Source organism: Rana temporaria, chromosome 9, assembly GCF_905171775.1.
Source record: "Rana temporaria chromosome 9, aRanTem1.1, whole genome shotgun sequence".
NCBI lineage: Eukaryota > Metazoa > Chordata > Amphibia > Anura > Ranidae > Rana > Rana temporaria.
Genome location: NC_053497.1, coordinates 48,172,845 through 48,244,933, shown reverse-complemented (window position 1 = coordinate 48,244,933; position 72,089 = coordinate 48,172,845).

The window sequence follows — 72,089 nt, the reverse complement described above, 5'->3', positions numbered from 1 at the left end:
ATCGTCAGCTCTGTACCCAGTAACCTGTGAACCTGTTGCCTATTACCTGTACCGACCCGGCTCTGCTTGACCACCCGTTATCTCCAATCCTGACCTTTGGCTTGCCTTTGACCCTGCTTAATCTTCTGTTGTTTACCTGTTGCCAGACCCTGCCTGTTTATCTGACCACCCTCCAGCCTGCTATGTTTAACTACCTGATTCCCTGCTCCGACCCGGCTTGTCTGATCCTGCTACTGCCTGCTGCTTTGCTCTGAACTGCTTCTGCACCTAACCCGGCTTGTCTCACCCTGCTCCAGATCGCTGCTGATCCTGCATCCACCAGCTCTTCAGGCCGCTGCCCTGCAACCACCTCTGCTGCCACCTGCAGTTCCAAGCCATCCCTGGAGGGTCATTATCCTTCTACTGTGCCAGCTACTACACACCCATCTAGGCACTCCTACCTCACTGCGCTCTCGAGTTCACTGTCCCCACTCCAGTGACTCCTGAGGCCTCGTACACACGACGGGACATGTCCGATGAAAACGATCTGTGGACCGTTTTCATCGGACATGTCCGCTGGCGGATTTTGGTCTGATGGCTGTACACACCATCAGACCAAATTTCCCGCGGACAGCGAACGCGGTGACGTGGCCGCGCCATCGCCGCGACGATGACGTGGCGACGTGCGCGACCCTGGAAGGTCAATGCTTCCACGCATGCGTCGAATCGCTTCCACGCATGCGAGGGCTTTCGGCTGAGCGGACATGTCCGGTGAGTCGTACAGACGACCGAACATGTCCGACGGACAGGCTTCCAGCAGACATGTTTTTTAGCATGCTAAGAAACATTTGTCCCCTGGAAACCTGTCCTATCCGCCGGAAATTGTCCGGTCGGCCTTACAGACGACCGAACATGTCCGCGGAAACTGGTCCGCGGACCAGTTTCAGCAGACATGTTCGGTCGTGTGTACGAGCCCTGAGCCAGGGCTGTAAGGGAGGTCTCCTCCTAAAAAGTCAAGCTCTACTACAAGGTATGTTCAGTACATAACACTTATATTCTTGGTTATGTCAACAGTAAGATCTCCCTGCTATAATTTCCAAATCCTGTCCATTTGTGGACTTGTTCCTACCCACCTTTGTGTGTTCCAGCTCCTTCTGTTGAATTTTCCATCATATAAAATAAATTAAAATAACTGGGAGAGCGGAGATCCTCAAAATGGTCACAAGAGGTGTGGAAAGCTAGGAACTCAAGCGCACAGATATTACCAATAGAATCCCTGATAGATATAACAAATTGTCAGGTGGTTTAACGCTCCAGCATCTACCAAACACTAAAATATTATTCATGAGAGGAATGACCCTTTAAAGCAGAACTTCAGTAAAACATGAATAGACTGCGAAAAGATACAACAAACAATAAGAGCTGTCCCCCAGTACTTTTTTTCCATCACTAGATGTCCTTAGTCTTCTAGCATAAATGACTTCTGAGGTCTGTGAAAACTTGACACCATAGTGTTAAGCAAATTTCTTTCCTGCAAGCGGTCCGCGCCGGTAGAAGACAGTGATTATAATCGCAAATGAATTTGGCAGGCTGGTTTGATCGATCGACTTGGTACATTTAGCCTACCCATTAACGGTTCGAATCTTGGCCGGCTCAGCAGAAACCGTCTGAGATTCGAACGGTGTATGGCCGGCCTAAGAGTTCCTAAAAAAGCTGGGCACAGTAGTACTGATGATGGTGACCACTGTACAACATGGTCTGGTTAAACCAGGCATAGCCCTCTCAAGACTGGGGAATCTTGTACTGCACAAACAGCAAAAATAAAAGGCACAATTGCCTAGTGCAGGGGTGTCCAAACTTTTTCAAAGGGGGCCAGATTTGATGAAGTGAACATGCGTGAGGGCCGACTATTTTGTCTGACATTCTTTGAACCATTAAAATTCGGTCTAAGTGTGTTCGTCTGAGCACTAATACACTGCCCAACAATAATTCTCTTGCCTTTGTGGCTGTGTGTGATGAGCGTGGGCGTGTTATTTGGATATACTGTATATATTTCTTTTGTGGCCCCAACGAATCCCAGAGCACTGCTTAGGACTAAGGATGAGCTTGGGCGTGTTATTTGGATATACCATATTTATTGGCGTATAACACGCACAGGCTTACCATTGCCATGAATGCATCCCCAGTATTGCCATGAATGCAGCCTTACCATTGCCATAAATGCAGTCTCACATGTGCCATGAATGCAGCCTTCCCATTGCCATCAGTGCAGCCTGAACGATGCCCATCTGCAGCATCGGAGGGCAGAGGGAGGGGGCGGGACGAGTGCCGACAGATTACAAACAGGAGAATCTCTTGTTTACCCTGTGGCCTCTTTAATACAAAGTCCCGCCTCCTATGATAGACAGAACAGGTGTCCAATGGCATCCCAGGAGACAGGACTTCTAATAGAGATGCTGCTGAGTAAACAGGAGATTCTCTTCATGTAATCTGACGGCGTTCATCCTGTCCCCTCCAAGGCAGCGCCAATAAATACAGTATATATCTTTTGTGGTCCTGGGGGCCACAAACAATATATCTATCCAAATCCCCAGGGGGCCATATTAAATCATATTTTTTTTTTTTTGTGAAAAGACTTCTGGGTTAAATGGCAGCCAGCATAATCCAACCCTTTCTTCTGAGCCCAGGGTATCATAGCCCTGCCCCCTGGGGTGGCTTTATCATAAAGCCTCAGCTCATTTCACTACTGCAATAAATGATGCTAACAAGTCATGATGTGATGTGGTGTCAGGTTCTGAAAACGTCCACATTAAGGAAACCTCTTATGGTATTTTTCATTATCTGCTCATCATCCATTATCCTTAGGTTTGTGAAAAGGTTGACTCTAAGATCACATTAGGAATTTGCATTGAATCGTTCTGTTTGTCTAATGGGCACATCAGCTTACTTGAGTTGTTCTCTAATTCATTATTGTGTGTTAATCACCAAAGTCCTAAAACTATAGGCTGATTGTGGCCCTGGAGGATGGAGTTGGACTGTGCTGACATAAACATATCTCTCTACACTGTTTAGGTTCAGTATGAGGCCGACTAAGCTTGCTATTACAGCTGAGCTAATCTGCGTCTGCAGATGGCATTACAGAGCCCGCAGGTCCCTATCCAGCCTGGCACAGGCTCAGTCAGAAAAGGTCGATGAGCCCACTGCCCCTGGCAACTCTTCCTGCATGTCATGTTGGCAAGCCATGGAGATATGTAATCAGAGATTCATTCTCTGCTGTATATCCTGACGCAAGTCTCAAGAATGTTACATGACTTCTGGTAAAGGGGTTTAGTAAGCAAATTATAAACAAATTCTCAGGAGACCACTGCAAAGTGAAGCTGAATTCCAGACAAAGGTAAATACACAGATGTAAAACACATATAATGCCCCATACACACAACCGGTTTTCTCAGATGAGAGCTTTTCGTCTGGAATCCCAACCGTGTGTATCAGGGGTCAAGTCCTGGGGAAAAAAGTGTGGGAACTCCCACCCAAGATCCACTCCCCCACCAAAAAATAATAAAAAATTATACCCTCATATGCATAATTACTAAAACGCATGTTTTTTTTAAAGCAAGTTCTTTCTAAATCCCGCGATAACTCGCTGCAGACCTCCGCAATGTCTCCTGGGAACAATGACAAAAGCTCCCAGGAGACATTGCAGCATCGAGGAAGTGACGGAATACCCGCACACTACCCGATAAATCCATATACAGGAAGCGGCCAGTAACATAAAGGATTACTTAGGTTCGCCTGCCCCTGACAGTGACTCGAGCTGGGCATTGCCGCTTAGTGAAGGATTGGCTCGGGCGGCTCGGCTGCTCTCGGCTGCTCTAGTCCTGCAAAGGGAACTGCGTTCCTGCTGTGAAACAAGTGCAGGAACTCTGTTCCCACACATTCCCGCAGGACTTGAGCCCTGGTGTGTATGCTCCATCTGACTTTTTTCCACAGGAAAACTGCCGGAAAAAAAAAGAGAGCAGGATCTCTTTTTTCCCGTAAGGAAAAAATCCTAGCAGGAAAACCATTCGTCTGTATGCTTTCCCCGCACGCGGAAACAAATCAACGCATGCTCAGAAGCATAGAACTTAATTTTCTCGGCTCATCGTCGTCTTTTACGTCACCGCGTTCTTGGCAGTCAAAAGTTCACCAATCTTTTGGGTGACGGTGTGTATGCAAGGCAGGCTTGAGAGGAAATCCATCTGAAAAACCATCAGTTTTTTCCCAGACGGGAAAACCGCTCGTGTGTACGGGGCATGAGAGATGTTTTACATGCTAAAGGATTTGTATTTCTGTCCATCCAATCCAGAGATTCACACATCTCTGCCACAAAGTACAGCTCTGTCTGGCAGAACACCTGACGTCTCTTTGTTGCAGTTAATTAAAACTTATAGGTCTCCTTCGCACACCCACCCTAACTGGACAATGAAAGAAGAAGCAGCAGACTGATGAGCTCATCTCTGTCTGTCTGTCACTCTGCTCTTTCCTCCTATTATCCAACTCCTAGAACTGTAGCACAACTAACTGGCTCTATGTGCTGTTCCTTTCTCCCCCAGTCTGAGATCTGCTGTACTTGGAGATTTACAGTATTCCCATTTCTTGTCCTGGGGACACATCAGGAATTAACAGAAAACCTCTACAAGGCTGTCAACCAGACAGGTGTCTCCTTTGAAAGATATATGTCCAATCAGGTCCGCCTGTTAGTTTTACAGGTGGACCTGATTGGACCTTGCATATCCATCGTGGAGTGGCAGATGTCAGCAGACACATGTCCGCTGACATTCACCGCTATTCTATCCGATCCTGCCCACGAAATCCAGAAGGATGGTGGTTCCATTTTCCATCCGTCTGGCAGATCAGATGAAAACGGACTGGCGGTCCATTTTCCCCCCGATTTCCCCATAAAAGAGAGCCAGACTGTGTCCAAGCCTGCTCTGCATAGCAGAGTGGACAGAACCTGTCATCTGCCTGCTCAGCGGGGATCAGCGGAGCGATCCCCCGCTGAGCAAGTAGATTCCGTTATACAAAGTCACCAGTGTTGTGAAAGGGGCCTGATGCCACGTACACACCGTCGGAATTTCCGACAACAAATGTTCGATGTGAGCTTTTGGTTGGATATTCCGACCGTGTTTAGGCTCCATCGGACATTTGCTGTCGAAATTTCCGACAAGAAAAATTTGAGAGCTGGTTCTCAATTTTTCTGACAGCAAAAGTTCTTGTTGGAAATTCCGATCGTCTGTATGCAATTCCGACGCACAAAAATCCTACGCATGCTCTGAATCATTGAACTTCATTTTTCTCGGCTTGTCATAGTGTTGTACGTCACCGTGTTCTTGACGTTTGGAATTTCCGACAACATTTGTGTGACCGTGTGTATGCAAGACAAGTTTGAGACAAAATTCCAAAAAATCCATGGTTTTGTTGTCGGAATTTTCGATCGTGTGTACGCGGCATTAGACTAAAAACCTGTGGCTATACATTAACATACTTAAAGTGGAGTTTCCATCCCAAAACGTTTTTTTTCATTATTGTGCTCATTAGACCTAAAAAAGTAAAAAAAAAAACATTTTTTATTTTTTTTTTACTCATCTGGAAATGCCTGTTGCTATGCAGTCCCACAAAATCTGCCTTTGAAACCACCTAGGATTCTGACATCTCCCTCTAATGCTCCTGGGAAATGTGTGTCATCATTTCCCAGGATGCAGTGCGCTGTCCAGTTATCACTGCCCATCCAAGACTTCCAGGAAGTAAGTGCTTGTAGGATTCACAATGCCCACAAGCAAAATGACAACTGTGTGGACATAGTTTTATAAACTTTCTTTTTTGAATATCTATGCGGATCGGCGGCGGATTGTAAAATAGTAAGTGACCAGATTTATATTATAAAAACGCAGGATGAAAGGACATACATTTAAAAAATGCTAATTGTGGTTGAAACTCCGCTTTAAGTAACTGCTTTGTCTCTTTAATTCTGTGTATAAATTTGTAACAGGCGCTCTGAACGCCGTAATGCGTTCCACGCTGGAACGCATACGGAGACCACGCGATGACGTCATCGCCCGGCGCCGCGTGCGTTCCAGCTTGGAACGTGGAAGTGCGCCAGGGATCACCGCTGATTGCAAGGCACCTGTTAGCTGCCTATAAAGAGAACAGTGTGCAGACTGCACACTGTTCTATTATTGTCAGCCGTATCGGCCACGCTACAATTCTGGTACCAGAGCTGCCACACAGGACATCAGGGCTGGCTGGAACAATATGCTCATCACCTTCACTACATCCAGGCTGCCATAGCTGGGGACAACTAGAGAGATCTTCTTTGCTGACACCCTACACTGCGGAATCCCTTGCTGCTAAGCTCAAGCCCTGCTAACGGATAAGTAGCAATTGTTTCATTTGTAGTGCCTTAGTAAGATTTGCTACACATATTGCTCTAAACAAGTGCTGTGTTTAAAACTGGCTTGCTAGAAAGTAACATACTGCTTGGGACTGAGAGCCGGTTCACACTGAGGCGACTTGGGATCCGACTTGAAGTCGCCTCAAGTCGTCCCAAGTCGCGCTGTCGAGAAAAACAACGCAAGTGAATGGGAGCGGTTTTAATACACACGACTCGAGTCACTCCGACTTCAAAAGAAGTTCCTGTACTACTTCAATCCGACTTGTAGGCGATTTGTACCCATTGATTTCAATGGAAGTCTGATCCAAGTCTGATCCAAGTCTGATCACTGTCTTAACTGAAGCGACTTTCCAGGAAGATAACATACATTTCTCAGGCAAACCTCTCCCTCCCCCTCCCTCCCCTAGAGCTGATTGTTGTTTGATTGGCCACTGGAAAGTCTCCTGTCCTGGAGACGACTTCAAGTCGTGTTGTAAATCGCCCCAGATTGCCCTGTGGTTCATGCTCAAGTCGTGTCAGAGTCGCCTCTGAAAGTCGCGCTGGAAGTCGTGTCGCCCTAGTGTGAACCGACTCTGACTGTTGTGCCTCTGGCTGTTTGCTGTTGAACATCTTCAGGGAACATACACTCTCAAATTAGCTGAGCTATTTATGCCTCTCTTACGCGACTATTAGTTACTATCACAAATCCTATTTACTACGTTCTTGACATAAGTTGTTACTTGTTTGTGGGCCCATGCCCTAAGTTACTGAACATGTTCTCCTTATCTTTTCTATGCTAAGGGTTGAGGTATTTTATACCTGCTCCCTTAGTGGCCTAATGCATTTTCCCCCAAACTCCTGTTTATTGATTGGACTGACGCCTGGAGTCCGGTACTGATAATCACTTGCATACAGAAGTGCATTGGAATCTACACGTGCATCGTAACCTTTTAAAATGCTAGGCGTTGGACGCATGTTGTAATACGTCCACCCCTAGAAGCTCAGCGCATTCCTTTATTTGAGAGAGAGAGATGATGTAGAGAACCCCCAAACTCCTGTGTTTTGATTGGAGTGACGCCTGGGGTCCAATAATACTGAATTCTCACATAACATAGAGAAGTGCATTGAAATCCTTGCTCTCCGCAGTTGTGGTTCACTCCAGTTCATCAGTGTTGTTACAAAATTTCAGGTTGAACTAATGCCATGTACACACGATCATTTTTCGGGTTGTAAAAAATGACGTTTTTCAGGCTATAGAAAAAACAAAATGTTTTCAACTTGATCATTAAAACAGTCTTGCCTACACACGATCATGAAAAAAAAAATGCTCTAGCAAAGCGCGGTGACGTACAACACGTACGACGGCACTATAAAGGGGAAGTTCCATTCGGATGACGCCACCCTTTGGGCTGCTTTAGCTGATTTTGTGTTAGTAAAAGACGATTTACGCTTTTCTGTCTGTTACAGCGTGATGAATGTGCTTACTCCATTACGAACGGTAATTTTACCAGAACGAGCGATCCCGTCTCATAACTTCTGAGCATGCGCGGATTTTTCACGTCATTAAAGCCCACACACGACCATTTTTTACAACCCGAAAAACGACAACGTTAAAAACATTGTGAAAAAATAGAGCATGTTCGAAAAAAAAAAATTCTGTTTTTCAGAACCCGAAAAATGCTCTGAAGCCCACACATGATGACATTTAAAAAAAACATAATTTTTTAGAACCCGGTACGTGGCATAAGAACTGTACACAGCAAGCTTTTAACTGAGCTGAGCACTCTACCTGCCAAATGGGTAAAATACATAATAGTATTTAATTTGAATATTTTAGATTTACCTGTCTAAAAGAAAAGAAACGATAGAATACTTTAAAAATTATTATTATAATTATTATTTTGTCATTATACATTATTTGGTCATTATGCATTCTCTGAAAATGCAGCAATTCTCATTAGCAATAATATTTCCCAGTAGAATCATGACTGTGTTACAGTGATGACATTCGGGGGAGGTATTATGCTCTTACTCTGTTGAACTGGGATCATGTATAATTTTACCTCAACGTAGACTGAAATGTAACCACTGTAGATATAAGAAACTCTATACTAAAATTACATGAACCATACATTGATCCATTGTTAAATATCATTTTACAACATGCATACATATATAATCACGTATTACCGTCCCTTAGGTTATACCTTGGAATTTATGGAGTTTCTGTTATTGAAGTCAAGGAATTCCGGGACCTATTCTGAGTTTTTCCTTCGTCGTATCCAATATTCCAGTCTTCCCCATCTCAGCCAATATTTCAATATGTACACACTGACAAAAGTTGTGTTATAGTGACAAGTATAATGCTGTGAAGGAGGAGGAAAGTGGAGTCTGCATTTGTGTCTTACGATGACAGAAGGTGAAGTGAATTTCTTCAAAACTGTTTTAGTGATGATTTGCCCATCATCCCTCAACAATCCAAATATAATTATTATAAGGAAAAAAAACATTTTGATAAACTGCAGCCTAAACAAGCTGCTTACATACTCTACAGCCATTGTTCAATATTTTTGGCTATTGTCGCTCAGATAATACATTGTAATTAATATCTTTAAGGAGCCAAAGCTCATTTAGCTGTACTTCTCCTGCAGATCACAGGACTGCAGTCTGTTCTGCGCACCTGTGACCCGTTTGAGCTCGGTGGTGTTTGATCGCTTGGTTCTTAGGGCCAGATTCTCGTACAATTGCGGCGGCGCAACGTAACCCGTTTACGTTACACCGCCGCAAGTTTTCAGTGTAAGTGCCTGATCCACAAAGAACTTACCTGTAAACTTGCGGCGGTGTATCGTAAACACGTCCGGCGCAAGCCCGCCCAATTCAAATGTGACTTCATTTTTTAAAATGGCGACGTGCGTAGCGTCCATTCGTATTCCCGGACGTCTTACGCCAAAACCCCAAAAAATTGAAATTCGACCCGGGAACGACGGCCATACTTTAACATGGCTCGAATAAAGTTAAGGCATGTTAAAGCAGGTGTAACTTTGCGACGGGAAAAAATTACTAGCGACGACGTAACGAACGCGAAAACCTTCGTGGATCGCCGTAAATCCTCATTTGCATACCCGACGCTGGAATACGACGCAAAATCCCCCCAGCGGCGGCCGAAGTATTGCATCCTAAGATCCGACGGTGTAAGTCAATTACACCTGTCGGATCTTAGGGCTATCTATGCGGAACTGATTCTATGAATCAGCCGCATAGATAGGACAAGAGATACGACGGTGTATCAGGAGATACGCCGTCGTATTTATTCTGTGAATCTGGCCCTTAGTGTTAGACTCGGCTGGGGACCAATGCTGCATCCCCTTAAAGCAGAGGTTCACCCTAATAACATGTAAATCTGACCAATTTCCTTATACTTGTAACAAGTACAGTCCGCAATTTGTTTTGTTTTTTATGCTGTACGTACCTTGTAATCCATCTTTTCAATCTACTTCTCTCCGCAGGAGTAGGCGTTTCTATGCCTAGGGGGATTGTCATCTGGGAGGTCTGTTCCCCCCGGTGGATAAGGCCCCGCCCCCCGTATTGCGTAGGTGTTTCCGAAAGAAGCCGAACATGGAGAGCGCAGGCGCCGTATAGAGCCGACTCACATCTCTGCATGTTCGGCTTTTTTCGGAAACCCCGTAACTCGTGCGCGCCTACGCAATACGGGGGGCGGGGCCTTATCCGCCGGGGGGGAACAGACGTCAATTATCTGGGCGACCTCCCAAATGACAATCCCCCTAGGCATAGAAACGCCTACTCCCGTGGGGAGAAGTAAATTGAAAAGATGGATTACAAGGTACGTACAGCATAAAAAAAAATAAAAAATTGCGGACTGTACTTGTTACAAGTATAAGGAAGTTGGTCAGATATACATGTTATTAGGGTGAACCTCCGCTTTAAGTAAGTATGATTCTACAAAAACACAGATTCCCATACTTCTCTTTTAAGATAAAACCTGCCTATTCTCTCCTACTTAACTGGCAACATAACCAAGATGCTTGCATATTGTCTCGCCACATTAAAATATTTGTCAGATAATACAATCTTATTACTATTGCAAGATAAAACCTGCCTTCTCTATCTGTCTTTGCTACCTTTTTCGAATGGTTGCGTCCTGTCCAGACACTGTCTAACTTCTACCGAAATATACCCAAAGTCTAAATTTTTAATATTTTGAGAATATTTCAGCATATGGGGATGGGAGGGATACAGGAAATGTGGGGTTGTGTTTATAAAGTGTTTTTGTGCACTTTGTTTTGACACTTTATTAAACTTTTAAGTCAATGCAGTGTGGTATTACAAGAAAAAGAAGCCCACAGACTATACTTTTGAACTGTTTTGTGACTCGCCCATCTGTAAGAAGATGGAGGCTTTTTTGGGACTTTGACAAAGCAAATGCACGCGAAACATGTCAGTCATGGCAACCAAGGCTTACGCTTCACCACCCTAAAACAAGGGTGGTAAACCGCAGTTTTTTTTACGTCATCCAGTGCACCCAGTCCTTGTGGCTTTGTTCGTCTTCCCTGGTTCCACCGCTTAATCGTGGATTATGCTGGCTACATCCAGTAAAGCGGTATAGTCGTGCCCCATGACTAGCCCCAGCTCTTCACCAGCAGCTATCTTTTTTCCATCTTGCAGACCCACCGAGCTTGGTCCTCTGTGTGCTGCCATCAGGCTGTGTATCGTCTCCTCACTACCGGGTTCCCTTGTGGTTCAGGTAGTTTCTTACTTCTCACCAGCAAGTCACCTGGAGTACACTATCTTCCTCCTACCCAGTTTTATTGTGTCATTGTATGGTACCGTTTTTGCCTTTTTCAATGTAACATTTAAAAAACAAAAAAAATGTGATGCTTTATGCTATATGACTGTTTGCTGTATTTGTTTTTATATCCCACAGTTCTGCAAGAGACTGTGCAGGGATTGTTTATCTTCATAGTGCAATAAACTATTTTACATTCATCTAATAGTTTACATGTACTTCATATACCTTATGACTTTACCCATGGAGCGCTGCTTTTTTTTTGCTTTTTTTTTAAGACTTCACCTTTCTATAGCTTTTAGATCTGTAATGACTTTTACTTTCGCTGGTTAATTTAAGCTTGATGAAAAAGCAGTTGTCAGTTGCCAAAACATTGAAAAAAGCAATATTTCAAGTAGCAATGAATCAGATTTGGGTGCTGCAGTTGTATTTAAGCCAAGCTAAATGTAAAAGTTAAAAAATCAATGACACATACACAATATGTGATGCCAGAATACTGTGTGACGGATGGTGCCTATTAGGATCCGTACTGTTCTATCTCACCACATACAGGTTAGACTGTAATTTACAGGTTTGGTGTCTTAAAAAACACAGTAGAAGGATCCACTCATCACCATATGTTATTTTAGTTTTCCTTTTTCTTTGTTAAATGTCCCCCATGCTAATGCCCAGATCCTTATTCACTTTTTTGGCAATACAGTAGTTTGCTTATTAGCTTTAGAATGGGCAGAATTTAACAAGATTCACAATATAGTTTGGGTGTGCTGAATTTCGGAATTGGCTAAGGGCTAGTAATTTTGGACTTTGAAGGCACACAGTACATATGGTAAGAAAACTAAATACATTTATTTTATAAGAATGTCATAAAAACAGTTACAGACATAAAATCAGAGAAATCAAGTAAATAACTGGTCCACATAGGTTGTCACAATTGTGATACAGTTCTACCATAGAAGGCTCAAATATAGAACATGATTGTAAAGTTGACTGTATAGTGTGTAACCGAGTGGTAGTCCAGAGGAACAGGAGGGCTCGCTCTACATGTTACGCGCTATAGATATCGCTTCCTCAGGAGCATAGACAATTTAATATAAGGTTAACCGCGTTGAGGGTAGGCAACAATCGGTCTTTTTCTAAACCTAACATTGGCCATAGTTCAAAAAAGTACTACTTTGGCCAGTTAGGGGGATATTATCATTTGAAGCAAAACAATGTTGCGATGGGTGATACGGCGGTCCATTGCTGGTAAGCAAGAAGGAAAAATGGTGTTCCAGGGGCACACACGGGTGGTCAGGAAGTAGGCTAGGTATGATAGGCCGGACACCAGTGAACAGGGGAGTAAGCCTGACACACTGAATACTAGCTTGAAAGTCTCCTGTCCAAGTTTATGGAAGTGGATACACGCATTAGTAAAAAAGGGTCCTTAAAGCCCAAAGCCTTCCTGTGCAGCCGAGTTGTTTGCCCCTGGTTTGTGGAGGACGCCTGTACTGAATTTCGAACTGGATTCGCTGAGCCCAGCCAATTCACACTTTATTAGTAGAAGTGTGTAAAAATAAATTAAAACAAATGTTGTGAATGTACCTTTGCTTTTTTGGGGGTCTTGTGGACACTGGCCATGGAAAGACCTGGCAGTTGTGTTGTTTTACCTATGGATCAGTGAGAAGCTAGCAACAGCAAGTTGGTAGAAATGCCAATCAAAAATTTGGAAATTTACATTTTTAAAACAGCCAAGCACTACTCCGGCATTTGCATTAAAGTAACTTTACTCAAATTTTTGTTATATTTTAGAGAGAGAAAGTCTTTGAGTCTGTGGTAGGTTTTGCTATCTCTTTCCTATCTGATACATTGGACAGCAGGTGTAGGTGAAACTTCATACTGTCATTGGGATAGGACGTGTGGGTGATATCTTCCAGTAGGGTTACACATTCAGATGACAGCCTTCAAAAGTGTAAATTCCCCTTACTTTGAGAAGATTTCCTCCTAATTCCAGGTGTGTCTATAGGAAAATATTCCTATTGTGATAATAGAAAAAAAGGACGTGGCACAGGCCATTCTTAATTTAGCCAGAAATAGAAAAATGGTTTGGCTGGAGTTCCATTAGAATTTTTTTTTTAAATTTCACATCATGTAACAGTAATGCCACATACACACGATCGGTTCATCCGATGAAAACGGAGATGTCTTGCCTACACACCATCAGTTAAAAATTTGATCGTGTCCAACGCGGTCACGTAAAACACAATGACATGCAGAGAAAAATTAAGTTCAATGCTTCCGAGCATGCATCGACTTGATTCTGAGCATGCGTGGATTTTTGACCGATGGATTTCCCCACAGACGATCGTTTTTTTCTATCGTTTTCTTAACCAAATTTTAAAACAGGTTCTATTTTTTTTTACCGATGGGAAAAAAACGATGGGGCCCACACACAATCGGTTCGTCCGATGAAAATGGTCCATCGGACCGTTTTCATCAGACGAACCGATCGCGTGTACAGGGCATAACACTACATCATGTACTTCTAACAGCATCATCAGACTCAAGATCAGATAAGGCAGTGATGCTGATGCTAAAATAACAAAAATGGAAATTTTCTGCAGCACAACTGCGCAATAGACTTCCAATGGAAGAAACATTGTTATGCAAACAATCAGCAATCAGCATCTTGGACCATATAGAGATTGAAAGGATGATTATGAAGAATGGAACCAATCCAAAATGTCATCACAATGTTGGCTAGTGAGATCGCACTCTCTGGGAGGTCAGTGGGTGTGGAGGCTAGAGGCTGGGGTTTATGCATGGGCTCCAGGAGGGCAGGACCAATAAAAAGATTAACAGAGTTCACTTTTAAAGGTGGGACTTTTTAATTGAACTATAAAAATTTAGATGGAAGGGTCCTATTGTCATACCTTGTATATTATGCCTTATATATGGATTTGCAATATTGTTACAGAAGCAATTTTTCTGTAATTGTTTTCCATAGAGAGATAATGATAAAGTAGGTGAACCTTAAAATTACAGGTGTCCTTCAACAATAAAATTTGATACATTTATAAGTAATCAGTTTTCCCCGCATTTCACAAAAGAATCCTAGTCCCATGAATAAACACAAGTCTATGAATAATTGACATGTTGCTTTGCTCATTTCTTTGTGTAGACTATTTATCTGTCTCTCCACAAGCATCTATACTTTCATATCAGCTATTTTAGCCTTGGAATGTGTCCTGCGGTGTTATTTTAATGGGCTTACAGTTAGAAAGTAGACAGGAAATCTGCCTCCCAGCCATCAAAACTCTTATCATAGATATCTGCACTTTTCATAAACTAGAGAAGCTTCCTCGTCTTGTTTGGCAGAAAGCAACACTTACTGCCACTTAAAGAAGAGTACTAGTCAGGGTAAATATCTCATATAAATGTACAGACTATTAGGTTAGGTGCACTGTTGGGTGCTCTGTTTGTTTATTCTGATTGCAACACGTAATTGGACATTGCAGATCTCTTTCCAGTAATGGAAGGCTTCTTCAAATCGTTTTTTGGCATATACAGACTAGTAGGCAGTTCCTTGGGGTACCACCTAGTAAAGAGAATCCTACATGCAATGGAGCTGAACTCATAACATATTTAAAAACAGGGAGTCTGTCTATTGAAGATCAAATAGGAAATTCACCCAGTTAATAACTAATGACCATTCGCCCATGTGTCATTTTTGCCTGCGTTTGACCCATGTATGATGCAGTGGCTGATGGGCAAACTTTGTAAAATCAAATGTTGTTGACACAAATGTAATTTGAATGCCTGAGGTATAGTGCCGGTTATTTAATGGGTTTTATGGTAAATGATGGGCAGATTACCCATTGAATATTTGATAAATTGACCCTCATTCATAATTTCAAATTCAAAAATATTTCCTGCTTTTTAACTTCAACTGAAACAAATAACCTGTAATGACCCATAAACATTGCTGTTTAGTAAAACTCTCTTTCATCCAGCCTGGACACAACTGTAACCCCCGAACTTTCCGTGCAAAATCTTGCAGGCCTGCCTATACTACACTGATCATAGTAGGGCGGTCGATGTACACCACCTTCATTAAGCAGATATCTTGCATTCTCTTCACAAAATGCTCTGGGTAATAGGACAGGCAATGCAGAGATGAAGTGATACGATTGCTGTTGGGTGATGTTGGCATAACTGGACCTTGAGAATGTTGTCAAGTGGTTTAGAGTGAAACAAGAAATTAAATTCAGTGCTTTTGTATATATCTCTCTCTATGAGTAATGCTAAAGTGCCAAAATAGTGCAAAATAAAGTCAATAAAGTCCATAAAATATGTGATGTTGCGCTGGTGACATATTCATATATTTTCTGGTGACTCTCTGTGCTCCCCTCCTGGGTCCCCACTCACCAGATGGATATGGTGTAAACGTCTATATCAAGATGGTTATATCTATCCACAGAAAGGGATGTTGTGACTGGCCTTTGAGTGTGGATGTTGATTGGCCTTCTCCCGGTGATCCAAATCCTTCAGGCTCACTCGATCAATAACAATTCATAACGGTGTAATTAATCAAAAACAGAGGAAAGAGTATATAGTGTAATACTGCTATTTATTGTTTAAAAGGTTAAAAAATCATTACACTTACATCAATGAGATAAAAAACTTGCAGAGATTGCCGCCTTGGCATACAGCTTTCACAGATTGCTTAACGCATTTTGCCCCTCCCACTGGGCATCATCAGAACCGAAAATGAGGCACTTGGCTAAACCGGAAGTGATCGCCAGAGCCGTAAGTGATGCAATCTGTTAGTGGCTGAGTCGGATGTAGCCGCCAGAGCCGGAAGTGATGTAGTCTGTTAGTGGCAATGTAAACATTGACAGCTCTACTTCCCGGATTAGCAGGAAGCAGTTAAACGCCATCTAGTGTTATTATGGTATATTACATGCAATTGCCATCTAATGATTAAATAAATCAGCCACTACTTCTCATCTTATATGGTTACTAAAATTAATCACATAATAGATGTCGGAAAAAATACCGCATATCATATACTGCCTAACCTTAAACATTATGAACCAAATCAGCATAAAAATACATAAAAAAAATCATTCAAAATACAGTAAAAGATATAATAAAAATTGTAAAATACATAATCAACAACAGTATTGTGATGACAATAAGTAGTTTAGAGTGGCACAGAAATTTAGATCACCAATGAGAATAGGACGGGAACAAGTTAACGGTTAGCAATGGGTGGACAAGACAGTACCAAATCAGCAGAGTATGAAACCAGCCAGGGCAGTAATTTGTAGGCAGCAAGATACCAGAAAGTACATTGTCATAGAACAAGCCTTGTCGATAATAGGACTCAACAGAGCCAGGTTACAGCATTACAGGTAATTTCACATACATGGTGGGGATTGAGCTGAAGAGGGGGCTTTCCTTACACCTCTTGTCCATATACCCCTGGTAGTGGTAACAAAAGATTGTGAGGAAACAAAGCAGCATAAGGGTCGATGTAGCAGGCCATGCCAGCTGTTGGACCACTAGTTCTGCACTCCTGTGACCCGTTTTTAGCCTACGGAAGGCTAACAGCACAGAGCCAGTCCAGGCTCTGAAAAGATCCACCCAGAACCTTGGACCAGCCTGAGCCAGCCGCTCCCCTTCACAGCTCAGCGCAGTGCTGAGCATGTGCTTGGAATGGGCAGAGCAGAGAGCGGGTGACTGACAGTCCCCTTCTTTCTGGTGAGTGATCAGTGGTCTTTGATCAGTGCAGAGCCAGCGGGGGACAGATGCAGCATTGGATCGATGCTGCATCCTCCTAGATGAGTATATTTCTATTTTGTCTGATTAAAGGGTCACTAAAGGAAAAAAATTTTTTTGCTGAAATTACTGTTTATTGGGTATAGAGACATAAAAGTTAACTGATTCCTTTTAAAAATGATTAAAAATTGAATTTAATCTATCATATAATGTGCCTCTAGTTTCACTTTCGGCTTTAAAGGTACATACATGAAGTTCCGGGTGAGAGGTGAGCCGGGAAGACTCACAGAATAAATCCAGGGCAGTGTTATGTTTTTAAAATGAATCTGATTGGTTCTGAGGAGTTTTAGACACACAGTAATGACAGCTTAGACCACCGTGAGAAAGCTCCCAGTACGATGGTTATAAGGAAACAGGCAACCAGGAAGTGTGGAGATCACAGCAGAATTACAGCTACTTCAAAGCAAAAACGAACAATGAGGACATGAAACCAGTACTGCAGTAAGGTAAAGGAAGCTATTTAGCTAAAAAAAAAAAATTCCTTTAGTGACCCTTTAAGTCTCTTTTAAATAGGCTGTTTGGCACCAATGCCAGAGTCAAGCATGCATGTACTCTTGAGTGCACACTGCTTAACGTGCATGTGTGTTAATTCATCTGTACCTGTGCGCTAACACACATCTGCCAGTAGCCTTATGCTTAGAAACATGAGCATTCTTATGCACATGCACTGGCCTTCTTGTATTGTATACAGGTAGGACTTTTTGGAACTGAGGCCTTGTGGACTCAGCTTGAAATAGACACTGGCACGTGTGTGAGCAATAAATATGCACTTATGACTGTGCAACGGCCATGCGTAGAATCATGGACATGTGTAGGTGCTGTACATTTATCCTTTCACTAAACCTGTCATTGCTTTTGCCAGATCTTCGATTTGTGCCCCACTGGAAGCTCCATAGCTTCTGCTGCAAAATCTCCTGCATGGACAACTTCTTATTTTGTGCATATCCAGAAAAATCTCTATTCGTTCCAGAAGTCTGCCTAAGATACAAGTCCGATTTCAGGCATCCCCTGCAACAAAAATTTCATTTTTGGTGAGATACTTTCAATAAGAGCCCATCTAAAGGGATGCAGGCCCAGCAAATTTCCTCATTAGAGACCTGCAGCTGCACACCTGACAGTTAATTATGAAACCACTCCCATTAGACCCACTTAGAACAGAGGCACAGACAAACACAGAGGGATTTCTTCAGAATAAAAAAAGGTAAGAATCTGTAATAAAGTTTGTTACAATCCTTGCAATGTACATAGATCACCCCGAGGGGAATGCTTTTTTCTCAACAAAAGTGGAGTTACACTTTAAAGTTTTTCTCTAGGCAAAACATTTTTCTTTTAGTTTCGGATCGAGTGGGGAAGAGGTAGATCAAGGCTTTTACCATTGTCTTATTCCGCTTTGGGGTGATTCACCCCTCTATTTGTATTAGTGACCATTGTCAGTGAAACAAAAAGTTAGGCAAAATCCAAACCAGAACAAGGGTGGTGGGGAAATCTAATGGAGACACTTAAATGACAGTTGGCCCCTCACTTTTGGAGATTTCCTTTAATTTCCTGTTGTGTGCCTGGGATAGGAAGTGAAGTAAAAATGTCCCCAATGGTACACAGACAGCTAAAAATGTAGCCCTTCTTTAACCACTTGCCGCCCGCCAATGACATATTGACAAAGTGGTTGTAGAATCCTGACTGGACGTCATATGATTCTGAGCCGCTGCACGCCCCCGGGGGTGCGCATCGCGATGATCGTTGTTGCAGGGTGTCAGCCTGACACCCCGCAACACCGATCAAGGTAAAGAGTCTCTCACGGAGACTCTTTACCACGTGATCAGCCGTGTCCAACCACGGCTGATCACGATGTAAACAGGAAGAGCCGTTGATGGCTCTTCCTCACTCGCGTCTGACAGAGAGGCGATCGGCGGCTCTCCTGACAGGGGGGGTTTGCGCTGATTGTTTATCAGCGCAGCCCCCCCTTGGATCGCCACACTGGACCACCAGGGAAGCTCACCCTGGACCACCAGGGAAGGGCAAACCAAAAAAAAGGGGGGCAAAAATAAAAAAGTCTGTAAAAAAAAAAAAAGTCTGGAAAAAAAAAGATGCCAATCAGTGCCCACAAATGGGCACTGACTGGCAACATGGGTAAATCAGTGCCGCCCCACAGTGTCCATCAGTGCCACCCAACAGTGTCCATCAGTGCCACCCCACAGTGCCCATCCATGCCCAGTGCCCACCTGTGCCACCCATAAGTATCCATCAGTGCCACCCATAAGTGCCACCCATGAGTGCAAAAAAAAAAAAACGCAGAGGTGATCAAATACCACCAAAAGAAAGCTCTATTTGTGGGGGAAAAAGGACGCCAATTTTGTTTGGGTACAGTGTAGCATGACCGTGCAACTGCCATTCAAAATGCGACAGTGCTGAAAGCTGAAAATTGGCTTGGGCGGGAAGGTGCGTAAGTGCCTGGTATGGAAGTGGTTAATCTAAAAGTTTTGACTATACATATACTATAACACATCTGTTTATGTGGATTTCCTTCAGCTGCTCTTCTTTTGACTGAAAAATCAATTTGCAGGTTAACTGTTTTTTCCAACTAATTTCTGATTAACCGATTCCCTTCCAAAATGTGGTGGGTATATTAGATCATGAGCTCCTTCCACATTCAGTGACTGATATGAACAGTTCTATTTACCCTGTGCAGGCTGCATTAATATATTACAGAGGAAGAGCCCCTGAGAATCAAAGAAGCCTCTCTAGTCTGCATGTATCCAATGCAGCCCGCTCCACGCTGTCTTGTTGGATTACTGCGAACTAGGCAACCATAATACCATTTTACTAACCTAGATAATAACATCCTGAACATCTACACAAGGCCTCCAATGACCACTTTATGAATAGCTCCTTCCTTAGCTTTCAGTTAACTCCATCCTCCCTGCCATTTTATTCTGTCACACATGGAAATGTTATTATTTCCTACCATACAAAACTACAATAAAAACTAATTCAAAGGACAACTCCAGAAAAAATAAAAATAAAGCCAGTTATTAAGCTGCTAACGCTATCCAGGGAACAATGTAAGTGTGCTAAAATCAAAAACTCTACTCAATTTTCCTTAATATTGATCTCCAGGCAGATATTAAAATACAAATTGATGCAATTATATATTCATTAAAAAAAACATAAAATGTATTTTAAATGCATCAAGGGCAATACCTGAATTTGCTGTAATATTAGACTCCCCTGGATATCAGAACTTAAAGCGTAACTTCACTTTTGTTGAGAAGAAAACACACCCCCCCCCCCCCCGGTTGATATACTGTATGTACAATGCAAGGATTTTAACTAACTTTGTTGCAGATTCCTACCTTTTGTTATTCTGAAGAAATCCATGTGTGTTTGTCTGAGTCCATGTGGGAAAGTGAGTCTAATGGGAGTGGTTTCATAATTATCAATCAGCTGTGCACCTGCAGGGCTCTAATGAGAAAAGCTGCTGGGCTTGCCTTAGGGTTGTCCCAATACCAATACTAGTATCGGTATCGGTACCGATACTGAGCATTTGCCCGAGTACTTGTACTTGGGCAAATGCTCAGATGCTTCACCCGATACCTGGACAGTCAGGGATGATCGGTGCGGTGGGGGAGTTACAAGCACAGATCACCCTGTATAGATTGCAAAGTCTGACAGCCATTTCTCCGCTTCTCTCCCCCCGTGGCTTTCAGCTGCTTTAGTGAAATCAGCGGTGATCGGTTCTTGTAACTCTCGCACACACGATCATGACTGTCCCTGTATCCTCCTCCAGCCCCCCTCCATGCTGCTCTCTCCCTCTGTGTCCCGCTCCATGCTGCTCTCCCCCTCTGTGCTGCCATCTCCCTCCGTGCTGCCGTGTCCCCCTCTGTGCTGCCGTGTCCCCCTCCGTGCTGCCGTGTCCCCTTCCATGCTACCGTGTCCCCCTCCGTGCTGCCGTGTCCCCCTCCGTGCTGCCGTCTCCCTCCGTGCTGCCATCTCCCTCCGTGTCCCCCTCTTTGCTGCTGTCCCCCTCCGTGCTGCTGTCCCCCTCCACCCCCTCGATCTGTCAGGATGGAGAGCGCAGGTAGGAGCCGGTAAATCCGGCTTCTTACTTTTCCGAATGTACAGAGTGTTAGATTTTGAATTTATTACTATTTTAAGTGATACAAGTTTATTTTATCTTCATTGAAACATGTTATTTTTTTTAATTTTTTTTGCAAATCTGTTTATTGAATTTTAAAACATTCAACATAGAAAAAAAAATACAACATTAACATACATTGGTCATAACAAGAATTGACTGCGGTACATAGAGAAATATGATGGGGAGCAAACTGTTACATGAAACACGGTGGGGAGCTCTAGTCATCACAATGGGCACAGCAGGCTGACGATCACTGGTAGAAGGACAATGCCGGGCTATATATAAAAAAAAAATGTGAAGCTCAGAAACACATGACATATTTATAATTGTAGATTTCTGTACATCAGCAGGGAATAGAAAATTAGGTGTGGTGTGGGTCGAAACATGTTATTTTTTAAGGTTGCTGAGGATAAGAGGAAGGTCATTTGCTGTACGTCACATCTATTTTTAAAGTTCTATGTCAGGACAATGGGTGGAGTTATGTTACTTAATATACACAAGTGGGTGTTATGCCGCGTACACACCATCACTTTATGTGATGAAAAAAAACGACGTTTTGAAAAACGTCAATTAAAATGACCGTGTGTGGGGGAGAACGTTGTTTTATGTCTTGTGAAAAACGACAAAAAAAAAATTGAAGCATGCTTCAATTTTTTGTGTCGTTTTTCAAAACGTCGTTTTTTGTGTCAATTAAAATGATAGTGTGTGGGCACGACGACGATGACTAGCGGGTGAGGAAGATGGTGGGGAAGTGACCCTCCACTATGGAAGATGGGGGTAGGAGGCCCACCCTGCAGGAAGATGTACCATCTGACACCTCATTCCTCCTTCTAAAGCAACCATCTTACCATGTGCTACCAGCTGTCATTATGTAAGCATAGTCTTTCGCTTGTCTTTCTTGAAGAATAAGCTTACACTTTTGAGATAGCCTAAGGCCCCGTACACACGTCCGAGAAACTCATCGGGCAAAACACATCGTTTTGCTCGTCGAGTTCCTTGTGAAGCCGCCGAGGATCTCGGTGAGCCAAGTTTCCTCATTGACTAACGAGGAAATAGAGAACATGTTCTCTATTTGGCTCGATGAGATCCTCGTCGGTTTCCTCGGCTAAAAGTGTACACACGACCGGGTTTCTCGGCAGAATACGGCTCCGATCGAGTTTCTGGCTGAATTCTGCCGAGAAACTCGGTCGTGTGTACGGGGCCTTACTCTTAATTATTGGGAACGAAATGCCTAGGAAGAAGACACTAATAGAAATGACAAGTGTCCTCTACATTCTACACAGTCAGTGATCACTGAATCTGTCCATTCACATAACTGAAACATCGTAAACTGTGTTTACAATGTTTCAGTTTATGAATGGAGAGGAGCCGCTGTCTTCTCTCCATTCATTTTCAGCGCAGCTGAGGCTGCTGTGAAAGGGACTGAGAAATCTGTGTCCCTAGTCCCTTTCCCTGTCTCAAAGGGGAGATGTTGCAATAGATAATAAAAAAAATAATTGTAAAAAATGTAAAATTAAATAAAAAAAACACAATGGCCCGGATTCAAGTAGATTTGCGCAAATTTACTGCGCTGCCCTTGATTCACGGAGCAGTAGCTCCGTAAATTGCGTGGGCGCGCCGGAAAAATGCCCGGCGTAAGCGCGTAATTTAAATGATCCCGTAGGGGGCGGGAATCATTTAAATTAGGCGCGTTTCCGCGCCGAGCGTAGAGCGCATGCTCCGTCGGGAAACTTTCCCGACGTGCATTGCGGCAAATGACATCGCAAGGACGTCATTTGCTTCAAAGTGAACTTGAATGGCGTCCAGCGCCATTCACGATTCACTTACGCAAACTACATAACTTTCAAATTTTGCGACGCGGGAACGACGGGTATACGTAACATTGGCTGCCCCTGCTAATAGCAGGGGCAGCCTTACGCGAAAATCGCCGTACGGAAACGACGTAAATTGTGTACACAGGGCTCGCGCAACGTTGTGAATCGGCGTTAGTATGCAATTTGCATACTATACGCTGAGCACAACGGGAACGCCACCTAGCGGCCATCGCAAGAATGCAGCCTAAGATATGCGGGCATAAGAGCCTTATGCCGCACATATCTTAGGCTGCAGTCGGCGTAACGAGGTTCCTGAATCAGAAGCATTCGTTAGGCCAGGGCAAGTAAGCAATTGCGCTGTGTAACTTATGGTTACACAAGCGCAATTGCTTCTTGAATCCAGGCCACTGACACTGTCCATCCTCCCCCCCTTAAAAAAAAAAAAAGCATTGTAAAAAAAGAAATAAAATAAAATAAATTGTAAAAAATAAAAAAATAAATTGTAAAAAAAAACTGACACATGTGCCACTGTCACATGAGATAAAAAAAAAGTATTGGTATTCGGTATCGGCGAGTACTTGAAAAAAAAGTATCGGTACTTGTACTCGGTCTTAAAAAAGTGGTATCGGGACAACCCTAGCTTGCATCCCTTTATACGTGTTCCTATTGAGAGTATCTCACCAAAAATTATTTTTTTGTTGCAAGGGATGCCTGAAATCAGATTTTTACCTTAGACCCCATAATCATTATTAGATTTTCTGCAGATTTCTGTCTTTAGATTTACCAAGACCACGTAGTGCAAGGGTCTGCCTGCCGTCGGGCTCAAGGAGCTTGCGGCGCCCCCCCCACAATGCTGCTTCCTTAAAGGGGACGTACAGGTACGTCCTTTTGCCCAAGAGTGCCCTTCTGTCAACGTATAAGTGCGTGCGGCGGTCGACAAGTGGTTAAAAGAACAGGAGCACACTGGACACCCAGCAGTAGTACAATGGCAGCGAAGGTCAATGATGTCATAAGCCTCCTCATCTTTTGCGTACTTGCAGCTGTCTGGTGGGGGTGGCCACAGATGACTGGTCCAGGGATGACAGCTTACTTCCAGGTTCAACCAAAGCAAAATTCTTCCCCCCCCCTCCCTTTCCGTCCTTCCCTGTCTCCCTTCCCGTCCTTCCCTGTCTCCCTCTCCCCTCCTCCCTCCCTGGTCCTAACCGGTATCCCTCTTTCCCCCCCTTTTTTCCCCTTCCCCTCCCTCACCTCTTTTCCCTGGTCCCCTGTCCCCCCCCCCACTCAATTTTTCATGGTTTATGTCCACGTGTGCTTCCACCCCTCCCATCACAACCCCCCCCCTTGTTTATCTGAGGTCTGGCTCCAGCGCTCATATACAATTGGTTTATATTAGACAAATAGGTCCCTTCATACATGTGTCCCTTCTTGGTCACCGTGGGGGGATTGTCTGGCCCCGCCTGCTGTACCCCATCGGCGGACCTGTTTTTAGGTGAGCAGTTATACCCGTGTCTTTTCCCTTTGTTTATGTACAATGTTTTTTAATCTATTACTGATATACTGTTTAACCATTTCTAGATCTTCTCCTGACGAAGCGGGTTTACCCGCGAAACTAGTTGAGATACTGCCATAACCCTCATCTCATCGCAATGTTTTCCTCTACCGGGGACTTCCGTTTTGGTGTTGTTTGGTTGTGACTATTTTAATTCTTTAATTGTCTGTTATGTTTATGTTTTGTGGAATAAAAATGTATCCTTTTTTATATCTCCATTCTAATTTGTAATCTCTATACTGGTACCGAGACAGTCCTAACTGGCCCCCTTTTGCTCCCTCTTGGCTCTTTGGTTCGGGGACCTTAGACCCAAGTACCCTATATCTTAATCCCAAGGATGATGGTACCCCCCACTACAATACCTAGCTACTTTACCACTGAGGCTTCCTTTTCAAAGCAAAATTCAGATTGAACCCAAGTTTATTACTAATCCTAAATATATTAGATCCTGTACATGCATATCCTTTTTTTGCAAACTGGCCAGAGTTCTGCTTTAAATGAATGGTGGAGGCCCCAGAAATTGTTCTCGGACAGGGGTTATTTGCTTTGCTGTGCCCGTCAGCACCTCAGTCAGACCTAGACAGTCAACAAAATCCAACTCTGTCCTCTCTTGAGGCCAAACCTTGGCTTCACAGAATAACCCCACAAAACATGGTTTGGTAAACGAAAGGACACACCATCCTAGTGAAAGAGGACAGTTTATCTCTATCGTCATCTGTTTCACTTGATGGATTAGCGAAGTACAGCAGGCGCACATATTCACCCAGCTTGTGACATTATTATCGTACTTTCAGCGTCATTCTGTAATATTCAGTAATCTTCCAGGACCCCAGAGCCCCTCTCACGCTCAGAATACTGGGGAGAGACATTTGTTTTGATGTAATCTTCTTAATTAATGGAAATAATTAGACTTTAGGAGCTCGTATATCAGAAAACCTCCATGTGAGGATTAGCAGTGCGGAGGAAGAAGAGAGCTCTATAATGAGCCTGTGCCATCAGCTCTGATCACTGTATCACGCTATCTTCATTAAAGAGGACTCGCAGAGAGCTGTCCAAACACTCATGCAATGGTTTATAAAATTAAGAGATAGGGCAACGAGGTTTGTAGCACACAGTAGCTTTTCCCTTTGTGTGTTTCATATAGAAATCTTGCATACTTCACACTGTTATAGGAATAATCCGGAATATCATCTCTACAGGAATGGTTAAAAGGAATGTAAAATGATTTTGTTTCTTTCTTTCTTACAAAAAAAAAATCAATTAGATTAAAAAATATATTTTTAGTAGGGCTGTGCAAATTAACTTTTAATTAATCGATCGATCTTTAATTTTTTTGATCGATCAAAATTCTTTTGATTGGTACTCACCTCTCCGCCGGCTTCTGGGCCTTCAGGGAGTTCCGTTGGAGATCCAGTAACGTCACGGACACCGGCGGGGCTTGCCGTGTCCATCTGAAGGGCTCCTTTGCTGTGCCTTCATATCTACATGCCGGCGGGACCTTACTATCTGCCACACGCAGGGGCTGTTACACTTCCCTCTATCACTTCAATCTATCAACCTGGGATTCTACAGCCATCCACTGGGAGTTGTGATAGTTCCCTTCATGGGACATCTACATGCCGACGGACTGATGTTAACCTCTCCTCATCTGGATTCAGCAGTGGTATCGTTGTACACATTTTTATACCAGTATCATACTTAGCTACATGTTTTTATGACTGCTTTTGGTACCATTTGGTATTACTCGCACCATTTTTACAGTTTATGTAGCTACATCGATTTTATCTCCAGTGCAATATTTATTTGGTTACCTACTTGAAGACTATAAAAGTTTTAATGCTATTCCCATCGAGCGCTGCCTTTGTGTGTTTTTTGTATCCTGCTATCCATAGGTGTGCGCACAGGGTGTGCCAGGTGTGCCCAGGCACACCCTAATCACCCTGTGCAGCACAGATTTCCCCTACTGCCTTGGTCCCTCCCTCCTACCCCTTGCAGAGCTTCCGGATTCCCTACTCTCCTCTTCTTCTGGCTGTTGCTGCAGGGATGTTTTAGGATAAGTGGGGGAAGGAGACGGTAAATATGTAATTTACCGGCCCCTTCCCTTTTATCGTGAGTGATCGTTAGTATGTGTTTGAGCTTTGGGGTGCACACCCTAATGCCAAAGCTGCGCACACCTATGCTGCTATCCATTTTTCCAGTTGTTGGTAGCTGCACTGGGAATCAGCCTGCAAGGAGATCAGCTAAAAGTAGTTGGATCTGTATGTGCGTTATAATTAATCGACATTAGTCGATTAATCGATAAAAAAAACAAAAACGATTAATCGAACAGAAAATTTTTGATCAGTAACAGCCCTAATTTTTAGTCAAGTAAAATATTGCACATTTATATTTTGCAAATCCATACCGTATATATGCAGCCAGCAGATAGAGCTCTTATATCCTTTTCATGTGTTTTTTAGGATCTCGTCTGCTTTCTTGAAAGAAAAACAGTTGTTTACAGAGCTCAATAGTTCAAGATGAAATATATACACACAAGTCAGCAAGGACTCCACCCCCTCCTCTCATTCTCAATAAAAAGCTTAACCTCCCTGGCGGTATGATTCTGTCTGGAATTACGTACCAAAAGCGGTACATTTATTTTGCAAGGAAATTGGTGTTTTATACTGTAGGCCTGTAATTTTTAGAAATAACTCACTTAAATCTGACCAAGCAAGAGTCTTGTAGGCATCCCGGGTATGATTTTTTTTTTTTAAAACAAAATTATAAATTATAATATAATAAATAATTATAAATAATTATAACAAATAATAATATAATTATAATAAAAATTATTCAATAATGTAATCAACTCAAAATCACTGAAATTTGCAGTTGCAGAATTGTCGCTGTCATTATTTTATTTTTTTTATGACGAATTTCCCCGCAAATCGCTATCGCACAATTCTGCAAGTGATTATAATTTATTATCGCTGTTTTCTAGCTGATCTAAAACCATTTTTGACATAAAGGGACACTTTTGGACAATCTACAGTTTGCAGGCAGAAATGACATTTTTTATTATATAAAAGTACATGCAGGACACTGGGCAGACCACTAGGGACAAGGGGTGTGTGTATTTTTTACATACAGTACTGTAATCTATAAGATTACAGTATACTGTATGTAATGTGTTTGTTTACTTTTTTGAATTTGGCGCCGTTCTCCGTCCCCGTGCGTCGTAACGTCGCAGGGAACGGAGATCGGCGTCACACGGGGACTGTGAATCGAGCGAGGAGGTCCCGCTCGCTCACACAGCGGGTGGCATCGCTGGATCCAGGGACAAGGTGAGTAAACCAAGCCTGTGGATCCAGCGAAAGGTAAGCCCGTCCAGCCCGAGCGCGACTCGGGTTTGCCGATCCTAACATGTAAAACCAACCCCGAGTCGCGCTCGGGTTTACCGTCAGGGGGGTTAATAAGTTTTTTCAATCAGAGACAGATAATCTAAATGCAAGCACACTTTGCTATGCTCTCTGTTTAGATATAGTGCTCTTGGAACATGTATATTTACTGGATGAGGAATCTTCCTATAAACATGGACATGTTTCCGTTCAGTTAAAGTATAATCCTCCCTCCCCCCTCAGTATCTGTAGCAAACAAAAAAATCTTCCTGTGACATTTTCACTAGGTTTGTAAAATCCATTGGGGTAAGGTGACCAGATTTTTAAAATGAAATCCGGGGACATATTTTTTCTTTACTAGTAATGGCAACAATCAGCGACTCTCTGCCCATCGCCGCCCACCTCACAGCCTCTCAAGTCTTACTCTCCGGGCCCCTGGCTACTACTGGATGGGGAGCGGAGGAAAATCACTCCGCCAGGCAAGACAAGGAGATAGGCAGGTGGCTGGCCAGGATTTGAGCCAAGGCAGAAGAACATGCGAGCGAAGCTAAATGGGCATGCGCCCGAAACTGAAGAATTATTCCCTCCGCTCCGACCAGCACATGATCATCAAAAAGGGGCACAGATAATGGGAAAAATACAACCCCCCTATGCTAGTAGGCACGGCGGAGCAGGGGTGTGTAATTCTAATTTTTCTATTTTAATTCTGCACTGATTGTCTTTGAAATTGCCTCTGCCCCCAATTAAATCCAATCTGGGGACAAAACCAGGGACAGACTTGGTCCGGGGACAGTGTCCTCAATCAGGGGACTGTTCCCTGAAACTGGGGATGTCTGGTTACCCTAATTTGGGGGCAGTTGCAGAGAGATAGTTGTTCTTTAGCAATATATACAGTACTGTGCAAAAGGTTTAGACAGATGCAATGAAATGCTGTAAAATAGGAATGCTTTCACAACATGTATTTTAATTGTTTATTTTTATCAATTTACAAAATGCTAAATGAGTAAGCAGAAGAACAATGTAAATCAAAACAATCTTTGGTGCAACTACCCTTTGGCTTCAAACCAACATCAATTCTCACACTTGCACACTTATATTATAGGTATTTTATAGAATTATTAGACTGAGGTGTATGAATAATCAATTATACCAAACAGGTACTATTGATCATCAACTTCACATTTAGACTGAAACACAGTCATTAACAGAAACAGAAAGAGCTTAAAACTGGGTGAGGAACGGCCAAACTCTGCTACTAAGGTGAGGTGTCGGAAGACCATTTAATGTCACAGGTCATACACCATGACAAGACTGAGCACAGCAACAAGACACACGGTATGCATAAAATTTGAGTATATCCTCAGATTGTATTAATTAGATCAAAAGTAAAAATGTACCATCATCCGGAATTGGTTAGGAAAAAGAGGGGGACCAGGAATAGAGGAGTCGCGGCTGCTAGTACCGCAAGCTCATACAGACTATTACCCAGACAAAAAAATATCAATTGGACTTTCTCGGTACTGATGACATGAATCAATGTAGTAAAAATTAATTTCTTTATACATAAAAACATACAGTTTTAATATAAAACAGAGCTAGGACCATCAACCTCACTTTAGGATACAGAATTGTTATTACAAACGGAAACCTTAGGGTATCTGCGATTGTGAGGAAGGGTCATAGAAGCACCTCTACCGGTTTCATGGATTGACCGCTTCTTCAGGAGGTAGTCTGTGCAATAGATGACAGAATATCAAAAACTAGCAAACATAACAGCAGAACAACAAATAGTAAAACACTTAGTGGCATCAAAAAATTGCAAACAAAACCACAGATCTGTGACCCTTCCTCACAATCGCAGATACCCTACGGTTTCCGTTTGTAATAACAATTCTGTATCCTAAAGTGAGGCCACATGCCCTCAACATGGGGAGGATGTCCCCATGTTGATGGGGACAAGGGCCTCATCCCCACAACCCTTGCCCGGTGGTTGTGGGAGTCTGCGGGCGGGGGGCTTATCAAGATCTGAAAGACCCCTTTAACAAAGGGGACCCCCAGATCCTGGCCCCCCCCCTATGTGAATTGGTAATGGGGTACACCGTACCTCTACCATTTCACGAAGGAAGTGTAAATAGTTAAAAAAAAAACACACAGACACCGTAGAAAAAAATCCTTTATTAATAAAAAAAAAAAATCCAGCGATGTGAATCCACTCTCGGCCCGGCCCCCCGCTCCAACGTTGTCTTCTATCCAGCAACGGATGATCTCTCCAGCGACGGGTGATCAGCGGTCCGGTCCAGCGATGAGAAGATCCATCCGTCCGGAGGGCAGCAGGTGAGCTCCTCTCTCCGCTGGACACAGCCCAGCGGAATGTGACATTTCTTTTATATAGGGGAAGCGGCCACCCGTCACGTGACCCCGCCCCCTCTGACGTACACTCGTACGTCACTGGGAAAGCCCGGTCTTTCCCGGTCTTTTTCTAGTGTTAGGCTGACAGCATTTTACAGAGCTGTAAAAACCCAATTGGTTTAAGAAAGCACTTTCCGTCTCCCAGTCTGCCGAACAGACAAATACACAAACATAAACTCAGATACATATATTTGTATCTGTGCTTTTATCTGCCTTATATTTAAGATTTTTTTTAGTTTTTACATAGTTGCAATAAATAATGTATTTAGATATTTTAAGGTTTGACATAAGATGAAGAGATGCAGTGGCCATACAAACTTCTATTTCTTCTTTGATTGATCTCTTCACTATCACAATTCTCAATCTATACAACCCATTTGATCAATATGAAAAAACACAGGGGAAGTGGATTTCAATCGATAGTTAAAATATACTGTATTTATTGGTGTATAACACTCACCCTGCAAATCTGTTCCAAATAGTGTGTGCGTGTTATACGACGATACTGCAAATTGGGCTGCCTCGGAGAGAACGGGGAGGTGGCAGGACGAGCGCCTTCACATTACATACAGCGAGAATCTCCTGTTTACTCAGCGACCTCTGTAGTAGGAAGTCCTGTCTCCTGGGCCGGCATTGGACCAGTGTTCTGTCTATCATAGAAGCCAGTCTAGGAGGCGGGATTTGTATTAAAGAGGCCGCTGAGTAAACAGGAGATTCTCGCTGTATGTAATCTGACGTCGCTCATCCCGCCCCCCTCCCCGAGATGGGCATTTGTGGGGCTACAGATGGGCATTGATTAAGCTGTATTGATGGGCAATTGTGAGACTACAGATGGGCATTGATCAAGCTGCATTGATGGGAAATTATGAGGCTGCCGATGGGCATTGATCAGGATGTATTGATGGGCACTGACCCTTATTTTGCTTCAAAGTTCATTATTTAAAATGTAAGTTTTTTTCCTGAAACGTCCCTCTTAAAATGAAGGTGCATTTTATACGCCTGTGTGTGTTGTATGCCGATAAATACGGTAATCGTAACTTACAGTCATAAGTCAATGATTGCAATGACTGAACAACTCAGTTTGAATCCAATTAAAATGTAATCTAAATCAGAAGGGAAGCTATGGCTATTCAATTTATTGCAGAGTCAATCATTTCGAGCGATGGGCAAATTGACTGGAAAAAAATGGAAACGTGTATGGCCACCATTAGATTTATAATTTATGGGATCGTTTACTTGGTTAGTGAAACTAAAGAAAAGCAATTCAGTTCAACTAAAAACATTTAAATAAATAAAAAAAAACCTGCACCCTCTGAACCCTAAATGCACAATAAGGAAAAAATGAATAAAAACAAGATAAAAACTGGACCAATTTGCCCCTAATAGATAAAAAAATCCTTCCTGGTTCTCTAAGGTTAGGCTTATGCTCCGTACACACGATCGGATTTTCCATCGGAAAAATCTTGGATGGTTTTCCCGACGGAATTCCGCTCAAGCTTGGCTTGCATACACACGGTCACACAAAAGTTCTCTGAACTTTCGACCGTCAAGAACGCGACGACAAGCCGAGAAAATGAAGTTCAATGCTTCCAAGCATGCGTTGAATTGTTTACGAACATGCGTCGTAATTTTGCTCGTCGGAATTGCTAGAGACGAACGATCTTTTGGTGGTGGAAATTCCGACATCAAAAGTTCGATGGACTCCACCGCTGCCACTTTGTACATTTGAAAGTGCTGATTACCTTATATAATGTTAGTGTTTTTACCTAAATTAAACATTGGTACCTTTACGCTATGTGCCTTTCTCTTCTTCTCCTACATCTCTACATATTGGTTTACATTTTGGCCCACATTGGGTGCCCCTGGAAGCAATTTTTTCCTGATTCGATCCCTGGGTTCCTCTCTGATTGACGTGCGAGACGTCTCCGTGAGAATTGCAGCTGATGATCCAGGTCTGAGAGTGGTTTATACCCTGCTTTACCGACCCTTTAGACATGTCCATTAGGGTACAATATCTCTGGTAAGCCTTCCTTTCAATGATCGGTGGTGGATTTCTTTACTGCACTTCATTCCGAGGCATTGGGACTATTATCATTAATTTTCATCACATTGAACTTTTTTTTCACATACATTTATTTAGATTTTATATATACACCATCCAGTGTCTATACATATACATCACTTTTTTGGTTGATATATTGTCATCATAATTTTTTCACTATTTGTTTGATGCACTGTTTATTCCTCCTGTCATTGGGTGATCTATTAATTTTATGCGCTACACTTTTTATGTTCGATCGTGTGTACGGGGCATTAGGCTTTTCATTTGGACTGTTCGTGTTGATAAGATTTTGGTAACTGCCAATAGATACCTCCCAAGATTTAAATAATCCAATGCGGGACATCTTGTTGACTGTTGACCAGGGGGGTGGGGATCAAAGTTGTTGAGCGGGGGGGGGGATCAAAGTTGTTGGGCGGGGAGCAAAGTTGTTGAGCGGGGGGGGGTTCTCCTACCTGTGCAAATACCGCTCTGTCCCGACTCACCGCCTGCGTCATCCGCCTGCAGCCCGCTCCATGGTGTATGACTGCACCTACATCTTCCGTATTTCACCACGCACTGTGATTGGGCGTGTAGTGGTCATGTGTGGAGGCGGAACTTCAAGACGATCGCAGACAGGCTAGCCCCACGCCGCACACGACCCCCATACGCCCAATCACAGGGCACCAGACACCAAACATGGCGACGGGAAAACCCAAACCAAACATGGAGGCACGGAATGTCGCCCCACCAAATGTCGCGCCTGGGGCCCTGTTTTGCGGGAATCTTGTCTAGGCCCCGGGACACACTTTGAATTGCGGGAGGATCCCGCGGAATCCGGGGCGGTTGGGAGGTTTGCCAATAGATCTTGGCAAAACAGATGTGTTCATGCGTGTTTGCAAAACATTACATGCTAAAAACCTTTTGTGACATTGCTCTTGCACAGAACACCAGTACAGGCATACCCCGCTTTACGGACACTCACTTTACGTACACTCGTGAGTACGAACATACCCGCAAATGTACGTAAAGTGCCTAAAGTACAAATATTCCCGCTCCATGCACCTGCACTAGACGGAACTGAAGCTCTGAGCCCTGTTCCAGTGTGCTCTTCCTGTATCCTGGCCACGTCCCCACCTCCAGTGACATCACATCCACTCAGTGGTTCTTCCGGCTTCCCTGTCAGCCACAGAATGCCATCCAGCCTCTCCACAACACTGTCCCCTGTGCACAGCGCGATGTCCGGGGGATGGATTGGAGCGGCCCCCCTTGCATTCGATGAGCTTATTTACAGTGTTCCCCTGACACCCCCACTACAGCCCCTGGCGCCCACACTACAGCCCCTGGCGCCCACACTACAGCCCCTGGCATCCACACTACAGCCTCTGGTACCCACACTATAGCCCCTGGCACCCACACTATAGCCTCTGGTACCCACACTATAGCCCATGGCACCCACACTACAGCCTCTGGTGCCCACACTATAGCCCCTGGCACCCACACTACAGCCTCTGGTACCCACACTATAGCCCCTGGCACCCACACTACAGCCTAGAAGTGAAAAAATGTATTGCTTTGCTTTAAGTACATTTTCGTTTTACATACATGCTTCGGTCCCATTGTGTACTTAAAAGTGGGGTATGCCTGTATCACTTTTCACTTTTCTGGACCTGAATATTAACGCACATTAAAAACCGGCAAATAGATTTCTGCTGTTTGCCCAACATCATTGTTCTTTGCACAATTTTAATAAATAATTTTTGAATGTTTTCTAAGGATGTCTCAATGTGCCTCTCCATTCTTAAGTCTTCTCTTCCCAAATATACCTATGCTCTGTCTCACCATACACGTGCTAGTCTTTCTCCCCCAGGAAGCTGCTTTCTCCTCACATCATATCCTTGCTGCGATCTATCTCCCAGGGGCCCAGTTCGCTCTCAGCTTGCATGAAGGTCGTACCCACCTTGGCTGAAACATCACCAGAATCTTTAACAAAACCAGCAAATAACCAAGAAGGAAAAATGTAACTCTTTCCTTACATTGTTGTCAATAAGGATAGGCACACTTTTTTTTAAGCTTACATCATATCCAACCAAGGTTCTTGCTTTTCATCTTGGCATTGCCCCCTTACACCAAGACAGTCAGTCTTTGGTGTCAACCTGGTTGCTGATTAGGGATGAGCTTCGTGTTCGAGTCGAACCCATGTTCGACTCGAACATCTTATGTTCGACCGTTCGTCGATATACGAACATTACGGGCCAAATACGAACTTTACGGGCCAAATTCAAGTGGCGCGTCACGGCCCATAATTCACTGCGGCATCGCAGTGCATTGCTGGCTGATGATTGGCCAAGCATGCACTATGACCCGCATGCTTGGCCAATTACAGCGCGCAAAAGACGGAAAGCCATAATTGGCCAAAGCCAGGGTGGCTTTGGCCAATTATGGCTCAGGGGGTTTAGTACACGCCCCACACTATAAAAGGCTACCTGCAGGTCGGCCTCGTGTAGTGTGTTGCAGCAGTGGTTGAAGACAGACAGACAGAGAGAGAGAATGTCATTTTTTCTAGGTAGATAGAGCAGGCAGGTTAGTCAGTTAAAATTACAGTGTGTAGAGGATATATATGCATCCCAGGTGTTGTACATATATTTATACACTGTATAGTTTAGCTAGATCAGCTATTCCTAATTTACTGGCAGGCAGTTGATTGTGCTATCTAAAGTATTCTCACGTGGTGTATTGCCTGTCTCCTCTGTAGTTTGCACCTAAAGCTACTTGGTGTGTACTGCATGTGTCCTCTGTAGTTTGCACCTAAAGCTACTTGGTGTGTACTGCACGTGTCCTCTGTAGTTTGCACCTAAAGCAACTTGGTGTGTACTGCCCGTGTCCTCTGTAGTTTGCACCTAAAGCTACTTGGTGTGTACTGCCCGTGTCCTCTGTAGTTTGCACCTAAAGCTACTTGGTGTGTACTGCCCGTGTCCTTTGTAGTTTGCACCTAAAGCTACTTGGTGTGTACTGCCCATGTCCTCTGTAGTTTGCACCTAAAGCTACTTGGTGTGTACTGCACGTGTCCTCTGTAGTTTGCACCTAAAGCTACTTGGTGTGTACTGCACGTGTCCTCTGCAGTTTGCACCTAAAGCTACTTGGTGTGTACTGCACGTGTCCTCTGTAGTTTGCACCTAAAGCTACTTGGTGTGTACTGCCCATGTCCTCTGTAGTTTGCACCTAAAGCTACTTGGTGTGTACTGCACGTGTCCTCTGTAGTTTGCACCTAAAGCTACTTGGTGTGTACTGCACGTGTCCTCTGTAGTTTGCACCTAAAGCTACTTGGTGTGTACTGCATGTGTCCTCTGTAGTTTGCACCTAAAGCTACTTGGTGTGTACTGCCCGTGTCCTCTGTAGTTTGCACCTAAAGCTACTTGGCGTGTACTGCCTGTGTCCTCTGTAGTTTGCACCTAAAGCTACTTGGCTCCGATGATGGTACACAGCTAGAGGAAGGCAGTAACGTGAGCCCAGAGAGAGGGGGTGCCCAAGAAGGACAGCAATCTGGCAGTCATGTTCCCCCAGCTGCAGCATACTGCCAGGTTTTCTACAGTGACGAGGAGGGAGGGGATGATGAGGTCACTGACTCGTGGGTGCCTGATAGGAGAGAGGAGGAGGAGGCACAGGCACATCTCCAACGAGGCAGGATGCCCTCCAGGGGCTAGCTTAAGGGCAGCAGACCGACTGCATCACAATGCAGAGCTATGCATGTGCAGGGTGCTGCTGTGTCTCAGCATTATTCCAAAAGTTCTTTGGTGTGGGCCTTTTTTGAGACGAGTGCATTAGATCGCTTCGCTGCTATTTGCAACATATGTCTCAAGCGTATCTTGCGTGGTCAAAACATCACCCGCTTGGGCACCACATGCTTGACCAGACATATGTCGACCTGCCATGCAGTTCATTGGCAAGCGTATCTCAAAGACCCACACCAAAGAACAAAGCGGACCTCCCCTTGCCCCTCATCATCTGGGATCTCCAACCCCACTATAACCTCAGTGCTCTCTGAAGCCTGCACTGATAGGACTGAAGGTGTAGAATTAGGTGTGTCACAGCCTAGTACATGCGGGAAATCTACTATCGGTACACCGATGGCAGATGGTACCAGGCAAATTTCCCTGCCCCAGCTGCTGCAGCACCGAAAGAAGTTCTCTCCCAGCCATCCACATGCCCAGCGGTTGAATGCTAGCTTAGCTAAATTGCTAGCACTTCAACTGCTGCCTTTTCAGTTGGTAGATTCTGCCCCCTTCCGTGAGTTTGTGGAACGTGCAGTACCTCGGTGGCAAGTTCCCAAACGCCACTTTTTCTCACGGAAGGCGATTCCGGGTCTCTTTCGGCATGTGGAAGGCAATGTCCATGCCTCGCTGGACAGGGCGGTCAGTGGTAAGGTGCATATTACTGCTGACTCATGGTCCAGCAGGCATGGACAGGGACGTTACCTATCTTTCACGGCGCATTGGGTGACTCTGCTGGCAGCTGGGAATGACGCAGGACAAGGTACAGTAGTGTTGGAGGTTGTTCCGCCACCACGCCTCCAAAATGCTACTACTGATTGTGACACACCTCTCTTCTCCACCCCCTCCTCTTCTTCCTCTGTGGCCTCTTCCTGTGCTGATGTGTCCTCGGAACCAGCGGTGCTCAGTAGGCGTTCAAGGGGCTACGCAGGTACGCAGGCAAAGAGATGCCATGCGGTGCTTGAGCTTGTGTGCTTGGGGGACAGGAGCCACACTGGGGCAGAGGTTCTGTCAGCTCTGCAGGGGCAGGCTCAGAGGCAGTTGACGCCATGCCAGCTTAAGCCAAGAATGGTGGTTTGCGACAATGGCACCAACCTCCTCTCCGCCCTGCGACAGGGACAACTGACCCATGTGCCCTGGTTTGCTCATGTTCTTAGTTTGGTGGTACAGTGGTTCTTGGGCAGGTACCCGGGCTTACAGAATGTCCTGAAGCAGGCCAGGAAAGTCTGTGTGCATTTCCGACGGTCATATAATGCCAGTGTTTGGCTGGCAGACCTCCAAAGGGAATACAACCTGCCCAAGAACCGCCTAATCTGTAACATGCCCACCAGGTGGAACTCTACGTTGGCCATGCTGCAGCGGCTGCACACGCAGCAGAGGGCCATCAATGAGAATCTGTGCCAATATGGCAGCAGAACTGGGTCAGGGGAGCTTGTTTTTTTTGTTAAATATAAACTTGTCCTTAAATTATAGTGGGAGTCAGAACCTGGCTGTCTTGTATATATACAATCCAATGAGAGGGCAAAACAAACATCCAGGAGTCCAACGTTTTTAATGATAAAATTGATTTATAGTAGAAAAAATACAATGCGTTTCAGGGGCCAAACTGACTTCATCGGGGCTTAAAAAAATTCAATGATTTTTTTGGGGCTGAACAAAGTCCCCCTTAATAAAAGCTTAGGCATTTTCACTGTGCTTTAACAGACTCGGGTAAACAGAAGCCACACAGATCTGCACTGTGATTTGGTGCTTGGAACAGGTTCAGGAGGGCAGGTTAAGCCATTGTTAATGAATTCAGCCAAGTCATTTGCTGAACCCAGAGCCAGGAACAGTTTCAGTGAACCTTAGAAAATCCAAATCCAGTCCCCCAATTGTTTTTATGTTTTGCCTGAGTTTCTTACCAGGGGTGGCTAGATTATAAGAGTGGCTGAATTGAATTACAAATCCTTTGAAAAATAAAATGGTTCACATATTGGTATTTCATCTGTATTTAGCTGTTTGGAGCTCATCTTTAATTTTACATTCTCTAGGCAAAAACTCAGACTGAGGTTATTCCGAAGAATACTGCATTGCACATTCACAGAAACTCACTCACCTTCATTACATCGCTGCAAAATAAATGAATATTAGAGATCAGGTCACTGTGGAGTTCAATTAAAGAAACACTCTAGGGAGAAAGGTATATGCAATGGCTCAACAAGCCATTTTAAATTTTAATGTTATTAAAAATGACCTTTTCATTCTCCATCTGCAGCCAGATAAAATATTCTAAAGCTGCAAAAATTAAAATGTAGCTTTTTAGCAGTCATAGCAATGGTACTCCGTGGGATTACATTTCTTAAGAAGTATTTCTTTCTACTTAGTCTGGTGAAGTTGTATTTTCCACACCCAATCATGTCTGTGGAAAGCTCCTATTTCTTTTTAATTGTCTTTTAAACGCTACAGTGTCTGATGAAATACAACTTCACTGAACCAGGTGGAAAAATGTCTAGTAAATGAACCCCTGCATGTAGACAAGACCTCCTAGAATTCTTATTCCCCTGCTCATGTATTTGACCTCTGCTTATACAGTAATTTGAAGTAAAAGTGCATTCTACCTTAGCAATGTCTAATGCCGCGTACACACGATCGGAAATTCCGACAGGAAAACTGTGGATTTTTTTCCGACGGAAACTTGTGTTGCATACACACGGTCACACAAAAGTTGTCTGAAATTCCGACTGGCAAGAATGCGGTCACGTACAACACTACGACGAGCCGAGGAAAATTAAGTTCAATGATTCCGAGCATGCATAGGATTTTTGTGTGTCGGAATTGCATACAGGAACTTTTCCCGTCGGAAAATTTGAGAACCAGCTCTCAAATTTTTGCTGTCAGAAATTCCGACAGAAAAAGTCAGATGGGGCCTACACACGGCCGGAAATTTCCACCCAAAAGCTCACATCAAACTTTTCTTATCGGAAATTCCGATCATGTGTATGCGGCATAATGGTCTACTTCAATCAAATGACAAAAAAAAAAGACACATAAAACATCTATCTATCTATCTATCTATCTATCTATCTATCTATCTATCTATCTATCTATCTATCTATCTATCTATCTATCTATCTATCTATCTATCTATCTATCTATCTATCTATCTATCTATCTATCTATCTATCTATCTCTGTTCTAGAGTGAGTAGCACCCTTCTATTATGATGCTAAGTTTTGGTTAGGCAAATACAATTTTTTGGCTTTCTGTAATGAGCACTGCAGGGTTGTGATTGCTTTGGGCTGCCATTTGTTTTGTAGGCTGCAGGTTTGACTGCTTCCCCCTGTTTTATGGAGATTTCAAGAACATAGTGGGTTGGAGAGTCACATAGGCAGCCTAAACATTTTTAAACAAGCCAATCCCTGGAGAGGTGTGTCCAAATGGTGGTTGGGAGGTGTATAGAAAGTCTGGGATCCAAGAGGCCAATGTTTGTCTTTCCCTGGAGAAGATTTTTCCAGTTAGGAAGGTGGCCTGCCTTCCTGGCTGTCCAGCTGAAGGTCTAGCTTGCTTGTCAGGTAGGTTCACAAAATAGCCTGCCTGCTGAAGTCTAATGGACATTCCTATCTTCAGAGTGAGTACTGGCCCAAAGGGGAAGGATTTAGGGCCAGATTCACAGTGGAGATACGACGGCGTATCTGCTGATACGCTGTCGTATCTCTGTTTCTATCTATGCGACTGATTCATAGAATCAGTTACGCATAGATAGCCAGAACATCCGACAGGTGTAATTGTTTTACACTGTCGGATCTTAGGATGCAATACCGCGGCCGCTTTTAGGTGCCCTAGCTTTAGTCAGCAAGTGTATTGCTGTCTAAAGTATGGCCGTCGTTCCCGCGTCGAAATTTAAAAATCAACGTCGTTTGCGTAAGCCGCCCGGGAATACGGAATTACGATACACGCGTCGCCGTTCGAAAAAATGACGTCACGCCGCGCAATGCACGACGGGAGTTCGGAAACGGAGCATGCGCGGTAGGTCCGGCGCGGGAGCGCCCCTAATTTAAATGGCACATGCCCATTTAAATTGGCCCGCCTTGCGCCGGAGGCCGCCGCCGTAGGTTTTACGTAACTACGATACGTTACGCCGCCGCTCTCCTATGTGAATCTGGCCCTTAATGACTGTTGCTTCTATTACTGTTGCTTCTATCAAGTGCTGGGGTTTCTTTTAGAACGCCCACCATGGTTTTTACACATTGTCATAAACACACCCTGTAATAAATGGTTATTTATAAAATATAGATTGTATACATATAATTAAAATTTAAAACACATTTTAAAATAGTTTCTTTAAAATAAAAACGTAAGCAAAACATTTATTTTCTCCACCAGATAAAATAGTAGCCCTTGGGAGTATAAAGCTTTGTGGCTTCGGTGAACTTCATGAAAACTCATAAACACATAGATGCGCAAAGCACGCTGGCGTACTGCAAAGCATTACCATGGGACAATTTATACAAATTGATTTTTCTATGCTCACTGGCCATGCATGCTTCCTGCTGCTACCACCACCATGCAGAATTATACCATTGTGGGTAAAAATGTTGTTTTTACAGTTGTTAATTAACCTAATGGTTAGGCGCAATGCTGGCACACTTTGTGTTTTTTTGCAGTAAGAGTTCCATTCTTGGTGAGATACTGACCAGGGTGCATCTGGAGGGATGCTGGAGGACTACGTGATAAAGAATATTATAGTCACTGTCAAACATAAATGTCCATAAACAAAAATATCAGACAACTGTGAACTCTATGAATCACTAAAAGAGTAGCAAAAGGTATAATCAAAAGAAATGTGGGGACACAGAGGCATGACTATCAATGGGATGAAACGATTAATCTTTAATAAAGTAAGTTAAAAACATTTTAACTGTAAAAAGAGCCTAATTAATTACATAACCTAACGGTTAAAGTGGAACTTGACTCCACAAACTTTAGCTCTATACCTCAACCCCCACTGTATTAAAAAATAACAGATTTTTTGGTGGCTTTGCTTTTTTTCTTTCTGGTGGCCAGCCCCTGCTGTCCCTCTAGCCTAGGCTACAATGACGTATACTGTTCCCGCAGTCTCTTGCTGTCACGTACCTTACCAGAGGCCGAAGTGCTGAGAGGGCTTCCCTTGCGACCTAGTGCAGAGCGTCCCCTGGAGGTGACACAGGGAGTGCTATGCCCAGAGATGCAGGAGTTGCCAGCTGCGACTTGCTGAGTTGATGCTGGAGATCAGCTGGAGACCAGGATACGCAGTCAGGCAGGGGTACCTCGGAAGTACCTGATGAGACTGAATAGCAGGGAAAACCAGGGGTGGAGTCAGGAGCCAGGCTGGAAGTCATACACTGGTAGCAAGCAGAAGAGAAGTTCACTGGAACAGGTCAGAGGACGAGCCGGGGTCATACACTGGATCAGACAGACAGGGACAAGGCACGGGAACAAGCCAGGAATCAAGCCGGGGGGTCATACACTGAGAAGACTGGTCAGACAAGCCGGGTTGACAACAATAGGTAGCAGGAACAGGAACTCAGGAAACACACCAGAGGCTGAAGATCATGCAGCAGTTGATCATTCTAAGCAACCCTGCCAGTGTAAAATGGTTTGTTTCATCTCTGTAGCTGATACATTTTGCTGGAGAGCATAGGTGTGCACACAGGGTGTGCCAGGTGTGCCTGGGCACACCCTTATAACCCTGCGCTGCGCAGATTCCCCCTGCTGCCTGTCTGAAGAGAAAGGGGTGGGGGAATCTCTGTCCTCACTCCCTTTCTCTGTCTCAGAAGTGAGCCATCAGGGGTGTGTTTAGGCCCCTGATATTTCACCAAAGCCCCCCAATGGAGCTCCTAAAACGTAAAAATAAATGAGTAAAAAATGATTGTAAAAAAAAATTGTAAAAAATAATAAAATAATAGAACAAGAACAAATAATACACATAAACGACTATTACCAATCTCTGCCCTACTGACATCATCCACTGCTCTACTAAAACTGTCCATTGCCCTACTATTATTCATATATATATATATATACAAACGCACATGTGTGTTTGAGCTTTGGGAGCACACCCTAATGCAATAGGCTGCACACACCTATGCTGGAGAGCTTGTTCTTATGAAACACAACAGACTTGCTGGCTGGATCACCAGAAGAAAATAGAAGAAAGAAAGCCTAAAAACGAATGATGCCATCACATCTAAGAACTGGTAAGCTGCAATGTAATAAATGTTTGCTTTTGGTTTTCATACCACTTTTTTTGTAGTCTGATTTGAACTGTTTGGTAGGGATGAGTTCCGAGTTCGAGTCGAACTCATGTTCGACTCGAACATTGCCTGTTTGCCGAACAGCGAACAATTTGGGGTGTTCGCGGCAAATTCGAAAAGCCGCAGAACACCCTGGAAAATCTAAAGTAATCCAAAGTGCTAATTTTAAAGGCTTATATGCAAGTTATTGTTCTAAAAAGTGTTTGGGGACCTGGGTCCTTCCCCAGGGGACATGTATCAATGCAAAAAAAGTAAAAAAAAAAGCTGCAGTTTTTTCGGGAGCAGTGATTATAATAATGCTTAAAGTGAAACAATAAAAGTGAAATATTCCTTTAAATTTCGTATCTGGGGGGTGTGTAAAGTATGCCTGTAAAGCAGCGCTTGTTTCCTGTGCTTAGAACTGTCCCTGCACAAAGTGTAATTTCTGAAGTATAAAAAGTAATTTAAAATCACTGCTCCCGAAAAACTGCAGTTTTGAAAAAAAAAATTTGCATTGATACATGTCCCCAGGGGCAGGACCTGGGTCCCCAAATACTTTTTAGGACAATAACTTATTAGCCTTTAAAATTAGCACTTTAGATTTCAAACGTTCGAGTCCCATAGACTTTAATGGGGTTTTAAATTTCACACAAACTTTTGGTCTGTTCGCAGGTTCTGGTGCGAACCAAACGGGGGGTCTTCGGCTCATACCTACTGTTTGGTAAGCAGGCTCTGATGGGTAGTTATATACAGTAAAACCTTGGTTTGAGAGTAACTTGGTTTGAGAGCGTTTTGCAAGACAAGCAAAATGTTTAAATACATTTTGCCTTGATATACAAGCGATGTCTTGATATAAGAGTAGGGTCATGTCACAACTGAGTATAAAAGAAAAGAGAGGAGTCTCTAAAGCCACGTACACATGATCAGTCCATCCGATGAGAACGGTCTGAAGGACCGGTGTCATCGGTTAACCGATGAAGCTGACTGATGGTCCGTCGCGCCTACACACCATCGGTTAAATAACCGATCGGGTTAGAACGCGGTGACGTAAAACACAACGTGCTGAAAAAATTGAAGTTCAATGCTTCCAAGCATGCGTCGACTTGATTTTGAGCATGCGTGGATTTTCGGTTAAATTTTAAAGCAAGTTCCTATTTTTTTAACCGAAGGTTAAATAACCTATGGGGCCCACACACGATCGGTTTTGACCGATGAAAATGATCCTTCAGACCGTTGTCCTCTGGCTATCCTATCGTGTGTACGAGGCCTAAGTGTAACAATATGGTTGCATTTAACCACTTGCTGACGGCCGTACGACTTTGTACGGCCTCAGCGCGGTTCCCAATCTCTAACAGGCCGTGTTTTTACGGCCTCCCCTTTGCACGTTCCCCGCGCGCGCTCCCGAGCGCGCAGCGGGGAACTGCTGTGCTGGCCGTGTCCCTTGGACACAGCCAGTCACAGATCGCCGTGAACGGCCAATCGGAGCGGCCGTTTCCTAGGCGATCTGTGCGGCCAATGAGAGATGATCTCATATGTTTACATATGAGATCATCTCTCATTCCCGGCTCTCGCAGACAGCGGTGCTGTCAGGGGAGAGAGGAGACGGATCTGTGTCTCTTGTACATAGAGACACAGATCGGTCACCCCCCCAGTCACCCCCCCTCCCCCACAGTTAGAACCCTAATTAGGGTACACATTTAACCCCTTCCTCACCCCCTAGTGTTAACCCCTTCCCTGCCAGTCACATTTATACAGTAATTAGTGCATATTTATAGCACTGATTGCAGTATAAATGTGAATGGCGCCAAAAATGTGTCAAAAGTGTCCGATGTGTCCGCCATAACGTCGCAGTCCCAATAAAAATCGCAGATCGCCGCCATTTCTAGTAAAAAAAAAGCATTTATACAGTAATTAGTGCATATTTATAGCACTGATTGCAGTATAAATGTGAATGGCGCCAAAAATGTGTCAAAAGTGTCCGATGTGTCCGCCATAACGTCGCAGTCCCAATAAAAATCGCAGATCGCCGCCATTTCTAGTAAAAAAAAAAAATTATACAGTAATTAGTGCATATTTATAGCACTGATTGCAGTATAAATGTGAATGGCGCCAAAAATGTGTCAAAAGTGTCCGATGTGTCCGCCATAACGTCGCAGTCCCAATAAAAATCGCAGATCGCCGCCATTTCTAGTAAAAAAAAAAATAATTCTGTCCCTTATTTTGTAGGCGCTATAACTTTTGCGCAAACCAGTCGCTTATTGCGATTTTTTTTTTTTTTTTTTACTAAAAATATGTAGAATACGTATCGGCCTAGACTGAGGATAAAAAAAAAAACGTAAAAAAAAAAATTGAGCTATTTATTATAGCAACAAAGTAAAAATATTTTTTTTTTTTCAAAATTGTCGCTCTATTTTTGTTTATAGCGCAAAAAATAAAAACCGCAGAGGTGATCAAATACCACCAAAAGAAAGCTCTATTTGTGGGGAAAAAAGGACGTTAATTTTGTTTGGGAGCCACATTGCACGACCGCGCAATTGTCAGTTAAAGCGACGCAGTGCCGAATCGCAAAAAGTCCTCTGGTCAGGAAGGGGTTTAAGTGCCCAGTAAGGAAGTGGTTAATAAAGGTACAACATTTAGCAACTTATTGCTACACATAGAGGCACCTCTCTTCTCTTTTATACCCTGTAAAAAAAATGCTTTGATATACAAGTGCTTTGGATTACAAGCATGTTTCTGGAACAAATTATGCTCGCAAACCAAGGTTTTACTGTACTAAGAATCCACAGATAATTGCGCCTAAGGCTCCATACACACGATAGAATTTATCCGCGAATACGGTCCAGCGGACCGTTTCCGCGGATAAATCCTCTCGAGGATTTCGGCGGATTTTCATGCGATGGAGTGTACACACCATCGCATTGAAATCCGCGCCGAAATCCTCTGGCGATGACGTGTCGCGCCGTCGCCGCGATTATGATGGCCGCGACGCTGTCATATAAGGAATTCCACGCATGCGTCGAATCATTACGACGCATGCGGGGGATCCCTTCGGACGGATGGATCCGGTGAGTCTATACAGACCAGCGGATCCATCCGTTGGGATGGACTCCAGCAGATGGATTTGTTCTGCATGTCAGCGAATATTCGATCTGCTGGAATCCATCTTAGGGGAGAAATATCCGCGGAAACAGATCCGCTGGCGTGTACACACCATAGGATCTATCCGCTGAAACCCATTTGCTGGGATTTATCTGCGGATGGATTCTATGGTGTGTACGGGGCCTAACCCATTGCAGCAGGCTATTAACAATGAATCAAGTGCCAGTTAATACTTAGACGTATCAAAATCTGCAAGTGGCTGTATTAGGTTTAGGTTTGTTGTTCATATTTGGGAAAGCATTACATTCATCCTGAACATCACAGATTCGGTTCTGAAAAGCTAGGACTGAACATCTGCGTTGCTGAAATTCGCTGAATTTGGCACAAAAATGTGCTAAAGGCCACCCAACGTGCATAATTATATAAACATAACAGTAATTATGTGCATATAATTACGCACACAGCTATTTAAAGTCAGCAGGGGTCTATTTACATTGGTAAATTATAAACCAGTACAGAGCTGTAAAAGTGACATAGAAACGCCCCACAGCTGAGCATATATAGTCAGTAAAAAATTAAAAAAATTGGGGTTCCGCCTAATATTCTGATCAACCTCTTATCACTTAAATGTCATCACTATTAACATTAATAATGTTCGAATTTAGGTCTGTTTATGTTTGTTTTTTTTTTGCAAATTTTTGGCCTGTTTGACAAGTTGTTTGAGCAACATTAATTAGGTTTACCCAAGGCCACGCCTGCTTTATTCCAAGAATTATTACAGCACTTTGGTAATTAAAATAATAATAATGAAAACAAACAAACTGCAACGTACAATAATTGATCCCTTAGAGACGGTCTGGGAAGCAACTTCTGAAATATCCAACTGTGAAATGATGTAAGGAATCAAAGCCTGAGGCTTTATTCAGTTAAAAATCTTAAACTGCCCAGAAGCAGTGAGAGAGAGAGAGAGAGAGAGAAAGAGAGGGAGAAAGAGAGGGAGAAAGAGAGGGAGAAAGAGAGAGAGAAGAGAGAGAGAGAGAGAGAGAGAGAGAGAGAGAGAGAGAGAGAAAGAGAGGAAGAAAGAGAGGGAGAAAGAGAGGGAGAAAGAGAGGGAGAAGAGAGAGAGAGAGAGAAGAGAGAGAGAGAGAGAGAGAGAGAGAGAGAGAGAGAGAAGCGAGAGAGAGAGAGAGAGAAGAGAGAGAGAGAGAGAGAAGAGAGAGAGAGAGAGAGAGAGAGAGGAGAGAGAGAAGAGAGAGAAGAGAGAGAGGAGAGAGAGAAGAGAGAGAGAGAGAGAGAGAGAGAGAGAAGAGAGAGAGAGAGAGAGTAGAGAGAGAGAGAGAGGAGAGAGAGAGAGGAGAGAGATAGAGAGAGAGAGAGAGAGTAGAGAGAGAGAGGAGAGAGAGAGGAGAGATTTTCCTTGCTTTGGCAATGCTAACATGTATTTGGTCCTGCCAATAAAGCTTATTTGAATTTGAATTTGAATTTGAATTTAGAGAGAGAGAGAAGAGAGAGAGAGAGAGAGAGAGAGAGAGAGAGAGGAGAGAGAGAGATAAGAGATAGAGAGATAGAAAGAGAGAAGAGAGATATAGAGAGAGGAGAGAGAGGAGAGGAGAAAGAGAGGAGAGAGAGGAGAGGAGAAAGAGAGGAGAGGAGAGAGAGAGGAGAGGAGAGAGAGAGGAGAGGAGAGAGAGGAGAGGAGAAAGAGAGGAGAGAGAGAGAGAGAGCAGAGAGAGAGAGAGGAGAGAAGAGAGAGAGAGAGAGAGAGAGAAGAGAGAGAGAGAAGAGAGAGAGAGAATAGAGAGAGCGAGAGAGAGAGAGAGAGAGGAGAGAGAACGCAAGAGACAGCCTAAAAAACTCCCCAGTTTAAGTTGCCTGCTTTTTTATTAAGGTCGTGCGCACACTGCCACACACGTGTTGATTGTAAAAACACACTTTGCATGTGCGTTGTGAAACATTGTCTTTCATTTTCAGCACATAAACAAGATAAGACAGGAATCTTGCCCCCTTGGGTGATTTCTTTTCCCCTGGATTCGTATGTTGGGCCCACTGAAAATGAAAACACATATAGTACACGTGTGAATGGGCCCTAGTTTCCCTTTAGGGCCTAAAGGGAAACTGTGTTTTCTTTGGTGAATTTTATTTGAATATACTTTAAAGTTTTTTCTTTTCCAAATATTTTACAAGTAGGCGTGCGTGAAATATTTTTAGCAAAAATGATTATACTGAAGTGCAAACTCCACTCATCATTAAGCTGCAAAGTTTTTCGGGGCAGTTGTGTGCTCTTTTTGTTTTTCTTTTATTGTGTGGATTTGGTTGTGTACTGTTGCTTTAACAAATTTCTTGCTAATTTTACCTTGGTTGTAACACATTTTTACCTTTTCGTGGATCCGGGATGGCATTCCTTATGACATCAGCCTATAAAATAAGAGTTTGAGCAATAAGGAAGGAGGGCTACCCTTTTGCTTTTTTCTAAATGGATACTGTGGGACATCTTTGGACATGATTGGACCCTGGTTGGGTGAATATTAGTTAACAAACCAAAAATAACAATTTGTGTTTGTAAACATTACCATCGCCAAGGGAACTCTTAAAACCAGTTTGGCAATTTGCAGGAAGTGACTATCTTCATGCATTCCTGTGGGGCAGGTAGGTGGTACATAAGCCCTTCCTTGCCAATGAAGGTGCCCATTTGCCTTGGGCACTAGTGCTTTGGGAGGTGGACATTTTTTGAGGGAAACCCTCTAAAAGGCTCATTCCAAATATGACGGGTGAAATCAGCTCGTACTGTATTCAATTAGCAAGTGGGTTGCACAAATGTGGCTATGGGGATAGTAGCCTGCATGTCTAGTGTGCCATGCTGGTTAACTCTGGAGGTGGGGTATGTAGTTTTATTTTTTTTGTTTTAAATTACTTTCTGCCAGCAATCGCTAACTATGCTAGCTAACCTGAAGCTGTGTTTATTATCAGTGCCATGGACAGAAGTTTTTGGCAGATGAATAATAACATTCCTATTAACAGAGGAGTGCGGGAATCTAAAATAATAATCATTCATACTCACCTAGATAGCTGCAGCATCGATCCATGCTGCACTTGTTCCCATCTCCACACTGAGAACTGAGGGATCAAAGACTGCTGATTGCTCAGTTCTCTGGTCTACTCTGAGCATCCGGCTGGCTTTTTAGCCCGCTGTCAGTTAAATCTGGGTCACAGGAGTGTAGAATCAAGTGCATTCATGTGATCCACAGGAAAATGATGGCCTGCTGTGTGCTTATTTGTCCCCATGACCGATATCATCAAAAGTGTAAAAGAATTTCAAATTTTGGGTGATCACCTGAACAGGAATAGGGGGACATAATAATGGGCACACTAGTTCAGAGCCACAGATTCCCTCACTTTGGAGCAGTGGTGGCCGCTTTATATAGGGCGCAGGGGCACCACCCCCCAAATTCATGCACCCGGCCCATAATCTACATACATGTTTTTTTTTTAAGCATCTCATTAGAGCCTGAGGTTTTTAATTGGCTTCAAAGAAGGGTGGGCAGAGCACTGTGCCCTGAGCCCACCTAGTTTGGTGACATTAGAAAATTAATATTCGCCAAAGTCTTCCTGCGTCTCCTCCCGGCTAATCAGGAAGAGGGTCCTGAGATACGACCCACTTCCTGTTCGGCTGAGAGGAGAAGCAACGCCTGTTTGGCCAGGAGGAGGAGCAACACCTGTTCGGCCGGGAAGAGGAGCAACGTCTGTTCGGCCGGGAGGAGAAGCAACATCTGTTCGGCCGGGAGGAGAAGCAATGTCTGTTCGGCCGGGAGGAGAAGCAACGTCTGTTCGGCCAGGAGGAGAAGCAACGTCTGTTCGGCCGGGAGGAGAAGCAATGTCTGTTCGGCCGGGAGGAGAAGCAACGTCTGTTCGGCCGGGAGGAGAAGCAACGTCTGTTCGGCCGGGAGGAGAAGCAACGTCTGTTCGGCCAGGAGGAGAAGCAACGTCTGTTCGGCCGGGAGGAGAAGCAATGTCTGTTCGGCCGGGAGGAGAAGCAACGTCTGTTCGGCCGGGAGGAGAAGCAACGTCTGTTCGGCCAGGAGGAGAAGCAATGTCTGTTCGGCTGGGAGGAGAAGCAACGTCTGTTCGGCCAAGCGAAGAAGCAACATCTGTTCGGCCTGGGAGGTGAAGCAACATCTGTTCGGCCGGGAGGAGAAGCAACGTCTGTTCGGCCAAGCGGAGAAGCAACGTCTGTTCGGCCGGGAGGTGAAGCAACATCTGTTCGGCCGGGAGGTGAAGCAGTAGCCCCGGCTCTTCCCTTTTCAAGCTGGAGTGAGGAGCAGCAGGTGGAGGGAAAAAAGCCCTACCCTGGTTCCAGCACCACCTCGTCATCGGCCTCCTAAGGAAAGGACACTGATCTGCCTTCCTGTCCCTCTCCCGCCCCCAAAATATTGAGCACCAGCCGCCATTGCTTTGGAGAGATTTCCTCTTGTTTCCTGGCTATGGAACAGAAAGTGAAGGGAAATCTCCCCAATGGGACACAGATAAAAAAAAAATTGACAGGGTCAAAACCCTCCCTTAAGTCCTGTACACACGATCGGTTTGTCCGATGAAAACAGACCGATGGACAAACTGATCGTGTGTGGGCCCCATCGGTTTGTTTTCCATCGGTGAAAAAAAATAAAACATGTTTTAAATTTTTCATATGGATAAAAAGAGATAGAAAAAAACGATCGTCTGTGTGGAAGTCCATCGGTCAAAAATCCATGCATGCTCAGATTCAAGTCGACGCATGCTCGGAAGCATTGAACTTAATTATTCTCAGCACGTCGTCGTGTTTTACGTCACCGAGTTTTGGCACGGTCGGATTTTTGACTGATGGTGTGTAGGCAAGACTGATGAAAGTCAGCTTCATCGGATATCAGACGAAAAAATTCATCGGATTAGATTCCATCAGATATCCGATCGTGTGTACAAGGCTTTACTCTATCCAAAATTTTAAGAAAAAGGTTTTACCTTCAGTTTTACGCTAAGTGAATAACAACCGCACAAGCCATAACTATTTGAATTTTAAATGCGATTACCTTCTCAGCACACTTTTATGGCTGACAACTTGCTTTGCTCTTCAAAGTTAAAATTCCTTTCTTGGCGGGTCACCGGACCTGTGATTTGTACACACGGAGTCCATTCTTCCACTGACAAATTGTGCCTCTTCTCTCCTTTTCCTGCTCTGACCTCTGCCCCCCCGTACACACACACATTGCTGACCCCGCTGGCAGAGGGGAGGGGATGTTTAATTAGAAGTTCTGCTAATAGTCTGCTAGATTAATTTATACACTGCACGCAAAGCTTCTGGGACTTTTAATGGGTGTCTAATAAGGCATCAATTAGATATTTGCATAAATTTAATAAGGAGGCTGGCTGGCAGAATTCATATTGCCAGAATTGAAATGTGAACGGCGTCGTTTTTCCATCCCAGGAGGATGAGATAGAAGGGATGGAGAAAGTGACAAGGGGGTGTGATGCTAAGTAAAATCAATATATACAAAGAGAAAAGGAAAAAGTCGCTTAACACAGAAAAAAAAGGGAACGGATTAAAGGGGAACTCCAGTTCAACAGAAAAGCTAAATGTGGTTTTATTGCTGCTCAAATCATTAAATCAAACCAATCATCAATTTTACTACATTTATTTGCAAGTACAGAAAGGAGAGCCGGTTTTTTAATGTTTCCACATATGCTGGCACTTAGGTTAGCCATAAATGATGCTCAAAGTTCTTGCAAGAGAACCTGTCATTTTCACAATGAGAGTCTGTTTAGGATCTTGCAGAACCTTTTTAAAATGCAATTAAAAACGCTCTGCCTTCTAGTGGTAGGACCTGGTACCTAGGTATGCCTCTGTCTGTTCGTTTTGAATTTATGTCTAACATTGTTAAACTGTTTCTTAGTTAGTCCCTAATTGGGTTTCAATGCGTTTTGGAAACACTTACTAGATGGTCATGCACCAGGGACCCTCGTTAAGGCCCTGGATAGGCTACGTAGTTTCAGTAATGCAGCTAGCCTGTTCACAATAGTACCCAAAAGGGGTGTCAGGCATAACCTCCTCTGGAGGTCAACCCTTAAAGAGAGTATGTAGTCTTCATATGTACACTATCTATATCTTCCTGTAAGATGTATTCCTTTATACTGCTTTTTATGCCTTTGAAATGATCTAATGTACCAGCTTTGTATAATGTGATAATACTCTAATAAAAAACTATTGTTCAAAAAAATAAATTTCAATTAAATTCTACCAGAAGTTTATATAATAATTACCCTTAAAGTGGATGTAAACCCCAAAAAATCCTCGTTACAATTAAAGTAGATGTAAACCCAGGAGGAGAGGGGAGGGGGATGTGAATTGTGCACTTTACAGAAGCTGTGCATGTCTGCAAGCTAGTGCACGAGATATGTAAATAACCTGTCACTCAAGCAAGGACTTTGGTCTTTATCTGGAAGTCTGTTTTATTTCACTGAACAATAAAAAGAGGATTGCTCAGCGCTGGATTAACTCTGTGTGGCAAGACTGGGCACAGATGATAGGAAATTGTATTCTCTACATTGTGACATAAAAAAAAAAATTTGGGTTTACATCCACTTTAACTATTTTTTGCTTTTTTTTTACTTTGCACCAAACAACTGTCTTTCCAAATGCCCTATACCAGGGGTCTCCAAACTTTTTAAACAAAGGGCCGGTTTATTGTCCTTCAGACTTACGGAGGGCCGGATTGTGGCCAGCGGGGGTGAACATTTTCCTGGCATCAGTGGAAGCAAACATCGCCACATTTCGTATGGGGGGGGGGAATAGTGCCCCATTTTTGGTGTCAGATGGTAGAATAGTGTCTTGTATCAGTGGGAGGAATAATTTTTCAGAGGGCCAGATAAAGAAAAGAAAAGGGCCACATTCGGCCCCCGGGCCGCAGTTTGGAGACCACTGCCCTATACTATCCTTTTTACACAGTACCCATGGCCCAACTTGATGCAACACATTATAACAAGGTTTTGAAGTTTGTTTATTCAAGAATATTCAAATTGTGCACATTGACGTGTAGAAAGTGTAAAATACTGTCTAGGATAACATTCCATAATTCAGTGTAGATATTTTTTTGGGTGACAACCATGGCATTTAAAAAAAATCTAAACATTATGTAGCACCTTCCTAGATAAGCTTCTAGATAGACTAGTTCATTTAATGTTTTTTTTTTTTTTGGTTTTCCTGTAATCAGTGGAGCAGATTGTGACTGTTTTGGGCTGTTCTAGACTATGCAGGCTGCAGGTTTTCTGAGACTTCCAAAATATAGTGGGTTGGAGGGAGGCAAATCAGCAGTCTGAATATTTATACTGTCTCAGCCAATCCCTGGAGAAGAGTGCCCAGTAGGTGGCCAGAGAGTACATAAATAGCCTGGGGCTTGAGGCAGCCTGGTTCTTGTCCAGGAGGAGAAGCCTGGCCTTGGGAATATCTGCCTATGTTCACTGAGTTTCTAGCTTTACTGAGCTGGAGGGGCTTACTGGCTGAGATTTAATGCAGCTATACAAAGAATTTTCTTTTGAGGATGCGGTCTGGAAGGTTCACTAAGAAAAGTCTTCAGATATTGGAAGGTGGCATTCAAGTAACTATGGACACTGAGTCTATTGAGTTGAGAGGTATCTTAACCACTTGCTTACTGGGCACATATACCCCCCTCCTGCCCAGGTGAAATTTCAGCTTTCGGCACTGCATCGCTTTAACTAACAATTGCGCGGTCGTGCGACGTGGCTCCCAAACAAAATTGACGTCCTTTTTTCCCCACAAGTAGAGCTTTCTTTTGGTGGTATTTGATCGCCTGTGCGGTTTTTATTTTTTGCGCTATAAACAAAGAAGTGAGACAATTTTGAAAAAAATACAATATTTTTTACTTCTTGCTATAATAAATATCCCAATTTAAAAAAAAAAAAAAACATTTTTTTTTCTCAGTTTAGGCCGATACGTATTCTTCTACATATTTTTGGTAAAAAAAAAAAAAAAAAATCGCAATAAGCGACTGGTTTGCGCAAAAGTTATAGCGCTTACAAAATAGGGGACAGAATTATTTTTTTTTAATTATTTTTTTTTACTAGAAATGGCGGCGATCTGCGATTTTTAATGGGACTGCGACGTTATGGCGGACACATCGGACACATTTTTGGCGCCATTCACATTTATACTGCGATCAGTGCTATAAATATGCACTAATTACAGTATAAATGTGACTGGCATTGAAGGGGTTAACACTAGGGGGTGAGGAAGGGGTTAAATGTATCCCTGCTTAGTGTTCTAACTGTAGGTGGAGGGGGGGGGTGACTGGGGGGTGACCGATCTGTGTCTCTATGTACAAGAGACACAGATCGTCTCCTCTCCAGAGACAGCACCGCTGTCTCTGTGTAAAACGGCAATGAGAGATGATCTCATATGTTTACATATGAGATCCTCTCTCATTGGCCGCACAGATCGCCTCGCGAACGGCCACTCTGATTGGCCGTTCGCGGCGATCTGTAATTGGCTGTGTCCGAGGGACACGGCCAACACAGATTTTCCCCGCAGCGCGCTCTGGAGCGCGCGCGGGGAACGCCCAAAGGGGCGGCCGTCAATTGACGGCAGTTTGGAAATTGGGATCCGCACTGTAGCCGTCAATTGACGGCAGGCGGATCCCAAGTGGTTAATATAGTGTGGTCTTACCCCGAAGGGTCCTGACGCGCATAGCAGAGTTCCTGGGAAAAGGACCCATATATCAGACAAAGACTTGGGGGGCACACCCCAAATCTGCATCACATTAATGATGGTGCTGCTATAATGCCCCGTACACACGATCGGAAATTCCGACAGCAAAAGTCCGACGTGAGCTTTTGAACGGAAATTCCGACCCGTGTGTATGCTCCATCGGACTTTTGCTGTCGGAATTTCCGCCAACAAAAGAAGTGAGAATTGAGAGCTGGTTCTCAAATTTTCCGACGGACAAAATTTCTATTGTCTGTAGCAATTCTGACGCGCAAGATTCCGATGCATGCTTGGAAACAATTAGACGCGTGCTCGGAAGCATTGAACCTAATTTTCTCGGCTCGTCGTAGTGTTGTACTGTACGTCACAGCGTTCTTGAACTTTTGTGTAACCGTGTGTATGCAAGCCAAGCTTGAGCAAATGTTTTTTCCGACGGAAAATCTGAACGTGTGTACGCGGCATTAGACCATAAGAACAGAACAAAAGATTGGGGTACTTTGATGCAGTAGTGGGGTTAAGCATTGTATGGCCATATGGTGTGGCCAAATCCCCATATTTGCTTATTAGGTGTTTTAAATAGGCTCACGTGGCAAAGAGCCTGATCCGATTCTGCAGATGGAAGCTCTATTTGTGGGAACAAAATGATAAAAAATAGTTTGGATACAGTGTAGCATGACCGCGCAAGTGTCATTCAAATTGCGACAGTGCTGAAAGCTGAAAATTGGCTTGGGCAGGAAGGTGCGTAAGTGCCTGGTATGGAAGGGGGTAAATAAATGAAGTACATACAACACAGATCCGAAGAATGCCTTTTGGTGTTGGAGGTCTGAGCATGTTTTAGAAGTGTCCAGTTTAAAGCCTTCCATAGATCTTTGAGCTTTGATGTCATTTGCATGTTACCATGGCAGCCCTAGCAGGTTAGGGTGAGTAATGTTACTAGACACGCATTGATATTTTTTTTCTATTCCGTTTTTTCTTTCTGCACTTTAAATGTTTGATCGGATCTGCAGTTGCTTTTTTCTTGATCGGCTCCACATGTGCTTCTGTGGGGGTTTTTCATTTGAATTTCTGATTAAAAAAACTGGGAGTTGCTTTTCACACACCGGCCTACGTAACTTACTTCAATGGATTTTCACATCCTCTCCTACAATTACAGTGACAACATTTTGCTTTTGAAATGTCCATCAGTTGCATTTGATGTAATTTAAACCTCAGGAAATATGTTTTAAAGTAAAAAAAAAAAAAACAAGGGAGCAGCTAATCTTTCCTGTTGACAAAGTACTGTGTAACTAGCTTTATATTAGCAGGCTGTATCTGGTGAATCCCCCGCAATGCTCCAATCGGACACCGATGTTGACCCACGTCTGTTCCTGCAAGTCAGGCAACCATGTAAGTGCGGGCAACATGTGTCCACTCTCCGCCATCTTCTTCTCTGCCTTGTGGTTTCTGCTGTTTTCAGGGGAAGCTGGGTCTCCTCTAGGGCGTGGCGCCTCCCCCACGCTGGCCTCTGAAGAACTAAAAGGCCTTGGAGGATGGAAGGAAGGGTTTCATTTTGGGGAAATGAGAAATAAGAAGAGGAGCCTGTACAACTATGCAAGACCAAAGGTAAGACTGGTGTTGAGCTTTAGGCCCCTTTCACACCTGCAGACCGTACATCCGTTTGCAGATGAAAAAGGGACATACATTGGTCCCTATGAGATTGCGTGTTAACATCCGCTGACACCCGATTTCGTCCGCCTCTGCAATGATCTGATTCTGCAGATGGAAGAAAACCCTATTTTTCCTTCCGTCTGCGGATCGGATGAACACGGACATACGGTCCGTGTTCATCCGAACCCCCCATTGGGGAGAGCGGAGAAAAGACACAGTGTGGAGGGAGCCGCGGAGCGATCTCCGCTAAGCATACGGAGGCGGATCATTACTGTGAAAGGGGCCTTAAAACTTAAAAAATGCTCCCATGTAACACCATCTCTTGTTTTATTCAATTTTTCAGTATTTGTTCCTATTTTGTATCTATGTGTGCTGCATCTTCTCTTCTCCTTTCTTTTCTCTTCTCCTTTCTCCAGTGCTGAGAGTTCAGGTAGGAGGAGATGTCCACTGCAGCCTGTATACACGCCTACATGTGTGATGTCAATATCATGTGACCTGGCTAGCCCTGAGAAGAAGTAAATGTTCTCTGCAACATAAAAGACACAGCTGAGCATGTGCAGGTCGGCTACCCTGCCTGTGTTAGCTGGTCTTCCCCAGATAGACAATGCAGGAGGGAAGGATTTTGTGCATACAGGATAAAACAGCCTTTTTACACAATGCAGAGGATTAACCCCTAAAGTTCCACAGTGAGTATAACAAGCATGCTATGCTGCATATACAGACTGATTTTACTGTTGTGGGTTTAGTAACACTTTAAAGTGGTTTAAACCCATACAGACCACTTTAACCTACAGGTAAGCCTAGATTAAGGCCCCATACACACGATAGAATCCATCCGCTGAAAAATCCCAGCGAATGGGTTTCAGCGGATAGATCCTATGGTGTGTACACTCCAGCGGATCTGTTTCCGCGGATATTTATCCCCTGGGATGGATTTCCAGCGGATAAATATTTGATGACATGCTATCAAATCTATCCGCTGGAATCCATCCCAACGGATGGATCCGCTGGTCTGTACAGACTCACCGGATCCATCCGTCCGAAGGGATCCCCCGCATGCGTCGTAATGATTCGACGCATGCGTGGAATTCCTTATATGACAGCGTCGCGCACGTCGCTGCGTCATAATCGCGGCGAAGGCGCGACACGTCATCGCCAGAGGATTTCGGCGCGGATTTCGATTCGATGGTGAGTACACTCCATCGGATGGAAATCCGCGGAAATCCTCGAGAGGATTTATCCGTGGAAACGGTCCGCTGGACCGTATCCGCGGATAAATCCTCCCGTGTGTATGGGGCCTTAGGCTTACCTGTAGGTGCAACAAATATGTCCTAAACCTACATGGTTTAGGACATATTTACAAAAAAGACTGCACCGATGTCTACGATGCATGCTCGCCGTAGACAACGGCGCAGGCACACTGAGGGTGTCGTTAGTGAGGGCGATCGTGCCTTCACTGAGGTCATCGCGGCTCCGGCCAATCACAGCGTTGAAGCCGCGATACACAGAAGTAACTCGGGTAAGTATCTCAGGTAAGTAATTCATAATGAGCTAGTATGCTATGCATACTAGCCAGGGGCGGACTGACAATTCGGGCACTCAGGGTTTGTTTTTAATGAAAGGCTTTAGAGTCTTTACTTCCTCTTTAACTCTAGTCAAAGAAAAAAAATTATTGTAGAAAGTGAAAGGAAAAAAGCAAAGCATAAAATTGCTGTCAGGATTCTATTACTATCTTTCTGTGAGGGTGACCTCCATGCCCCTAATTTCTTTTCTAGGTGTCACAATAACAGATGGTGAGGGGAAATCTTCACAATGGGGGCAAACTACAGCCATAAAACCCAGCAGAAGCTGCACCCATTTTCTATTCTGATGGAGCTAGACTTCAAGGTAAATGTTACCAGTGTGTGTCCGTGTTTTAAAAACATTACTTCCATGTGCAGTTTGTAGAATACAGTACACTGTAGGTACATAGGAGCAGCTCATAAACCAATCATTTAAGGAAGGCATGGTGCCAACCCCCCTGAAACAAGGCATAATTAAACCCATTCTAAAAAAATGCCCTCGACCCCAAAGACCCAAACCATCGTCGACCCATAACAGGCCTAAACATTCTCTCCAAGATAATGGAAAAAGCAGTAATGCAACAGCTTCAACACCATTTAGACACCCACAAACTACTGGATCCACTTCAATCGGGTTTCTGTCCTGGTCATGGGACAGAAACAGCACTTCTCAAAGTATGGGATGACTCTCTTGAAGCAGCAGACAAAGGAGAATCTTGTCTTCTGGTACTGTTGGACCTAAGCGCAGCTTTTGATACAGTGGACCACAAATTGTTGCTGACTCGCCTAGCCGATGTAGCAAGGGTGGCAGACTCCGATCTTCTATGGTTCTCCTCCTTTCTATAAAACCGATCACAAATAGTCAAATTAGGACCTTTCACTTCTGAAAAACGCACAGTGTCATGCGGAGTCCCTCAGGGGTCTCCTTTGTCGCCCGTACTATTCAATATCTCCGCCCCCTCCTCGAAATCATCAGTAACCAGAATTTACTCTACCATTCCTATGCGGATGACACCCAATTCTACTTTCACATCAGCAACAAAAAGGATCATTATCTCAGACTAGAGAAATGCCTTACTCTGATAGAAAATTGGATGACGGAGAGTTACCTTAAAATCAATGGCTCAAAAACAGAACTTTTATTGCTCCACGCCAACCGAAAGAGACTTACGACGACGACATAGACACCCCCGCCCATTTTGGGACAAACCATCACCCCTAGCACCAAAGTCAAAAGTCTCAGAGTCACTTTTGACACCGACATGACAATGGATGCACAAATAAGTTCAGTAGTCAGCGGATCCCAACATCTGCTGCGCCTACTACGTAGACTCGTTCCCTTTATCCCGAAAGAAGACACGGCAGTGAAGACACGGCAGTAGTGGTGGGAACAATAATCAATCCCAGACTCGACTATGCAAACGCCCTTTACCTCAGACTCCCAAAATACCAAATTGCTCGTCCACAAGTCGTCCAGAATACGGCGGCACGACTTGTAACAGGGAAAAAAAACCTGGGAATCAATCTCTCCCTCCCTGAGATCCCTTCACTGGTTGCCCGTTAAAAGACCGAATTACCTTTAAGGCACTCTGCCTGATGCACAAATGTGTACATTGAGTGCCCCCCAATATCTATGTGAAAAAATAAAATGTCACAACCCCAATCGCGTTCTCCGTTCTACTAACCAAAATCTACTCCAGATACCCAAGGCCAGATTCAAGTCCAAAGGAGAACGAAGATTTGCAGTTCAAGGACCTAGACTGTGGAACGCTTTACCAACCAGCATCCCAATGGAAGTGAATCACGAGGCCTTCAGAAAAAAACTTAAAACCCATCTATTCTGAAGGCAAAATATAGTAGGAATTGGATACCAAGCGCCCCAAGGCGATTCAGTTCGCATGTGTCGCGCTATATAAGTTCCTCACTCACTCACTCACTCATATTTGTTCAATACCTATGCATGATCTGACTCAGTGGGAGTCTCTCCCCGGAAGTGGGTGCAAATACCTGTATTATACAGGTATCTGCACCCCCTTCCTCCAGTGTTGCCAACCTACCAGATTGAAATTTACTGGCACGACACCCGAAATTTACTGGCGCAGCCACGTTTTTACTGGCATTTCACAAAAGTTACTAAATTAAATTTTTAGGTGCAAATTTCAGTATTTAGGCTACAAACAAGTACGCTGGGAAAATAGCAATGTGATTTAAGGTAGATATTAAGGTAAAAAAAACATATTTTTGCTATTTTTGATATAATAAGGACAAATTATTTAGTCACATCACCCCCTGCCTCCATCCCCCTCTGCCACCAACACCCCCTTCTTTCACCCCCCTCTGTGGTGCCACAATCTCCCACTGCCTCCAATCTCCCCCAGGCCCCCTGCCCCCCCCTCTGCAGTGCAACCAACAACCCCTGTCTCCATCCCCCACCCTCTGCGGTGCCACCATCCCCCTCTGTGGTGCCAACAACACCCCCTGCCTCCAATCTCCCCCTGCCTCCAATCTCCCCTGCCTCCATTGCCCCCTGCCTCCATCTCCCTCTGCGGTGTCACCGCAGCCACCATCACCCCCTGCCTCCAGGGCCGGATTAACAATGGGGCTGATGGAGCTGCAGCTCCAGGCCCCTTTCTCAAGATAGGCCCATTTGCCCCAAAAAAAAAAAAAAAAAAAAATTTTTTTTTTTTTTCTTTTTAAGATTTTTTTTTTTTTTTTTAAGATCGAATTTGGGGGGTTGTAGCTCGATGACCAGAGGTCACAGAGACCCCACATTTGGGGGTAGGCATGGGAAGAGCTACCCCACAACTGGTTAAAATATGGGACGGCTATCATTTATGGTTCCGGAGATACGGGCCTGCTTGCACAGCCTGTCAGAAGCTACATTCAGAGCGGCCAATATAAATACAAGCTGACACACTACAGCAGACTGATAGGATCACAGTGCTTATAATAATTATTTGTATATTACTCATGGTAATTAACCCCTTGCCACCCAGGCCAATTCTGACACTTCTCTACTACATGTAAAAATCATCATTTGTTTTTTGCTAGAAAATTACTCTATGGTGGTCTTTGCACTTTTTATGTTGCACGGTATAGAGCTGCACGATTCTGGCTAAAATGAGAATTGCAATTTTTTTGCTTAGAAGATAGATCACGATTCTCTCACGATTCTTGTGGCGTAACATCATCTTTTACATTAAAACAAAAAAAAAAAAAATGGGCTAACTTTACTGTTTTGTTTTTATGGTTTTTATTATTCATTGAAGTGGGCAAATGCAGTGTGACATAAAATAATGCAGCAATAGCCATTGTATTCCCTAGAGTCTCTGCTAAAATATATATAATGTTTGGCAGTTCCAAGTAATTTTCTAGCAAATAATATTGCTTTCTAACTTAAGAAACAAGTGTTGGACTTTAAGTGGTTAAATTTAGTTACAATGTTAGTTAGTTACAATGTTTCATTTTGTTTACAAACTTCGCAGACTGCCCAGATTTTTTCTTTACACACAGAAGTGTATCCCTTTGATCTAAGAAGGAAGTGTCAGTTACAATGTTTCCTGTTAAAAACTTGGCAGACTGCCCAGATATTTTCTTTTGACAGCTGAAAGTCTCTCCACTTGTTATATGAAAGAATCAGCAAACTCTGCATTGGAGATCGTCAGGGGGGTTGAATCGAGATCACGATTTTTTTAACGATTAGTTGTGCAGCTCTAGCACGGTATTTGCGCAGCAATTTTTCAAACATGTTTTTTTGGAAAAAAATGTTTCATTCATTAAAAAAACAGTTAGTTAGTTAAGTTAGCACAATTTTTTTTGGTATCCTAAGCGATGCTTTACATTTTTTTTAGGTTACATGTTTAGAGTTACAGAGGAGGTCTAGTACTAGAATTATTGTTCTCGCTCTAACGATCGTGGCGTATGTAACCTGTGTGTATCTGGCTCTGATACTACCAGTGCCTACCCAGCCACTGACTAGTATCTCTCCCCAGCCTGTCCCCACACACCCTCTCACCTGCTGACCTGTGGATGGGGGAATCACTCCTGCAGTGTTATTGTGTTCTGCCAGTGCGTACAATGATCAGTGTTGCTAACTTTAGCTGGCAGCACTGATTGTTTTAAGAAAAAAAAAAACAGGCTGGTTGTACTCAAGTTGATTAATAGATTGACTTGTGTAAAATCAGCTAGCCCATACATAGATTGACTATGGCTGGTCTCTGCATAATTGGCATAATTTCAATCCATGTATGACCCGCTTAACCACTACTCAGTCCCTAAATATCCTTCCACTCCTGTACATAGTGCTCACTGTCATACTCTCCACACTCCTCTCCTGTACATAGTGCCCAATGTCATACTCTCCACACTTCTCTCCTATACATAGTACCCACTGTCATACCCTACACACTCCTCTCCTGTACATAGTGCCCACTGTCATACCCTCCACACTCCTCTCCTATACATAGCGCCCCCTGTCATACCCTTCACACTCCTCTCCTGTACATAGTGCCTGCTGTCATACATTTCTGTCCTGTACTTAGTGCCCACTGTCGCACCCTCCACACTCCTCTCCTGTACATACTGCTCACTGTCATACCCTCCACACTCCTCTCCTATACATAGTGCCCACTGTCATACCCTCCACACTCCTCTCCTATACATAGTGTTCACTGTCATACCCTCCACACTCCTCTCCTATACATAGAGCCCACTATCATACCGTCTACATTCCTCTCCTGTACATACTGCCCACTGTCATACCCTCCACACTCCTCTCCTGTACATACTGCCCCATCATACCCTCCACACTTCTCTCTGGTACGTACTACCCTCTGTCATACCCCCTCACTCTTCCTGTACATACTGCCCATTGTCATACCCTTCACACTCCTCTCCTGTACATAGTGCTTTTTTCCGTACCCTTTGTACTCCTCTCCTGTACATAGTGCCCACTGTTAGACCCTCCACATTCCTCTCCCTCACCTGCACATACTTCTGACTTATATACCGTCCATACTCCTCCCCTATGTCGCTTACCCACAAAAACAGTTCTTTAAAATTATACTGAATATCCTCAATGTTACCAGCTCTAGAATAGACACACTTTTGTTAGTTCAACTAAAGGAAATATCAGTTCTCATATTTGTTCTGCCCCATTATTAGTACTCATTTAATTTTGTGATTACTACTATGATGTATAGAGGAACATCGGGGATCTCAGCTACTCTAAATATAGCACTTATATAAAAAAGTGGCCCTGAAAATATTTTTTAAATGTTGGCAACTGTGCACTTAGGCACTGCCCAAGGGCCACCGTCCACCGGGTCAGTAGGGGGCCCCATGAGAGGCTCCTGGGATCCTGTGATAATAAAGCAGTAGTAAACTTTCCTGACATTACTACTTTTTAGAGGCCCTGGGGGTTATGCCACAACGTACAAGTATGCACAGCATATTAGCACATTAGTGTACACTTCAATTTTCAGACTGAGCCCTCCAGTGCTGCGCTGTGATGAATCAGGCGGGGCCTGGACACTTCCATCTTCACCCCGTCTTCCTTCTGGGTTCTGTGCCTTTGGTCACTTGCCTTGGCTGGGCTGCGTTCATGTCATTCCCACGCATTTATTTAATATTTATTACACCCCATTCACACCTCCGCGACAAAACGCCCGACGCCGGCCGCTCGTGCCGCTGGAGGGGAGAATTCCCATTGCTGTCTATGAGATGGTTCACATCTCATAGACGTCGTACACCTGCGGCATGAAAAAAAGTCCCGGACCCTTTTTTTCAGGCGGCATTGGCGTTCGGCCATACAAAGCAATAGGAAGGATTTGTAAAACAAAAGTTACACTATTCGCGGCAAAATACGCCGCGTACGCGGCGTTACTTGTCGCGGAGGTGTGAATGCAGCCTAAAAGGCCCCACCAAAATCCTCAGCACCAGGCCCATGATGTTCTTAATCTGGCCCTGCCTGCCTCCAATCTCCATGCGCAGTTCCAAGCCAAACCTCTCGGCTATTTTTACTGCCACATTCCCGCAACCACGGACATTTCCGAACGGGGGTAAAAAGTGCCCATTTTTACGAACTGTCCGTGGCAACACTGCCTTCCTCCCTGAAAGGTGCTAAATGTGACACTGGAGGGTTCCGAAATGCGGAAGTTCCATTTTTGGGTGGAACTCCTCTTTAAAGGTTTTGTAAAGGTACTATTTTTTCCCCCTAAATAGCTTCCTTTACCTTAGTGCAGTCCTCCTTCACTTACCTCATCCTTCCATTTTGCTTTTAAATGTCCTTATTTCTTCTGAGAAATCCTCACTTCCTGTTCTTCTGTCTGTAACTACACACAGTAATGCGAGGCTTTCTCCCTGGTGTGGAGTGTCATGCTCGCCCCCTCCCTTGGACTGCAGGAGAGTCAGGGTGCTCTCTACGTTGCAGATAGAGAAAGGGGCTGTGTGTTAGTGGGCGTCCTGACTCTCCTGTAGTCCAAGGGAGGGGGCGAGCACAATACTCCACACCGGGGAGAAAGCCTTGCATTACTGTGTGGAGTTACAGACAGAAGAACAGGAAGTAAGGATTTCTCAGAAGAAATAAGGACATTTAAAAGCAAAATGGAAGGATGAGGTAAGTGAAGGAGGACTGCACTAAGGTAAAGGAAGCTATTTAGGATTTTTTTTTTTTTACATTTACAACCCCTTTAAGTTGCACAGGTGTGAGCAGCCTCCAACATACAACCAGGTAGGTGTGTCGGTAAGGACTGAGCAGCTTAGAGAGTGGTGGTAGAACAGAGAAGCCATCATTTGAATGCAGGGATAAGCTCTGCACTGGTTTGGTTAGGATTCTAAACCACAAATTCTGATTTGTGCAAACCACTTTACTCATCTCTAGCAGCTAATATCTTACCTCAACCGTTGTATTCAAAAAATTAGATTTCTGGGAATTATTTGTCTATTCTCAGAATGTGGACTCGAAAGTAAAGGCACAGAAAATTATCTTGCAAAAGTCGTTTGTATTTTATTTTTTCAAACATCTCGTAATGCAATGCTTTATTCAGCGAATTATTTCAATGTCCCTCAAAATGAGTCTATAACCCAATATACAAAAGTACTTTTATCCTGAAAATAATGTGAGAATTTCTCATCTAGTTTAGGTGATTTAGTCCATTAAATGTTCCTTCTATCCAGAGAAATTCTTTCAGATCCATTATGTCTTTCTATAACCCGGTGCCCTGAATTGTAAATTCAAGGTGATTTCTAATGAGGGTTTATAAAGAAGTGGAGTTATATATTATATTAATCAGGTTGATGTATTACCTAGCTTCTTTGAAAATGTTGGTCTGCAATTTAATATTGCTAAGCATAAAATAATGCAGAATTCCTGTGCAGCATTGTAGTGCACCATGATGAGTAAAGAGAGGAGATTTAAAGCTGAATGCCAGGAGGATATAAAAGACACAAATGAATGCCGATTTATAATCATTAATGCTCTGAAATGTATTTTTGTAAGGCAAGCAGTGTAAGTACCGTATTTATCGGCGTGTACCGCAAACTTTTTTGCCCTGAAATTCAGGGCAAAATCGTGGGTGCGCGATATACGCCGATACCCGCTTCCAGCGCCGAGTTTGAACTACTGCGCCGGCATATACCGAGCGCAGTACACTCGGGTATAGTCGGGCAGGCTCGGCTCCTCTCGCGGTCACGTCCTGGACGTACAGTCAGTGCAGACCATCAGTGGCCATCAATGCCCATAAGTGCTGCCTCATCAGTGCCCATAAGTGCAACCTATCAGTGCCCATCAGCACACATCAGTGAAGGAGAAAAAGTATGTTACCAACATTTTATAACAAGCTATGATTTTTTTTTATATATTTTTGGTCATTATTTGTTTATTTAGCAAAAGCAAAATATCCAGTGGTTATTAAATACCACAAAGTGCGACAACGCTGAAAGCTGTAAATTGGTCTTGGCAGGTGAAGCATGTAATACGGTACCCAGGTGTACTTCAGGTAATTAGTGTTGCTCACGAATATTCGCATTGCGAATATTCGACTCGAATATAGCATATTCGAGAAATCGCGCTATATTTCGAAATTCGCGGTGAATATTCGCAATTCCGAATATTCGATTTTTTACAATTTTTTTTTTGAATCAGATCACATCCTAGATATCTCCATCGACGTCTAAAAGCATTGCTGGTATAATTAGAGACCCTGGGCCGAGTAGCTGAAGCGTTCATTGAATTTTCCAGAAAGATCGCAATGCGATTATTCGGCAAACGCAATATCGCGCGATTATTTTCCTCGCCCCGATCTTCCGCATCAGAGCGATTTTTACAGTTTCATTTTTAAAACAGATCACATCCTAGTGATCTCCATAGACGTCTGAAAGCATTGCTGGTATGATTAGAGCCATTGGGCCGAGTAGCTGAAGCGATCATTTTATATTGCCGAATAATCGCAATGCGAATATTCGGCAATAGGAATATTGCGCGATTATTTGCTCCGCCCTTTTGCATCAGAGCCAATCAGAGTTCTCCTTCCACACTCGTCACAGGTTAGCAACCAATAGGAACCTGCCTGCATGGACATTATATAAGCTCACTCCCAGCACCATTTCATTGCAGATTCAGAAGCTTGCTATAGAGTGTGGAGGCTGTTTCTGTGTTCCTGGTTTCCTGGTTTCCTGTGTCTTTGTTCTTGATTGATTTAGATCATCACCAGCATTGCTATTTAGTGATTCCAGTGGATCTTTTCCAGTATATCAACTGCTTTTTTCAAAGCAATAGACCCAAGAGCTTTTTTCAAAGCTACGTTTTGTGCTGTTTTGTGCTGTTTTTTTCATTTGTGTTACTGTTTGATCCTGCAATCCTCCCTGTTCAGTTATATTTGCAAGAGATTTCAGAACACATATTGATCTGAGCTTTATAAAAGAGCTTTTCTAAAAGCTAAGTTTTGTTCATCTTGTGTTACTGTCAGATCTTGCAGGTTCACTGTTCAGTGATATTTGATAGGCATCTCAGTTCAAATTTTGTTTAGTTTTCCCTAAAGAGCTTTTATAAAAGCTAAGTTTTGTGTTCAGTTTAGTTAAATTTTGTGTAGTAAGTGTACACACTGTTAGTGTACATTTATTTCATCTAGCTTAGCTTAGTGTGTGTTTAGTGTCTGTGTTTTGTGTTTAAAAAAAAAAAAAAAAAAAAAGTTAGTGTTTGTTTAGTGCTTTTTTTTTTTTTCTTTAATTTTGTAGTCCTTGTCTGGTGTACTACTTTTCTTATAGTTTAGTAGCTGTCTGTGTACGTCTGTCTGCGTGCCTGTCTTGTAAAAAAAACACAAAAACACATTTTGTTCACATTTTCCCCCCCAATAAAGTTTAACCCCCCCACACACATATCAGCAATTATGAGCGGCATCCGTGGCCGTGGCAGTAGGGGTAGGGGAGTTACTCCCAGTGCTGGATCGCTGCCAGCACGGGGTACCTCTCGTGCCCCTACTAGTGGTAGAGGATCGGGTGCAAGGGGAGTACGCCTGATCCGGGAGTTCTTCCCATCGGGCAGCCGCCCGATATTGCCATCTCAGGCTCAAGTAGTGGTGGACTACATGGGGCACAGCAGTGCCACTGAGTCGTCGGTCCCGACTCACAGTAGTACCACCATTACACCGTTGCCTGTACTACCCCCCCCCAGCCCCCAAGAGTCCAGCATCTTACTGTTCGACAGCGACAGTGATAGGGATCTCTTGGGGGAGGCCATGCATCAGGCAGACCTCCAGCTCTGTCCTGATGGTCAGGACCTTTTTGAAGGGATGGATGAGGAGGATGGGATACCTGCTGGCAGTATCCCAGAGACATCCCTTCAAACTGGTGCTGCTGTTTTGGTGCAGGAAACAGCAGCACCTAGTCAGACCCAGGCGTGGGTGAGGGGACAGCGGAGCCAGGCTAGAGGCTCCATGTCACGTGGTTCCCTCAGACCAACACATCTCAGCCCTTGGTCTGACATCTCTGGGGGCGAAGAGGGTGACCCATCATGGTTGCCATCTGACGCGTCGGCTCACTACGTCAGTGACGACGGGGAAGGTAGGCACCCTGGTGAAACGGTGCGCCAGGTCACCACCAGGGAGACCATCGTCAGGGTCTCCACTGGTGATGGCAGCAGGAGGTGTCAGGAGGAGGAGCAGCAGCAGCAGCAGCAGCAGCAGGCAGCTCCACCTGTGCGCACCGAATCCCAGCAGGTGCAAGTAAGCGTCACCCCATCTGACAGGAGGGCGGTGCTGAAGTCACCTGTCTGGAATTTCTTTACCCTGGTGGCAGACAACCCTACCGTGGCCATCTGCCGGATTTGTAAAGTGAGGGTGAAGAGAGGGAAGTGTTTGGCTCGGGTGGGTACCACAGCCCTGAACCAGCACCTCAGGATAAACCACTGGGCGTTGTATGAGGAGATGAAGCGTGGTGGTGGTAGCAGCGCCACCACCACAAGTGAGCAGGGTACAGCAGCCCCTGCCACATCTTCATCTGTTTCCAGCAGGTCATGCCCCCCCGCTCCCTCTAGTAGAGGTACTGGTACCGGCAGCCAGACCTCTACTTCCACAGCACCCTCCACGTCTGTGTCCCGCACTGCCGTCCGGCGCCAGGCGTCGATTTCAGACGCCTTTGACCGCACCACTCCCTTCCCCCCTGGAGACCGACGTGTGCGTTCCCTCAATGGGCTCCTGGCAAGGGTTATTGCCCAACATCTGCTGCCCTTCAACATAGTTGACAGCAACCCCTTCAGGCAGATGTTGGAGCAGGCCCAACCCCAATGGCGTGTCCCCAGCCGCCATTTCTTTGCCAGGACTGGTGTCCCTGCCCTACACCAGCACATTGTTCAGAATGTAACCCTGTCGCTGGATCACGCTGTCAGCGACAGGGTTCATCTGACAATGGATGGCTGGACCAGCAGGCATGGGCAGGGACGCTACATCAGCTTCACGGCCCATTGGGTTTCCCTCCGAGGCGTCGGTGAGGGATCGTCGGCAACCGATCTTGTGGTGCCGCCCCGGGGTGTCCAGGGGAGAACTGCTGGTCTCCCTCAAGCCACTGTCTCCGCAGCTGCTGAGCCTCCCAGCAAGCGCCCCCGTAGCTACTCAAGTGTGGGGCACGTGCGCTGTCAGGCCGTGCTCCAGCTTGTTAGTTTAGGGGACCGGAGACACACTGCAGAAGAAGTGCTGAAAGCACTTCAAGCTCAGGTCCAGAAGTGGCTGACACCCCGAAGGCTCCAGCCAGGTATGGTTGTCTGCGATAACGGCAGCAACCTACTCGCCGCCCTCCATGCTGGCAGTCTGACGCACGTGCCCTGTCTGGCACATGTCCTCAACCTGGTGGTGCAGAAGTTCCTGCGCACTTATCCAGGGTTGAGTGACATTGTGGCAAAGGCGCGTAGGATTGCCAGCCACTTCAGGCGCTCCCCAACCGCTACCCGCGTCCCTGTCCAAATTGCAGCGGAAGTACAATCTGCCCCTTCACAGGCTGATTGTGGACAGTGTGACGCGGTGGAACTCCACCCTCCACATGCTGAAGAGGTTGTGGGAGCAGCAAAGGGCGGTGAGGGAGTACCTGATGGAACTAGGCACTCAGAGGGCTTCACCACAACTCCCTTTCATCGCCTGTGCGCAGTGGGGGCAGATAAACCAGGTCTGCCAAGTGTTGTCCTCCTTCGAGCAGGCGACCAAGATGGTCAGCAGTGAGCAAATTGGCCTCAATAGCGTGCTGCCAATACTGTTCATGCTGGAGAGGACACTAGATCGCCTGCTCGAGGCTGGGGAGAGTGCCTTGGTGGAGCAGGAGGAGTCAGCAATGCTCCACCGAGACCAGGGCCAGGACCAGGAGGAGGAGGAGGAGGATGATGATGAAGAGGAGGAGGAGGTGGTTGCTGGTGTCGTCCCGGAGTCAGGGCCTGGTCAGGAGGGAGAGCCGGTGTTGGGGGCACCGATAGTCCGGGGGTTGGGCATGTCTGAGTTTGACCAGCAGCGCCTCAGGGAAGAAGAGTCGCACCTCATTCACCTGGCCAGCATTGAGGAGTCACAGCGGGCTGTGCTCTTCCCCATGGCTGCCCACATGCTCAGATGCCTCAGGAGGGACCCCCGGGTTAAGACCATCAAGACGAGGGATGATTTCTGGATGGCCACCCTTTTGGATCCCAGGTGCAAGGGGAAACTGGAGCAGTTCATCCCAGCCAGCCGGAGGCAGCACCGGATGGAGGAACTGCAGGCAGCCATTGTCAGACGGTTGGAGCAGGCAACTCCCCGGCCTCCAGTTGTCCCCCCTCATCTCACCCAGCAGGTGGCTGCACCCAGCTGCAGCCGAGCAGGGGACCTAATGGAAGAGATGAGGATGTTCTTCCAAACCGAGCGACCCAGTACCACCACCAGCAGCAGCAGCAGCAGTCACCACCAGCGGCTGGCCCACATGGTGGCAGACTACATGGCGTCCGTCGGTGCTTCTGACAGTATGAGCACCGACGACCCCATGGAGTACTGGGTTGCCAGATTGGACACCTGCCGCGAGCTCGCTCAGTATGCGCTGGAGTTATTGTCTTGCCCCCCCTCCAGCGTACTATCTGAGCGGACATTCAGCGCGGCAGGTGGGGTGGTCACGGACAAGAGGACCCGTCTGTCCACAGAGTCCGTGGACAGACTCACATTCATAAAGATGAATGAGTCCTGGATCGGCGGTGACTTTCTGGCACCCGTCGTCGGTTCAGGGCGCTGAAGGGTCCCTTGCCATGCATTCCCTGATGAAGCCCCGGACCTGATGTATTTACAGTGCTGAATATAACTATTTCAACATCAGAGAAAATCAATGTTAATATTTGGTACAGTAGGCTTTCTTTGCAATTACAGCGGTCAAAAATTTCTTTTATTTTTACACCAGCTTTGCACACACTGGAGGAGGGATTTTGGCCCACTCCTCCACACAGATCTTCTCTACATCAGTCATGTTTCTGGGCTATCGCTGAGAAACACGGAGTTTGAGCTCCCTCCAAAGATTCTCTATTGGGTTTAGGTCTGGAGACTGGCTAGGCCACGCCAGAACCTTGATATGCTCCTTACAGAGCCAATCCTTGGTTATCCTGGCTGTGTGCTTTGGGTCATTCTCATGTTGGAAGACCCAGCCTCGACCCATCTTCAAAGCTCTAACTCAGGGAAGGAGGTTGTTGCCCAAAATCTTGCAATACATGGCCCCGGTCATCCTCTCCTTAATACAGTGCAGTCACCCTGTCCCATGTGCAGAAAAACACCACCAAAGCATGATGCTACCACCCCCATGCTTCACATTAGGGATGGCGTTCTTGGCATGGTACTCATCATTATTCTTCCTCCGAACACGGTTAGTGAAATTATGATCAAAAAATTATATTATAGTCTCATCTGACCACATGATTTTCTCCCATGACTCCTTTGGATCAGTCAAGACAATTATGTCAGCAGTTATTTCACACCCTATATACTCTTATTAAGACTGCTGTACATCATGGCAACTCCTGCCCATGTGATATGACTCTGTATCAACTACTACTGTTAATACTACTACTGCTGCTTCTGCTGCTGCTGCTGCCCAGTCAAGACACCTATGTCAGCAGTTATTTGACACTCTATATACTCCTATTCCTACTGCTGTTCATCATGGCACCTCCTGCCCATGTGATATGACTCTGTATCAACTACTACTGTTAATACTACTGCTGCTTCTGCTGCTGCTGCCCAGTCAAGACACCTATGTCAGCAGTTATTTGACACTCTATATACTCCTATTCCTACTGCTGTTCATCATGGCACCTCCTGCCCATGTGATATGACTCTGTATCAACTACTACTGTTAATACTACTGCTGCTGCTTCTGCTGCTGCTGCTGCCCAGTCAAGACACCTATGTCAGCAGTTATTTGACACTCTATATACTCCTATTCCTACTGCTGTTCATGATGGCACCTCCTGCCCATGTGATATGACTCTGTATCAACTACTACTGTTAATACTACTGCTGCTTCTGCTGCTGCTGCCCAGTCAAGACACCTATGTCAGCAGTTATTTGACACTCTATATACTCCTATTCCTACTGCTGTTCATCATGGCACCTCCTGCCCATGTGATATGACTCTGTATCAACTACTACTGTTAATACTACTGCTGCTGCTTCTGCTGCTGCTGCTGCCCAGTCAAGACACCTATGTCAGCAGTTATTTGACACTCTATATACTCCTATTCCTACTGCTGTTCATGATGGCACCTCCTGCCCATGTGATATGACTCTGTATCAACTACTACTGTTAATACTACTGCTGCTTCTGCTGCTGCTGCCCAGTCAATACACCTATGTCAGCAGTTATTTGACACTCTATATACTCCTATTCCTACTGCTGTTCATCATGGCACCTCCTGCCCATGTGATATGACTCTGTATCAACTACTACTGTTAATACTACTGCTGCTTCTGCTGCTGCTGCCCAGTCAAGACACCTATGTCAGCAGTTATTTGACACTCTATATACTCCTATTCCTACTGCTGTTCATGATGGCACCTCCTGCCCATGTGATATGACTCTGTATCAACTACTACTGTTAATACTACTGCTGCTGCTTCTGCTGCTGCTGCTGCCCAGTCAAGACACCTATGTCAGCAGTTATTTGACACTCTATATACTCCTATTCCTACTGCTGTTC